Source organism: Amphibalanus amphitrite, unplaced genomic scaffold, assembly GCF_019059575.1.
Source record: "Amphibalanus amphitrite isolate SeventyFive unplaced genomic scaffold, NRLGWU_Aamphi_draft 000738F_arrow, whole genome shotgun sequence".
Taxonomy (NCBI): Eukaryota; Metazoa; Arthropoda; class Thecostraca; order Balanomorpha; family Balanidae; genus Amphibalanus; species Amphibalanus amphitrite.
In genome coordinates, this window is record NW_024882232.1 from 276,085 (window position 1) to 347,450 (window position 71,366).

The 71,366-nt window shown below is 47.3% G+C and overlaps 4 protein-coding genes across 10 annotated transcripts in view; 3 read left to right on the forward strand and 1 right to left on the reverse strand.

The window, feature by feature from the left end:
* Positions 1-8,850: 8,850 nt before the first annotated feature.
* Positions 8,851-48,648, reverse strand: LOC122365415. Of its 2 annotated transcripts, none has more exons than XM_043336627.1 (2): positions 48,411-48,648; positions 8,851-9,569 (listed from the first exon to the last, which is right to left on the reverse strand). In XM_043336627.1, the coding sequence occupies exon 2, from the start codon at positions 9,532-9,534 to the stop codon at positions 9,205-9,207; it is 330 nt and encodes a 109-aa protein (XP_043192562.1). In that variant the 5' UTR covers positions 9,535-9,569; positions 48,411-48,648; the 3' UTR covers positions 8,851-9,204. The 2 variants fall into 2 exon arrangements, with proteins under 2 accessions (XP_043192562.1, XP_043192561.1); XM_043336626.1 differs by lacking the exon at positions 48,411-48,648 and adding an exon at positions 9,909-10,363.
* On the forward strand, positions 38,500-45,021 carry LOC122365414. The gene is made up of 4 exons (XM_043336625.1): positions 38,500-38,968; positions 39,939-40,062; positions 40,542-40,778; positions 44,640-45,021. Exons 1-4 carry the CDS (start codon positions 38,675-38,677, stop codon positions 44,867-44,869), a joined length of 885 nt encoding a protein of 294 aa, XP_043192560.1. The 5' UTR covers positions 38,500-38,674; the 3' UTR covers positions 44,870-45,021.
* A 119-nt stretch (positions 48,649-48,767) lies between the features above and the next one.
* LOC122365411 (ADP-ribosylation factor 2) lies at positions 48,768-56,699 on the forward strand. Of its 5 annotated transcripts, none has more exons than XM_043336620.1 (6): positions 48,768-48,844; positions 49,876-49,977; positions 50,373-50,453; positions 51,574-51,755; positions 54,576-54,701; positions 55,935-56,699. In XM_043336620.1, the coding sequence occupies exons 2-6, from the start codon at positions 49,911-49,913 to the stop codon at positions 56,016-56,018; spliced, it is 540 nt and encodes a 179-aa protein (XP_043192555.1). In that variant the 5' UTR covers positions 48,768-48,844; positions 49,876-49,910; the 3' UTR covers positions 56,019-56,699. The 5 variants fall into 5 exon arrangements, with proteins under 5 accessions (XP_043192555.1, XP_043192557.1, XP_043192554.1 ...); XM_043336622.1 differs by having other exon boundaries at positions 48,807-48,840; XM_043336619.1 differs by having other exon boundaries at positions 48,842-48,874.
* Positions 56,700-66,601: 9,902 nt separating this feature from the next.
* LOC122365412 (caM kinase-like vesicle-associated protein) overlaps positions 66,602-71,366 on the forward strand; it is a 22,672-nt gene continuing 17,907 nt past the window's right edge. The window contains exon 1 of one of the 2 annotated variants that reach the window (XM_043336624.1): positions 66,602-66,937. The gene's annotated coding sequence lies outside the window, so the exon portion shown is untranslated. The remainder of the gene's footprint in view (positions 66,938-71,366) is intronic. The other variant, XM_043336623.1, reaches the window with a different exon arrangement.

A 71,366-nucleotide genomic window follows, 5' to 3' on the forward strand; every position in this document is an offset into this window, starting at 1 on the left:
CCAACAGCAAAACAGACCTCAAGGTAGTGAAGGTTGATCGTATATGAAGTCATGTATGGTATATGGGGCCATTCCGACCCGTTTTAGTGGTAAAAACAGGGAGTTGATTTTTCCCCCATTGACTTATAATGGGGAGGTCGCGAAATTGACCTGACCTTAGGTCACCGATATCAAAATTCCGAGATATACAAATTGTAGCTACTAATGACCTAATAATATCCTGCGACTTTCAAAGACCTCCGACATCTACTGTAGCTCTGGCACGGTGACAAAGTTGCAAAAAAGTGACTTGAGGTTGGGTCATTCAAAGTGACCTGGTGACCTGACCTTTGAAGGTAGGAGGTTCAAACTTGCCCACCATGTGTAAAATTGATGAGGTTATAGTCATACCAAATTTCGCGGCGCTACGCGCCGCGGTTTTCCCGCTATTCGCGAAAAACCTCAGGGGGGGGGGGCGGATATCCGCCCCCCCGTCGGTGCGAGGGTTAATCTTTTATACCCAGGTCGTTCTAGTTCAAGTCACCAAGTCGTGACAAGTAAGCTAGCCTCAGAAAAGTTATAGGTACGATCTCCATATAGCTACAAATGAACGATCGCTTTGAAAGTTGAAGAGCGTTATCCCTCGCCCTGGCATGGGGGGGTCGATGCGACCTCCCTAAGCTTTTTCGAAGATAGTTTAAAAACGGCGGTGGTGCGCAGCGCCGCCAAATTTGTCACAGCCTATGGGGCAACCTTTTTACATGTGACCTGAAAATATCAGTTCCCGGTGACCTTGGGTCCGGTCACCAGGTCAGAAAAACCGGTACAAGGTCATGGTCAAATTTCAATTTTTTTTTGCACCTGTCCAACTCACAGTTTTGGACTGATTTCCTTCAAACTTTCAGGATGTGCTAAGTTCACCGAGTTGTATAACATATAGTTCGGGTTTTTGATGTCACTGACCTGAGGTCAGTTAGAGGTCATTACGTTGTAATGTTAAGCCTATGGGAAAATACCAAATTCTGAAAATACTGGAGATATCCGCTTCGTTCTATCACTTTTGTGCTTTGAAACCACAGTACTTAACCCTATTAGTGGCAGGCTCCTGGCTACCCCTATTAGTGGCAGGGGGGGGGGCTGTTTACGACCCCCCCTTGATATCTCGAGATCTAACGGGCCGATTTTCAAAATTCAAACGGCATTCGATTTCGCTCAACGAGATCTACATTTCTAAAAAAAAAAATAAAAAATGTCAATAGGGGGGTAGAGGGGGGTAAAAACGGGCAAATTGCAGATACATTTTAGACTGTTTATCACGGCCAGGTTTCTGAACCAATCTTAACGCAACTTTTGCCGATCGATAGAGAATGAACCAGGAATTTACATGGATCCTAAAAATATGCATTTTCAAAAATCATAGGCGGATACAGATCATTGAGCTTGGGGGTACACAAAAAGTATAGTAAATAAGGTTTCTGTTGGTACTGTTTCTAAAAAGGGTGGCAATGGCCTTGTTATGTAACAATTTTCTTATGAGAGAACGACTAAAATTGTATTGGTCATGCATAGGCGGTGTCAGGGCACCTATGTATGTTGGGAGGTAAAAAATAACCCCCTTTTTGGACGCCTGGATCCGCCTATTATAGCAAAAACGTGTCAAAAGAGGATGCACAATAACTTTGTATAACTTTGTATAACTTTGCATAACTTTGTTATGTTATCACATGATATCTTTCATTCACTGTTCGTAAAAATGGTGCAGCATCGTGATCTTCGCCCAAATGACTCGCTTCACGAATAGGACTCCCCAATTCCCAGTGCTCTGGAGCCGCCCCTGGTAAAGTTATGAACTTGAAATTTTCAGGGAATGTGCCCAATTTAGTTTTAGGAAAAGTCAGAAAATTTCAGCATCGTAGCTTCAGCGGTTTCGGAGATATTCCCAAAAAACCTGAGGGGTGGATAAAAACAACCCCCCCTGCCACTAATAGGGTTAACAAAAATGGTGTCATTGTGTTAATGGTGATTAGCCGAATCGAATGATATGCGATATGATGCAATTTGGTTAACTTGAACTTAATAAATTTACTAAAAAATTAAGAAAAACTTTAATTACACTTAAGCAAGCAAAAAAGTATAACATTCGACGCGCCTTGACGTGCTGAGTTTAGTGGTGCTTTTTTTCTCTATCTAAGGATAAAAAATATAAGTGAAAAACGTTTTACCTGTTTTTAGCGAAATTTTTACATTTATACCCCAAAAAAAAGCCTAAATATTGACCTAGAGCAACGAAATTTGCAAAGGGGCGAGAACTCTAGAGGGCCCACCTACCTACCAAATTTGGTGTTTTAAGGTGCCATAGGAGCCAATCGCGAGGGGGGGGGGGGTGGTCGCATCGACAGGCCCTGCCAGGCCGTGTCATGAAAAAAGCCCTGCCAGGGCGAGGGGTGTATGAGCAACAGTGTGTAGGTATAAAGTATGAGCCGTATACCTAAGTAGTTAAAGGTATGTTGCCATCGCTGATCTGAGGCCAGGCAAATTTTGCGAACTCGTACGCACTCTCCGTCATAAGATGAAGTCAATGGGTTGGGAGATTGAACTGCTAGGCATTCTTTTGGACGAAAACAGTCAAATATCGGGACACAGGTGAATATGAAACAGTGAATCGGAAAATTGCATCCGTGACCCCTCCTTATGCCCTGAACTCACGTCAGGTCATGAAACGTCTCCAGACAATTATTTGACAATAATTTTAGATAGAAACATGCTAGCGATGAAACCACCTTAGATGCGCTCCGCTCAACAATATGAATCGATTGCTATGTAGCATGACCTGTTCTGTGACCTTGACTTGAGGTCAAATTTCTAAGTTGACCTTCTAAGTTCAAGTTATAGTTCATTCTATGCGTCTCGACAAGAGGAACACAATGCCGGTAAAACTAAGCTCGTGGAATTTTGAATTAAAAGTTATTGCAGAAAAACATGTTCCGTAAAATGTCAAATTTTGAGTTTTTGCCCTCTGGAGGCTTAACCCTCGCCGGACCTATTGGTTTTCTACATACGCGCCGGCCGAGGGGGGAGGACGGGTACAACCCCCCTCGCCGTTTCGCCCCTGGTGGAGCTAGAGCGCCGCGGAAAAAACGAGCGTGTGCGCCGTTACGAGACGCAGAGATTGATTCCCGATTTTAAGGTCCTAGGTCATCCGATGACCTCTTAGGTCAGGTCAAGTGCTCCAAGGTACGGTTCAGTATTTGGCGAATAACTTCGCAAAAAACGGCCGCAGGGCCGCGATTTTGTCAGCATCGTGTTTGCCTCGCTCAGGCGCGTCGAATGATATACTTTTTGTTTGGGTCAGGTCAACTTTGGGTGTTGACCTCAGGTCACGGTCAGGTCAGCACCCCCAGGTCACTAAGTTGGTCGAAAGAGGTCATGTTACATATCATTCGATTCAGCAGGTCTTCCTGAGACCATCGGTGGCTTTCTCGACTCGCTAGCTCAATTTGATCGGGAGTTATTAACGAAAAACTAATATGGCCTTGATGACGTCATAAATGACGTTACGCAAGGTCAACATCGCAAAAGTAACGCATCTCACCTTGCAAGGAGTGCATGAAATCACGATTCTGTGTGCTTGAGATAGTTGGAGATCGTTCCCGGCTTCAGAATAGCACTTTTCATTTTTCCCCATTGACTTACTTATAGTTAGGTACCTAATGGTGAGGTCACGAAAATGATCTGACCTCATATGACCTTTAACCCTCGCCCGCACATGCCATTTTCCCATCCTAGAACGCACATGGGGGGGGGGGGGTTGCCACCCCCCCCCCCGCGCCATTTCGTTCCTGTTGGAGATAGAGCTTAGCGGTAAAGACCAAAAAGATTCTTTGGGAAGAGACGAATCCAATGATACCCAGTTTTACCTTCTCAGGTCAGTCATTGACCTTCCAGGTCAGGTCAAACTAAAAAAAATGTTGCTATTTTGGGGTCAACTTTGGATATCAAGTGCGCTGCTTACCATATACCGATGACGATGCTGTTTTCTGGTGCCAAGCCAGCTAAAACCTCTTTGTCACACTACCCGACCAGATTTTTGCTGCTGAGGTCATGTCAGGTCAAGTTAGGTCAAGGTCAATAATATGTGTTTGTATTTTTGTGTGTGTCTGTGTGTATACTTATGTGTGCACCGATTGTTTTTGTGTCCATATTACATGAAATCATGATCTGAGAAGCTTTTACCAAAAATGTAGTCAAAAAACTTGACAAAAAGTAATTTCCGCTTACCTAAAACGCAATTATCTTAGATGACCTAGGTTGACCTTGACCTTGACCTTGACATCTGTACATCGTCGAACAACATGTTCCATGATAGTTGGGAGGTAAGACTGGCAAAAAAGGCCGAAATCAAGGTGTCAAAAGCTCACAAGGCCCATAGCCAGCGCAAGATGTTCAGAATTGGCCATTTTGGGTCATGACATGACCTGAAAAACAAGGTCATATCTCTGAAACCAAAAAACACAGAAACTTGAAATTTTCAGTGGACATCAAGAAAGGATAGAGGAGCAGCTATACAAAAAATCAGCCTTCTAGCTCTAAAAATGTTGAGTGCAGAGCAGAAAGACTACCTGGGGGGTGGCAACCACCCCCCCCCCCCATGTGCGGGCGAGGGTTAAAAAAATCCGAGATAAACAAGTTGTGAGACTCGTAATGGATACTAGAACCTGCAAGTTTCATTTCCCTGTGAAAGCTCCTCTGGCAGTGAGGGCGTTGCGAAGTTGCGACATCTGAAGACCGTACAGAGGTTGTCTTATGACGTCATAGGTCAGTGACCTGACCTGATTTGAAAATGCGGTTGGTGTAATAGGATTTGGCTTGAATCAAAGGTCAGGTATGCCAAGTTTCAGCTTTGTATCGCCAGCGTGTTCGGAGCTATCGCGAAAAAAAACAACCCTAGCATCCCCTTGGCCGGCGAGGGTTAACTGTTGACCTAACGACAAATCTGAGAACATACTCAGAAAAGAGATTTGAAAGAGCTACTGATTAAGCTTTTCGGCTCCGCTGTAGCTCTTTGTTCACGAATTGTGCGTCAATTTGTGAAAATTTGTCAAAATAAGGAAACGTATTTCGTGATAATTTTACAATTGGTGGACTCGAGTGACCTCAGCGATGACCTGGTCGAAAAATGATGTGAATGATTCGGAAGAATCTTATATCGAGCTATCTGTTGCTTTTTTCCGCACCTTTCTAGCTTGCTTAACCCTCGCCCTGGCAGGGCATTTTTCATAACACGGCCTGGCAGGGGGGGGGGGGGGTCGATGCGACCCCCCTCGCGATTGGCTCCTATGGCACCTAGAAACACCAAATTTGATAGGTAGGTGGGCCCCCTGGAGTTCTCGCCCCTGTGCAAATTTGGTTGCTCTAGGTCAATATTTAGGGGGGTTTTGGGGGGTATAAATGTAAAAATTTCGCTAAAAACAGGTCAAAAGTTTTTCGCTTATAACTTTTGATCTAATTAAGATAGAGCAAAAAGAAAAGCACCAGTGAACTCAGCACGTCAAGGCGCGTCGAATGATATACTTTTTAGCTTGTTTAAGTGTACTTAAAGTTTTTCTTAAATTTTAAGTAAACTTAAATTTATAAATTAAGTTCAAGTTAACCAAATTGCGTGATATCGTATATCATTCGATTCGGCTGATCACCAGGAACACAATGATACCATTTTTTAAGCTCTAGCGTCATTATGTGCCAAGTTATTGACAAAAACGTCATTTGACCTCAGTTGACCTCATTTGACCTGACCCATGGATAAGTACACCAAACAAAGAAGCACCAAGTGACCTGCTGTTAAGTACTGTGATTTCAAAGCACAAAAATGATAGAACGAAGCGGATAACTCCAGTATTTTCCGAATTTAGTATTTTCCCATAGGCTTAACATTACGACGTAATGACCTCTAACTGACCTCAGGTCAGTGACCTCAAACAACCCGAACTATATGTTATACAACTCGGTGAACTTAGCACATCCTGAAAGTTTGAAGGAAATCAGTCCAAAACTGTGAGTTGGACAGGTGCAAAAAGAAAATTGAAATTTGACCATGACCTTGTACCGGTTTTTCTGACCTGGTGACCTGACCCAAGGTCACCCGGACCTGAAATTTTCAGGTCATATGTAAAAAGGTTGCCCCATAGGCTGTGCCAAACTTGGCGGCGCTGCGCGCCGCCGTTTTTACGCTATCTTCGAAAAACCTTAGGGGGGGTCGCATCGACCCCCCTGCCAGGGCGAGGGTTAATTTCCGAGATAACCCACGCCCTGATGGGGGGCATGTTGGCCCCCCCCCTGTGGTCTTTCTTAAATAGCGAGAAAACGGCGGCGCGCAGCGCCGCCAAATTTTTGGGTACCTTACCGGGCATCAATTTGACACCTTCACACAAAATTTCAAGTCACAGGTCACCTCAGGTCAGGAGTTATTGAGGTCAAACTGAGGTCATGTTCGAGTAAAAAATGAGCAAAAAACATGAGATCTTGAAACGCTCACCAATTCTACAGTTAACAAGCAAATTTAAAGTTCTTTATGTGGTTGTGTAGAGAAAAGACGGCGCTACAAAACTGCCATCTCGGATTTTCGAAATTTTGGGATTTTGACCCTAAAAAATAAAAAAATGATTTTTTTTTTAGAAAAACTCAAAACATTTCCAAAAAAAATTCCAATTTTGAAAAAAACGGGATATATGTGATAGTCCCTGCGCTCTTCGATATACATACCAAATTTTAGATCGATACCTCTTTTTTTGGCCAAGTTATAGCGAAAAAACTGTTAAAAATTGATGACGTCAAATTTTTGAACTCAATTTTAAGCAATCCTAGACCTCGTAGCGCAAAACGGAGGCCACCATTGATATCCCTGTGACGAGCTGCATCGAATCGATACCCATTTTATGCAAAAATATCAACTTTGAAATTTGACCTAATTTGACCTAACCTTGACCTGACCTTGACCTGACCTTGACCTGACCTTGACCTGACCTTGACCTGACCTTGACCAAAACGTGACCTAAGCTGGCCCAAAAGTCTGCCTGACCCACATAATCGCATTTGTCATGTAAAATGGACCATAAAACATGTATCACACGACACCTTCATATTGTGACCCCCCCCCCCCAGTGACCTGACCTCTGTGACCTGACCTGGTATCAGTGACCTCAAATAGCAAAATATGTGCTTGAAGAACATTTCCCCATCGATGATTTTCAATGAAATGCATTTTACTCGATTTTACAACGCATTTCTTGAAATGGCTGTAAGCGGTGAAAATTCGACCTTTGACCTGACCTGTGACGTCATCGGTTTGACCGAGGTCAATGAAATTGGGTCACAAGGTAGTTCTCCGTTGGGGCTATCCAACACCGTTTACCGCTTGTCGCTATGTTGCGTGGTTCTCGAGATCTTAGGGGGGGGGGCAAAATGCCCCCCCCCCCATCAGACCGCGTTGCTCGGCAGACCCCATCAGGGCGCGGGATAACCTGGTGTGACAAAAATACGTCCCCCTCCCCTCCCCCCATGGGAAAGTTGGCTGAGAGGCCCATCCGGGGGCGGGTTAAGCGACAAAAACAAGACATTTCGTGACAGCCAAGTCGCTCGTTCGCTGTTTCCATCGATGTGTTGGAATTTCCAAAGGACTAAAACCGGTATCATCTGCTCCAGCTCACCGGCCCCGAGGCACATGAAGTGTAACTCTGCAAACGAACATCTACCACAACCCAGTTGCAGCAAAGCTCTATATCCCCGAGCGTGACTGACTGCTTCCCGTATCCTTGAACATTGTGAATGGGAAAAAGTTTCGATTATCATTAATATGTTTGGTAATTGGTACCTACCGATAAATGTGATCGCAACTTAACACGCTCAGTGGAAGGGGGGGGGGGATTTCGCCCACCCCTCCTGTTTTTCGCCAATTACTTGCGCCGCAGACACAATATTGATGTGAATTTTCGGCTACCTGTCCATAATTGAATTGCGGATCTTCTCGTGTAACAAATAAAATCGGATCGCAACTTTTCATAAAGTAATAGCGGTGTAAAGTCAAACATCGCGGCGGCGCGGTGGCCGGCGTCGGCCGTTACGCGCCGCCTGAATTGTACATAGACTGTGCCGGGGCGGGACGGTTCTGTCTTTACATCGCGCTCCTTACCGCCGCGCTGATTACATTTGATTCGCGTCAAATTTTGTGAGAAGACTTAGAAATGTACAGGCAATCTTATGGTCTAAGAATTTTGATCCGCCCCTCCCCCTTCCACTGGGCGTAGTTAGTACTCGCAACCCTTCCACTGCGCGTGTTAATCGCGGCTTTCTCGACTTATCGCAACAGAAACGCCTACTTCTTTCCCTCCCTCCCATAAACTCTTTTTTATGAGTTTTGCCTATGTGTACCACATCATGCGAATTTTAGTGACAATGATACGTTTTTTGTCCTTCCTTCTGCCATGTAAACAGATTGCATTTGCCAGAGTTTAAAATAGATAATACCAAAAAATAGCGGACCTGATGGGTCGGGCTGGGTTGGGCAGAGGCTGGCAGCCCGAGGATGGTCCCAAGGGCATGTTGTTCGCCGGAATCAGAAATGATGCTGTCCACGATGGATTGTTTTTGCAATATTTGTCCCATTGCTGATATACGCTATGTACTAACATGTTTTGGTATCGATACGCAAGGCTCGAAGCAAAGGACGCTTAAAAACTGCACTTTAGTCGTCCTCGGTCCTTTGTCACTGCTGACTTGTTCATTGTGCAATGTAGCTAATCGAACGTCTAATGATTGTTATCCTATGGTTACACTTTAAATTTTGCAGTTACGACACATAACTCAAAGACAATGCACCATAGCTGTGACATCACTGTTTATTACACACCAACATGTCATTTTCATTTAAAGTCAATCACATGTTTCTATACAAAGTGACATAGACCGGCTGCACGTGCCAGAGACCAGATGATACCAGTATTGCAGCAGCCCGTGAGCCATCGCCGCCTCGCCAACTCGGCAGTTCTGCCAGCGCCGCCAGCGACTATCGTGTCTCCAGCGCAGCTCACAGTGCCCGCACGCTACGCGCCCTGAGCCGGGCCACCCTCCTGATGACCTCCCGTCCCGTCCCTTCCCGTCCCGTCCCGTCCCGTCCCGTCCGTCCCTTCCCGTCCCGTGCCGTCCCGGTCGCCGGGCTCGGCGGCGGGCCGCTCAGCCCTGCAGGCTGCTCTGGGCGCCGGCCAGCTGACCGGCCACCCTGTTCAGCTCGGCCTGCACGTCCCCGAGGCCGGGAGCCGCCGGCCGGCCGAAGGCGCCGCGGGTGCCCAAAGGACTGAAGGCGGCCGCCGCCGGCTGCCGGCGCGCGCCGAAGCTGCCGAACGAGCCGCGGGTGCCGAGCGTGAAGGTGGGCCCGCCGTTGATGCGGTGCGAGCTGAAGGTGGACTCGCGGCCGTCGCTGGACGAGGAGGCCGACACGCTGCTGGAGATGGACGCGCCGTGGGCGGCCACCGCCAGCATCGCCAGAACGAGAACGCAGCGCATTGTGAGAGTGGGTGATCCGATCAAACGAAAAGTACCTGCGAAGGGGAGAACAGTGTGAGTAAACAGAAGGGACACGTCCCACGCTGTCAGACCGAAGACTGGCCGACATAACTGGGCCTGATTCAACCTAAAGAAAATATTTCCGCTTTATCTTTCCTAGAAATCACTAGCGTGGATGAAATCAAGGTAGGTATCTCAGAGCAAAATCAGAAGTTGCAAACCACGATGCAATTTACTGAAGAAGACACAAGAACACAAACAGCTAGGCTTGAAGAGACTTGAATCCAACTGAGCTGGGCCAATCACTATGTTCCGTGCACTGTTCACTGTCCGGTGTCCACTGCCGGTTCACACCCCCCTGTCGCTCGGCTCACCTGTGTCTCAGACAGTTGCAGGTCGACTGAGACCGGTCGGCACCGGTCGGCCTTTAATACGGGGCCGGTCCACTGCACGCCACTGCACGCTCGCCGAGCCCCGTCAGAACCGGCTGCCGGGGTTTTCAGACCCGCCCCGCGCTGACGCGCACCTTTGTTGTTGGTCCACGCCAGGCCCGCCTGGCCGAGCCGCGACGTGTCCGTTTCCGCGAATTCGCTCCACTTCCGATTGTGAGCTTTTTCTTGATCAGTGTTGTGGTTCAAATGTGGGTGGTGACAGGCAGCAGATTTTCCCATTGGTCCGGGTGTCCCCTAAAAATACGCTCCGGACGTTTCAAAGTCGCAGAAGTCCAAAACAGAATCAGATAAATGTTGTTGATTGCTGTTGAGTGACCACAACAACGTCACAAAAGAGACATCACAAAGCGAGGTAAAGGCTGGACTCTGCCGTGTCACTGCGTTTCGTAAAATTTACGTCAGCATTCAACTGTATCATTCAACTAACTATAGCATAAAGGTCAATCAAACAACGTGGCAATGAGTTATTAAGTTGTACAAGGGACAATTTTTCCTGGAACCTACAAAATAACAGGCCAGGATTCATGTTTGGAGGCTCCAAAGGGCGATTGTAGTGACTCCAAAGAGGGAGAAACGCCAAGCTAGAGCTTTTCGTGCTTCAAAATAATAAATGTAATAAAATGCGGAAATGCAACTTTCACTCTAAGCACCTAGACTAAATACAAACCAAAAGTTTGCAAAATGAAATTAACCCGCGCCTTGATGGGGGGCATTTTGGCCCCCCCTGTGTTTTTCTTAAATAGCGAAAAAACGGCGGCGCGCAGCGGCGCCAAATTTTCGGTACCTTACCGGGCATCAATTTGACACCGTCACACAAAATTTCAAGTCACAGGTCACCTCTGGTTAGGAGTTATTGAGGTCAAACTGAGGTCATGTTCGAGTAAAAATGAGCAAAAAAACATGACATCTTGAAACGCTCACCAATTCTACGGTTAACCCGCGAGTTGCTGGGGGGGGGGGGCGTTAAACGCCCCCACTTTTTTCGCCGGGTATAAAAACGGCGCGCCGCAGGCGCGCCAAATTTTGGGTATCTGTAGGGAATTGATGGAAGTTTATTGTGACAAAGTTTCAAAAAAATCAGTCGGAAATTTTTTTGAAATATCGAGGTTTTAGTGACTTCATGATTTCTGAGTTTTCGACCAAAAACGGCATATGTTCAAAAAATCATATAAAATCACAGAATAGATATACAGACATGCCGTAAACGCCATTAGACTGCCAATACCATGAGCAATCAAATGGCTATCTTCGATTATTGATTATTGTTCCGCATTTTCCAAAATCTTGAACTGAATCTTGGCAATTTCTCGTGACTACTTCACGACCATGATACATACATTTCTTAAATTGAACTTTTTTAGCCAAACTCGTACACATATGAGAAAAGGAATGTCACCATCGTGTTCTACGCTCCAAATTACCCATAAAACATGTGTCACAGGCAGCGAATATCAGTTTTGATTTTCGGGGATATGTGGCTACTCGGTTGACCTGACCTTGACCCTGACCTATGCTTGACTGACCCCTACATGGAGCTGACACTCTTGTAGGCCTTATATGATGGATTGTGCACCGTTTTGACAGAGTTTATGACGAGAGGCGCCCATTGCGAAGTCATGAAGTCCATGCTACTGAAAGCCCGATTTCCGGTGTTTGACCTGACCTTGACCTGACCTGTGACCTCAAAATTCAACTTTAAAGTACTCATCTGAAGCGTCTCGTCGCGTTCTTTCGTTTGCCGCCTCGTGCGTTTCGCTGCGCCTATTGGTTCTCGAGTTATCGGCTGGGGGCGTTTAACGCCCCCCCCAGCAAACGGTGGGTGGCGAAATACCCCAGCAACTGCCGGGTTAACAAGCAATTTTAAAGTTCTTTATGTGGTTGTGTAGAAAAAACACGGCGCTACAAAACTGCTATCTCGGATTTTCGAAATTTTGGGATTTTGACCCCCAAAAATAAAAAAAATGATTTTTTTAGAAAAATAAAAAAATCCAATTTTTTTCGAATTTCGAAAAACGGAATATATGTGATAGTCCCTGCGCTTTGCGATATTTATATCAAATTTTAGGTCGATATCTCTTTTTTTGGCCAAGTTATAGCGAAAAAACTGTTTAAAATTGATGACGTTAAATTTTTGAACTCAATTTTTAGCAATTTTAGGCCTCGTAGCGCAGAACAGAGACCACCATTGAACTCCCCGTGACGAGCTGCATCGAATTGATACCCATTTGATGCGAAATATCAACTTTGAAATTTGAACTCATTTGACCTGACCTTGACCTGACCTTGACCTGACCTTGACCTGACCTTGACCTGACCTTGACCTGACCTTGACCTGACCTTGACCAAAACGTGACCTAAGCTGGCCCAAAAGTCTGCCTGACCCACATCATCGCATTTGTCATGTAAAATGGACCATAAAACATGGATCACACGACACTTTCATATTGTGACCCCCCAGTGACCTGACCTCTGTGACCTGACCTGGCGTCAGTGACCTCAAATAGCAAAATATGTGTTTGAAGAACATTTCCCCATCGATGATTTTCAATGAAATGCATTTTACTCGATTTTACAACGCATTTCTTGAAATGCCTGTAAACGGTGAAAATTCGACCTTTGACCTGACCTGTGACGTCATCGGTTTGACCGAGGTCAATGAAATTGGGTCACAAGGTAGTTCCCCGTTGGGGCTATCCAACGCCGTTTACCGCTTGTCGCTATGTTGCGTGGTTCTCGAGATCTTAGGGGGGGGGCAAAATGGCCCCCCCCATCAGACCGCGTTGCTCGGCAGACCCCATCAGGGCGCGGGTTAACCCTCGCCCGCACATGGGGGGGGGGGTGGTTGGCACCCCCCCAGGTAGGTAGTCTTTCTGCTCTGCACTCAACATTGTTAGAGCTAGACGCCTGATTTTTCGTATAGCTACTCCTCTATCCTTTCTTGATGTCCACTGAAAATTTCAAGTTACTGCGGTTTTTGTTTTCGGAGATATGACCTTGTTTTTCAGGTCATGTCATGACCCATATGACCAATTCTCAACATCTTGCGTTGGCTATGGGCCTTGTGAGCTTTTGACACCTTGATTTCGGCCTTTTTTGCCAATCTTACCTCCAACCAACCTATCATGGAACATGTTGTTCGACGATGTACAGATGTCAAGGTCAGGGTCAAGGTCAACCTAGGTCATCTACAATAATTGCGTTTTGCCAAATTTACTTTTCGTAAATTTTTTTGGCCGAATTTTTTGTAAGAGCTTCTCAGATCATGATTTCATGTAATATGGACACATAAACAATCGGTGCACACATCAGTATACACACAGACACACACAGACATACAAACACATATCATTGACCTTGACCTAACTTGACCTGAAATAACCTCAGCAGCAAAAACCTAGTGTGACAAAGAGGTTCTAGCTGGCTTGGCACCAGAAAACGGCATCGTCATCGGTATACGAGTATGATAAGCAGCGCACTTGATATCCAACGGTGACCCAAAACAGCAACATTTTTTAGTTTGACCTGACCTGGAAGGTCAATGACTGATCTGAGAAGGTAAAAATGGGTATCATTGGATTTGTCACTTCCCAAAGAATCTTTTTGGCTTTTACCGCGAAGCTCTATCTCCAACAGGAACGAAATGGCGCGCGGGGTGGCACCCCCCCCCCCCCCACGTGCGTTTTAGGATGGGAAAATGGCATGTGCGGGCGAGGGTTAAATAAACTAAGAATAGGTGTTGTTATCCCGTACGATAAAGCTTGCGTGGTCAGCGGCTTCGGATGGCTATGAGGATGTGCCTCATAGCTATCCTCGTCGCATGTTGCAACCTAGGAGTCTGTGGCTGCTTTCAGAAGGAGTCCCCCCCCCCGCATCCGGGAGCCGGCGTCCATTTTGTGTTGCGTCGCCATTACTGTGTGTGTCTACTGTCTGCCCAACTGCTCTTTGGCTTGATTGAAGGTGAGGTATCTTGTATCATTTGCTGTGTGCTCAACAAAAAGGTTGTCCATTTGTAAACAAAAGTTATTATGTTGTTGAGCTTCTTAGAAGATGTATAGTATCGCATACTGTTGCCCGTCGTTGGCAGAAGTGCGCCGTTATCGTCTATCCAAGTCAGAATAGCTATATGTTTGGGACTTAAGCTAGCTTGTGGCAGGAATATATCACTTTCTTCAACTTTAATTTAATCATTTTCCAGATTGGTATGCCTTATGATAATAATAATGTTGATATTCGTTTTTTTCACCCATTACAGACTTCTCTGGTAAAGAATGGGGCCATGTACATATGTCCTGGCCTACCTTCACCCCGCGACTGCCGCCGGTGCAAAGCTAATGAAAAATCACAAATGTTTGATGGCTATTTAAGAAACCTGATTGCAAATTATTCAGTTAGTTGTTGTTGTTGTTGTTGTTGTTGTTGTTGTTGTTGTTGTTGTTAAAGTTATAGTTATTGTCCTGGCGTTGTTATTGTTCTCGTTCTCGTTCTCGTGCCCGAATAAATGTGCTGCAGCGCTACTCAGTCTGTTTACTTGCGGGTGGCGGTCGAGAGTCGGGGGCACTGGTTGACGGAATTCCGTCGACGGAATTCCGTCGACCCAGTGCCTCGACCCCGAAGGCCAGTAGTGGTACGTTAACTAGTGCCACTACTGGCCTTGAGCTAGTACCACTACTAGCTTTGGGGGCTAGTACAATTACTGGGTATGGATTAGTAGGCAGTGGCTAGTTACCTTACCAGGCAGGGGCTATTATGACACCTAGTAGACGCACTACCCACGCTATTTACGTGCGTGTTGTTAAACTAGGTGGAGCACGGTGGTCGTATGCATACGAGGCACAGCCTTGTCGAACAAGCTTGTTACTCGGCAACTAGCCTAAAATTAGCCAAATTTACACGCTCCTGCAATGTTATTTTTGCGCTGAGAATTCCTCTACGAGGGGCTTGTAAGTTTTTTTTTTTTACAGTGTAGACTCTTAGACCATGAGAGTTATTCAAATGTTTGTGAAAAACGCTGGGAACTCAGTTAATAGTGGTGTCAATTTCTAAAAACGGATGTCCAATGTCCGTCCAATGTCCAATACTTACGTCGACTGTCCGTCCAAAAATGTCCAAGCCAGCCATTTGTCCAAAGATGTCCGACATCTACGCAATAGTTTACACTCAACACTGTTACAAAATTTGCTTTTAAAGTATCGTTACCAGCTCAAAAGTGTTAATCATATCGAAAGCTGAGCTTTCTAATAGCCAATCAATGTTAAACACAATTACTTTACAAAAATGTTGAGGTGTAGCAAGCGATTGTCCAAAGTTGTCCAAAGCCTGTTGTCATTGTCCAACCGAATTCCGAATTGGACATTGGGGCCGTTCAAAGAGTCAAAAAGTCAAAAGTTGACCTTAAGTCACGTGACCTAAGGTCAACTTTTGACTTTTCGACCTTTAGAGGTCAACATACATATGTTTCGATGCGGATCGACGAGAGAATAACGATGGTGCTATTAGTTTGTTCCTAGCTGGGATACCTTGAAAGCTATTCGAGAAAAACTTCATATATTTGTATAGTGCCGCTATATTGACTTCCTTTTTGCTCCTGTGACGTCATCTTTGACCTGACCTGAAAATGACCTCGGTAAAAATCATAGACCTTATCCGTGTGTACCCTGTACCGCTTACCGCTTGTCGCTATCTTGCTTTATTCTCGAGATCTCGCTGTCGCTCCCGCTCGTAATAATGGACAGGTCATAAAAATGACCTGACCTGAGGTCAACGCAGGGCGATAACCACTTTTTTATTATCGCATATGAATGACAATTGATAAAGCTTTAATCATCGTCAGACAAAATTGCAACTTTCAGTGGGGAAACCATCAAGGTCACTTTTCGAAAAATAGGACAAAAGGTCACGTGATCAAAATTTTCAAAAATTGAAAATCCGAGATAGCCAAAATGTTTGTTGGTTGATTGTGAGTTGAACAATATAAAGTTTTATCGTAGAAAACCAATAGTTTCTGAGTTATAGGCCGCCAAACATAGGGCTGCAGCGCGACCTCCAGGAATTGCCCGAGGCTATATCTCGGAAACCGTTGTTCGAAGAAAAAAATCCTTGCCACAGCTGGCTTCTCCGCCCATCACAACCTCTTACACCAGTTCTCAACGAAGAATAAAATATGAGGGTGCAAATTTAATTACGGAGCGAGCGAAGCGAGCGTAGTCTTTCCTTAGATTAACGGAAATTTCTGAGTATGAGCGGCCGGCCGGCCGGCCGGCCGACCGTGCGGACGCTTTTGCGAGGCTTATATCTCAGCAACCACTTGACCGATTTACACGCGGTAATTTTTGTAGGGTAGCTTCATTCCTTCTACCAAGTATTGGACTATTCCCGATGCATGTGGGTGACGCCTTATGCACGTGCCACGCGCAAAACGAAGAGGTGTCAGTTTTGTAATTGTTGCAATATCTCGGTAACTACTTAACCGATTGCGCTGAAAGTTGGCATGTAGGTAGGCACCCACTAGGCATTGCATATCAATGTGCCAGAGTTGGGGTGCTGCTGCACGTGCGCACGTGCAGGGGTCGTTTCCAGATCTCGAGAACGGCTCGACCGATTGCGCTCAAATTTGGTACACAGTTAGGGACCGGTTAGTAGGGTGCCGTGCACAAGTCAGTTGGGACCCATTTTGCACGTGCGCACGTGCAGGGTGCCGCTTCCAGATCTCGAGAACGGCTGGGCCGATTGTGCTCAAATTTGGCACATCGCTAGAGACCGGTTAGTAGGTTGCCGTGCACAAGTCAGTTGGAGGTACCCCCTCGAAATTTCGCACGTGCAAGGCTCTTCCTCTTGCTCGCTCCGTTAGTCGCCCCAAAAGGCGCTATACTGGTTTTTACGGAGCGAGCGAAGCGAGCGAAGTCTTTCCTTAGATTAACGGAAATTTCTGAGTATGAGCGGCCGGCCGGCCGGCCGGCCGTGCGGACGCTTTTGCGAGGCTTATATCTCAGCAACCACTTGACCGATTTACACGCGGTAATTTTTGTAGGGTACCTTCATTCCTTCTACCAAGTATTGGACTATTCCCGATGCATGTGGGTGACCCCTTATGCACGTGCCACGTGCAAAACGAAGAGGTGTCAGTTTTGTAATTGTTGCAATATCTCGGTAACTACTTGGCCGATTGCGCTGAAAGTTGGCATGTAGGTAGGCACCCACTAGGCACTGCATATCCATGTGCCAGAGTTGGGGTGCTGCTGCACGTGCGCACGTGCAGGAGTCGTTTCCAGATCTCGAGAACGGCTGGACCGATGGCGCTCAAATTTGGTACACGGTTAGGGACCAGTTAGTAGGGTGCCATGCACAAGTCAGTTGGGACCCATTTTGCACGTGCGCACGTGCAGGGTGCCGCTTCCAGATCTCGAGAACGGCTGGGCCGATTGTGCTCAAATTTGGCACATCGCTAGAAACCGGTCAGTAGGGTGCCGTGCACAAGTCAGTTGGAGGTACCCCCTCGAAATTTCGCACGTGCAAGACTTACCCCCTCGCTCGCTCCGTTAGTCGCCCCAATTAAGGCACTATACTGGTTTATTTGTCGATTTGTCGTGGAACAAAACAAATTTGTCGTGGACAAAATCGGAATTCCGAAGATTCAAGTTCCGATTGACACCACTATCAATAAAGTAGCCCACGCATGACTGGAGGACTCTACAGAAACCCCTGCCGTTTTCATGCCGTCAGAGTGACGTCATGTCGGCCGATTTTGATGCAAAACATCTATCTACGGTAGGGATCGCTCTCAAAAGCTCAGTTTTAAGCTAGATCAGATTTCTTTCCATGAGTGGACTGAAAATACACGTTTCTATCAAGTTGCTACCTCGGATTTTCAAAATTTGGAAATTGTCGTAAAATATAGGTAGGTAGTAGGTACATATGCACTTACAAAATATATTTTTTGATTATCTAAATAAACTTTTTATTTTTCGATAAAAGCGGAACATAAGTTACCTATAGCACACACACCGATAATCTATTCTGAAAAATTTGAGCCCAAATTCTTTAAAAATGGCTGAGTTATACGCACCAGTATAACGCCTTTTTGGGCGAGTAACGGAGCGAGCGAGAGGGTGAGCCTTGCACGTGCGAAATTTCGAGGGGGTACCTCCAACTGACTTGTGCACGGCACCCTACTAACCGGTCTCTAGCGATGTGCCAAATTTGAGCACAATTGGCCTAGCCGTTCTCGAGATCTGGAAGCGGCACCCTGCACGTGCGCACGTGCAAAATGGGTCCCAACTGACTTGTGCACGGCACCCTACTAACTGTTCCCTAACCGTGTACCAAATTGGAGCGCAATCGGTCAAGCCGTTCTCGAGATCTGAAATCGACCCCTGCACGTGCGCACGTGCAGCAGCGCCATTTCGGCACAGGGATATGCATTGCCTAGTGTGTGCCTACCTACATGCCAACTTTCAACGCAATCGGCCAAGTAGTTACCGAGATATTGCAACTATTACAAAACTGACACTTCTTAGTTTTGCACGTGGCACGTGCATAAGGGGTCACCCAAATGCATCGGGAATAGTCCAATACTTGGTAGAAGGAATGAAGCTACCCTACAAAAATTACAGCGTGTAAATCGGTCAAGTAGTTGCTGAGATATAAGCCTCGCAAAAGCGTCCACACGGCCGGCCGGCCGGCCGGCCGCTCATACTCAGAAATTTCCGTTAATCTAAGGAAAGACTACGCTCACTTCGCTTGCTCCGTAACCAGTATAGCGCCTTTTGGGGCGACTAACGGAGCGAGCGAGGGGGTGAGTCTTGCACGTGCGAAATTTCGAGGGGGTACCTCTAACTGACTTGTGCACGGCACCCTACTGACCGGTTTCTAGCGAGGTGCCAAATTTGAGCACAATCGGCCCAGCCGTTCTCGAGATCTGGGAGCGGCACCCTGCAAGTGCGCACGTGCAAAATGGGTCCCAACTGACTTGCGCACGGCACCCTACTCACTGGTCCCTAACCGTGTACCAAATTTGAGCGCCATCGGTCCAGCCGTTCTCGAGATCTGGAAACGACCCCTGCACGTGCGCACGTGCAGCAGCACCCTAACTCTGGCACATGGATATGCAGTGCCTAGTGGGTGCCTACCTACATGCCAACTTTCAGCGCAATCGGCCAAGTAGTTACTGAGATATTGCAACAATTACAAAACTGACACCTCTTCCGTTTGCACGTGGCACGTGCATTAGATAGATATGCTACATGTGCCCAGAATCAAATCGGAGTCCGGGAGGAGACGATTCCTCTTTACCGCCGTGACAGCTTTTAATAGCCTACCACCGGCGATGTGTGACCTGAACCTGCGCGCGTTCAAGGCAGAGTTGCGCCGGCACTTGTTGCGACAACAGGCGGCCGACCGTTAGCAATACTTCATGACGACACGTTTGTGAGAGAGTGACTGCGAACGAATGTCTGTCTGTGTGCGTGCGTGCGTATGTTTTTCCCACGACACCCATCATTACGGAGCGAGCGAAGCGAGCGGAGTCTTTCCTTAGATTAACGGAAATTTCTGAGTATGAGCGGCCGGCCGTGCGGACGCTTTTGCGAGGCTTATATCTCAGCAACCACTTGACCGATTTACACGCGGTAATTTTTGTAGGGTAGCTTCTAGAGATGCCACAAATTTGCAATTTCATTACCCGCCCCGCCCCGCAGCTACCCCTTGCCCAACCACAACTACCCGCAAGCTGATTTTGGCTGAGCCGAACCCGCAAAAAACCCGCAATTTTAAAAACCTGCTTTTGCAAGAAAAAATACAGCTGGGTCAATGCTAGAGCTATATAAACCTTACTTGCTTCATTGCTGTGCAGAAAAAGACAGCCAAACAAATAGTAAGGACTTGAAATTGCTATGCCATGTCCTCAGGAAGTGCACACTGGATAGTGGAAATGCATCAATACATTTGAAATTCCTTACTGAAAAGAGTTCAGTAAAATCTTTCTCTCACCTTACCCTTCAGCATTGGCTGAGGATCAAAATTTCACTCTAGCTCCCTCTCAATATTAGGCTTCTAGAATGATATTGTTATCAAAACGAATGTTGATATAAAAAGATATGCGATTTCCAGTTAAAAATAAATAGTGACACGTTGAATAATGAGTATCCAGTCGATCTACACATAAAACAAATCATGCAAAATCCCAGCAAAAACCAACTAATCACCAATCGGCCTGTTCCAGCGCCTCCAGAAACCTCCAGAAAGCTCCAGAAAGCTCTAGAATCCTCCAGAGAGCGTTCCAGCGCCTCCAGAAAGCTCCAGAAAGCTCTCGCCAAAGCTCCAGAAACCTCCAGTAGCCTCCAGAGAGTTGGGAGGTCCAAATTTCTCTGGAGGCTCTGGTCTACAATTATGGCGCACGCCGCACATGTGACAATCACGAATGTAAACAAAGGACTTTTGACTGATTATTTTACAACTTGAATGTAAAGAAAATTACATTGCTATGATTTTGTTAATCTTTCTTATTAAAATTGAAAACAAATTTTGCGTTGCAAGAGAGAACAATCGTCATTCTTTTGGTATCTGTGATGCCAATCTCCAGAAATCTCCAGATTGCGTTCCAGCGCCTCCAGTGAAACCTCTGGTAGAGCCTCCAGTCAAGAATTTCTACTGGAGGCGCTGGAACAGGCCCAATGAACCACGCGTTTCTGGAAACATGCGTCAGAAGCGTCACCAACAGCTGATTGCAAGAAATGTTACAGCGACTAAATTATTGCAGCCGTAGTTAGTGCGAACTTGTTGCGAAAACACCGTTGTATATCATGTGCCATTCTGATAAAGTTATTTTACACAACAGCTAAAGTTTTACAATTCAGAGTTAATCACCTGTTAAAAAATAAAGAGACATAAATACTAAATTAAATGTAATCATTTTAAAGATGGTCTTGGTAATGCTCTCCGGCTGGTCATCTCTCGGCATACAAATGACAAGTAAAAAGACAAAAGAAATAAATGCGACCAGCTGCGTGGTTTTGTAACATGTATAATTGCTATTTTGAGGTATTCAAAAACCAAAACAGAAAAATTGATTGTAAGATTATTATTTATTATTGCGTCATCAATGTCAGCTTTCCTTCGCCTCAGAGACCAAAATTGACGCAGTCAAATGCCAATCCTTGTCAGAATGTCGGAAGTGCGCCAGTTTTGTATTGCGTTATGTTTGGGCCGCATATCAGTCAATATCAATATTTTGATTTTTTGTAAGGGTAATTGGTGTTATTTTCGTAATATAGGGTGGGACAGAACATAGAGTAGGATAGGTAATTAATGAATTTGGATTGCATCAAATTTTGTTTAGCTGATAGCTCTTTTTTATGCCGACCAGACGCAAATAAAGTAACATGTGACATTTGCTCTGATTTTCAACATCTCATTTAAGTCTGGGTTCTTCCATAATATATATCTAGTGCACACTGCACATAGACTTCAGTTCAGCTTCCTATAAGTTTGCTTTCAGGTTCTTTTATGTTTTATGGAATGCTTTCATCAGCATTTACTTATGCTTTGTAGTTTGTTGCTTGTACCCTGGTTTGGTCATTGCTAGACTGTGGATGCTATTGCTGGTTGTTTTCAGTTTTGCATTTGAAATGTGCTACCTTGATATATTTTTATATTTGGTTCTGTTTCAAAAGTTGTTTTGATGAATATTGTATTGTTAACCTGAGCAAATGCACTTGACATAGTGTTTTGCATCTAAAAAAATAAATTTATAGGTTCTTAAGTCTGACCGCCAAATACCCGCCACACGACAAGTTTTGCTTCTCGAACCCGCCAAAAACCCTGCGGGTTTTCAAAACCCGCAGAAAGCGGGTTCGCGGGTTCAAAAGTGGCATCTCTAGTAGCTTCATTCCTTCTACCAAGTATTGGACTATTCCCGATGCATGTGGGCGACCCCTTATGCACGTGCCACGTGCTAAACGAAGAGGTGTCAGTTTTGTAATTGTTGCAATATCTCGGTAACTACGGTAACTACTGTACTTGGCCGATTGCGCTGAAAGTTGGCATGTAGGTAGGCACCCACTAGGCACTGCATATCCATGTGCCAGAGTTGGGGTGCTGCTGCACGTGCGCACGTGCAGGGGGCGTTTCCAGATCTCGAGAACGGCTGGACCGATGGCGCTCAAATTTGGTACACGGTTAGGGACCAGTTAGTAGGGTGCCGTGCACAAGTCAGTTGGGACCCATTTTGCACGTGCGCACGTGCAGGGTGCCGCTTCCAGATCTCGAGAACGGCTGGGCCGATTGTGCTCAAATTTGGCACATCGCTAGAGATCGGTTAGTAAGGTGCCGTGCACAAGTCAGTTGGAGGTACCCCCTCGAACTTTCGCACGTGCAAGGCCCACCCTCTCGCTCGCTCCGTTAGTCGCCCCAAAAGGCGTTATACTGGTTTTATATTGCGACCCTGGTTCAGGAATAGCCATTTTTGTGGAATGAGCCTACGATGTCAAATAAATAAATAAATAAATAGGGGTCCCCACATGCATCGGGAATAGTCCAATACTTGGTAGAAGGAATGAAGCTTCCCTACAAAAATTACCACGTGTAAATCGGTCAAGTGGTTGCTGAGATATAAGCCTCGCAAAAGCGTCCGCACGGCCGGCCGGCCGGCCGGCCGCTCATACTCAGAAATTTCCGTTAAACCTCGCCCTGGCAGGGGGGCGGGGGGTGGGTCGATGCGACCCCCCCTAAAGTTTTTCGGAGATAGCGTAAAAACGGCGGCGCGCAGCGCCGCCAAATCTGACACAGCCTATGGGGCAACCTTTTTACATATGACCTGAAAATTTCAGGTCCGGGTGACCTTGGGTCAGGTCACCAGGACAGAAAAACCGGTACAAGGTCATGGTCAAATTTCAATTTTATTTTTGCACCTGTCCAGCTCACAGTTTTGGACTGATTTCCTTCAAACTTTCAGGGTAAGCTAAGTTCACCGAGTTGTATAACATATAGTTCGTTTTTTTTTTTAGGTCACTGACCTGAGGTCAGTTAGAGGTCATTACGTCGTAATGTTAAGCCTATGGGAAAATACTAAATTCGGAAAATACTGGAGATATCCGCTTCGTTCTATCACTTTTGTGCTTTGAAACCACAGTACTTAACAGCAGGTCACTTGGTGCTTCTTTGTTTGGTGTACTTATCCATGGGTCAGGTCAAACGAGGTCAACTGAGGTCAAATGACGTTTTTGCCAATGACTTGGCACATAATGACGCTAGAGCTTAAAAAATGGTGTCATTGTGTTCCTGGTGATCAGCCGAATCGGATGATATGCGATATGATGCAATTTGGTTAACTTGAACTTAATTGCTTAATTAACCCTCGCCCGTATAGGGGGGGGGGGTCGAACGGACCCCCCCCCATGGTTTTTCGCAAATAACTCGCGTAAAAAGCGGCCGATCGCGACGAAACTTTCAGTACCCTCGCGTTCATCAATTTTACACCCACCCTGAAAATTTCATGACCCTGACCCAAATGACCTTTGACCTGTGACCTACTTTTCGAGACCATGTTTGGCCGGAATCGCGATTCGGCGTATGTCGGCTCGCATTAGCCGCGCGTTTGCAGTCTTTTCGTGGTTTCAAGCGTTCAAACATGTGATATGATGTTGCCCCCATGCATTAGGGTGGGTGTCAAGGTCACCTGAAGGTCAGGTCAGGTCATTGACCTTTGATGACCTCGGTTCACTTTTTCGAGTTTTACATGTTTCTAGGCCAGTTTTTGGAGCTGAATTCGAATTTAGCAACCATATGAACATTTACGAAGTAGTTTTGGTGCCTTCGTAACATGTTACGAAGCTGTCAGAGGCGGTTGCCACCTACTACGAATACCCTTACTGGTTGACCTGACCTGACCTGACCCGACCCGGCCTAAATGCATGAAGACATCATCTGTGATCAAAACTAACATGATATTCGTGATCAGCACCCCGAAAAACCCCATATCAGCCACACTTTACGACGTTCTAACAGGTCCCGATTTTCCCGACTTTTGGGTCATTGACCTGACCTGCAAGGTCAACCAATGACCTAGGACCTTAAAATTAGGTATCATCGGCTTCCTCTCGTCACGAGCAACACGCTCGTTTTTTCCTCGAAGCTCTAGCTCGATCAGGGGCGAAACGGCAAGGGGGGGGGGGGGGTCCAACGGACCCCCCTTATACGTTCGCGGCTGGAAAAACACCAATACGGGCGAGGGTTAAAGTTTACTTAAAAATTAAGAAAAACTTAAAGTACACTTAAGCAAGCTAAAAAGTATATCATTCGACGCGTCTTGACGTGCTGAGTTCACTGGTGCTTTTCTTTTTGCTCTATCTTAATTAGATCAAAAGTTTTAACCCGCGCCCCAGTGGCGGTCTCAGCCAACTTCGCCCTAGTGGGGGGAGGGGGGCATATGTTACCACCCACCTCTAACTCAAAAACTAAGAGGGCTAGAAAGACGCGGTAAAAAGCAGTCGATAGCTCTCAATGCGTAGGTTTGAAAGAATTTCAGTCATTTTTCATCTTAGAGCAATATTGGGGTCACAAGAGGTCATCAAAGGTCAAAATTTGCCAATTGTCATTATATTTTTCAGAAAACATGCCGTTATCTCAGGAACTATGGTAGCTAGAAAAACGCATGGAACAGCAATCAATAGCTTTCGAACTCTTTTTTTGATAAGGTCATTATCAAAATTGACCTCAGGTCAACGGTTTAGCCTCCAGAGGGCAAAAACTCCAAAGTTAGCTGTTTTTACGAAAAGTGTTTTTCGACAATAACTTTCGACTACAAAAAGCCACGACATTTCTATTGCCAGAATCGTGTTCCTCTCGCCGAGACGCGTCGAATGAACTATAATTTGACCTTGAAAGGTCAACTTGAAAATTTGACCTCAGGTCAAGGTCATGACCTGACCGGAAAAGGTCATGTTGCATATCAGTCGATGCGTCTTAACAAGACAAACACAATGAGACCATCCCCAGCGTTCTATCTCTTTCCAATCACGAGTTATTGGCAAAAATCTGTTTGTAGCCTCAAATGACCTCGGATGACCTTTCTAGAGGCTATCAGCAAAAATGACACCTAGGTCATCACGGGTTGTCCAAATCATTGTGATTCTGAAATATTTGGACTGTTCCTATGCGTACACACGGATCTAGAGGCATTTTCATTTTTCTCATTTGACTTGTAATGGAAAGGTCACGCCACTGACCTGACCTTAGGTCACGGATATAAAAAATCCGAGATATACAAATTGTAGGCGCCCATAACAGCATGCAATCCACCAAGTTTAAAACCTTTCTGACAAACACTGCAGGCTGGACATGATTGCAAACTTTTTTCGGCTTGGTCAGTTAATTTGACCTGGTGACCTGACCTGACATGACCTGGAGTCAAAAATTTCACACATTGTCCAAAATTGATGTATTAAAAGCTACCCCAAGAGACGCGGCGCTACGCGCCGCGGTTTTTTATTTACACGCAAAAAACGCGACAGGGTGGTAACATATGTATGCCCCCCCCCCCCACTGGGGCGAAGGTTAAGCGAAAAACTTTTGACCTGTTTTTAGCGAAATTTTTACACTTATACCCCCCAAAACCCCCCTAAATATTGACCTAGAGGAACCAAATTTGCACAGGGGCGAGAACTCCGGGGGGCCCACCTACCTACCAAATTTGGTGTTTCTAGGTGCCATAGGAGCCAATCGCGAGGGGGGGTCGCATCGACCCCCCCCCCCCTGCCAGGCCGTGCTATGAAAAATGCCCTGCCAGGGCGAGGGTTAATCTAAGGAAAGACTACGCTCGCTTCGCTCGCTCCGTAATCATAGTCAGGCTTCACAATTTTATATTTTTCAAATCCATTTTCAGTACGTTTTTGACACCGTACAGTAATATAAATTGCATCATATTCTTCCTGAGCTCAAACTGCATCTGATACACTTTTTCTTGAAAAATTTCATTTTTAAAAGTTGATCTTTTTTACCTAAAAATGACCTACCTCTGCTAAATGTAGCTGAAAAAGACTTCAAATATCTCAGACTATACTGTTTACTGAAATCTATGAGTGAAATGGACTATAAAACATGCGTCACGTTACCGATACATGATATGAAATTTTCGTGACCCAGGATGACCTGGCCTTGACCTGAAAAATTCGAAGTACAAGTTCAGTACCCTCAGGGTATCTAAGGCATATATCAAGGAGTGCGTAAACCAAAAGTGAACCTGATCGGACTTGTTAGTCGGCCTAAATTGTGAACATGTCAAAATGCTGATAATTTTTAATTTGACCTGACCTGTGACGTCATCGGTGACCTCGAGGTCAATGAAATGAAGTTTCGTTGGACAGTTTTTCCAGGGCTATCAGACGCAGTTTGCATTTTGACGATCAGTCCCGTAGTTTCGGAGATAGGGGGGGGTGTAGAGCCCCCTCAGTCACTCGCGTTAGGGAAAATACCCCAATCATGCGCGGGTTAACCGAATTTGTGCACCCATCCAGAAATTTAGAACTTTTAAATGCCTCTTTCTCTTTCTCTATATGTGTGTAGTTAAGTGTTTTAAAACTGAACCTTTTAAAATTGTTTCATTGGCTCGAACGAAGGCTAGGGTACCTAAGTAAAGATGCGTTGGAAAATGCTGCGTTGGGTTGTGATTAATGTTTAGCCTCTCTGGTCCCCGATCAGCGCTACAGATCGCCTCTCTGGTCCCTGATCAGGGCGCGAAACCGCCTCTATGGTCCCCTACAGCGCGTCAGACAGCCTCTCTGGTCCCCGGTCAGCGCGTCAGACTGAGCCTCTCTGGTCCCCGACAGCGCGTCAGACAGCCTCTCTGGTCCCCGACAGCGCGTCAGACTGAGCCTCTCTGGTCCCCGGTCAGCGCGTCAGACAGCCTCTCTGGTCCCCGACAGCGCGTCAGACAGCCTCTCTGGTCCCCGACAGCGCGTCAGACTGAGCCTCTCTGGTCCCCGACAGCGCGTCAGACAGCCTCTCTGGTCCCAGACAGCGCGTCAGACAGCCTCTCTGGTCCCCGATCAGCGCGTCAGACAGCCTCTCTGGTCCCAGACAGCGCGTCAGACAGCCTCTCTGGTCCCCGACAGCGCGTCAGACTGAGCCTCTCTGGTCCCCGACAGCGCGTCAGACTGAGCCTCTCTGGTCCCCGGTCAGCGCGTCAGACTGAGCCTCTCTGGTCCCCGACAGCGCGTCAGACTGAGCCTCTCTGGTCCCCGACAGCGCGTCAGACTGAGCCTCTCTGGTCCCCGGTCAGCGCGTCAGACAGCCTCTCTGGTCCCCGACAGCGCGTCAGACAGCCTCTCTGGTCCCAGACAGCGCGTCAGACAGCCTCTCTGGTCCCCGACAGCGCGTCTCGCCAGCTGCGGAAGCCGCTGAGCGTGCCGGGCCGCCGCGCACCTATCTGCGCCAGCATCGGTTGCCTGTCGGTATGTGCAGGCGGCAGAGGATCAGCGCTCAGCGCTCAGCGCTGGCCTTGCAGCTGGCTCAGACGGAAGCCGGCTTCTCGGGACTAGAGCACGAGGAAAACACAGCGGGCGGCGGGTGGCAGATCACCTCCGATCGGAGAGACGATACGGCTGGCACCAAACAACACAGCGACAAAACGTGACGGTGAGACCAACCGAGACGGCAGCAAAACGACTGCGACTGGCACGACGTGCAGAACCATTCAAAATGGTCACAGAGGAGGTGAAAGGATTGGTGAGCTTGTGAAATGTAAAGAGGCGGCACAAGAATGTGCTGCACCTTCTAATATTCAGCTGTCCTAGTTGATATAATCGGCCTACCTGTCATCGGCAAAAGCAACTCATTAACGCTAAACTTCATCCTAACTACTTGTTTTGTATATGTATATTGTGTACAGCTTGTTTTTTTTATACATTTTAATGTCAAAACATCCACTTCAAACAATAACAAATAAACGAGTGAAGTATAAACAAACAATACCTATGTACCACACTTGATAACATTCACCGTAACATGTGTGCGCACTGAACACCTGTACCTACAGCCCATTCATCGTAACACGGTTGTTTATCATACATGATGATCATTTACAATTGTAATCGTAATCGCAATTACGTAACTTCTCAGCATGTTCCACCGCTGTCTTTTTAATGAAGCCTACGTCTATATTGCGCCGTTTAGTAAGCATGCATGAAACATTTCACAGTATTAACCCGCGCCGTGCTGGTGGCCTGAACTTTCCGCCGAGTGCTGGGGGGGGGCGTTTTCACGCCCCCCCGTCTAACTCGGCTCCTGGGCCACGTAGCGACACGCGGTAAGCGGCAATCGAAAGAGCGTCAAAAATAAAGACGAAAACACTTCGGTCATTTTTTGGGTCAGGTCAAAGGTCAGGTCACCAGAGGTCACCAAAGGTAAAATGTTGACTATTTCAACATTTTGGAAACTGCCAACGGCTATCTCGGGAACCGATAGAGCTACAGCGCCGCGGAAAAGCGCATTCGATAGCCCTTTTACAGACCTTTCTGAGTAATGTTCTCAGATTTGACCTCAGGTCAACGGTTTAGCCTCCAGAGGGCAAAAACTCCAAAAATAGCCGTTTTTACGAAAAACGTTTTTTCGTCAATAACTTTTGACTCATAAGCGCCATGACATTACTTTTGCCAGCATCGTGTTCCTCTCGTCGAGACGCGTCGAATGAACTATTCGTTGACCTTGAAAGGTCATTTTGAAAATTTGACCTCAGGTCAAGGTCATGACCTGACCGAAAAGGGTCATGTTGCATATCAGTCGATCCGTATCGTCGAGCTGAACACATCTGACGTGTTTTCACCGCTCTAGCACGTCTCTATCAAAAGTTATAGCCAAAAAACTGCTGGCGACCGTTCATGACCTGAGATGACCTCAGGGGCACACAGAGGGGTCACAGGTGCATTTTTCCTATTCAGTGTGTCATGTTTACCTATGAACCGATGTTTGAGAGCGTTTTGAACGATATTCGTCCAAAAGAGGCGCATTTCAATTTTCTCCCATTGACTTATAATGGAGAGGTCGCAAAATTGACCTGACCTTAGGTCACAGATATCAAAAATCCGAGATATACATTTTATACATACTGTTACTCATATCAATCGCTGAAAGTTTCAAAGTGATCGTTCAGTCGGTGTAGCTATAGCGAGCCTTTGAACTTTTTCTGAGGTAAGGTCACTTGACGTGACCTGGTGACCTGACCTTGAACGGCCTAGGTCTGAAATTTTCACAACATGTGCGGAAATGATGTAGGAACACGTGTACCAAAAACGGCGGCGCTGCGCGCCGCCGTTTTTGAGATATTCGCAAAAAACCTGAGGGGGGGGCGTAAAAACGCCCCCCCCCCAGCACGGCGCGGGTTAACAGTGTATATCGTGTCACTCATTGCTTCATTTGCCGTGCTGCATTGTCATAGCGTGTAAGCACAGCCATTTTCCATGTGTAACCGACTCACTCTTAACGTGAACTTACTTTCCGGGAATGGCGTGCACACCATGTGGAAAATTCCCGGCGGATTATTCGTCAATGTCTGGTGCAGAGATACGGAGCCAATAACCGGTGTGATGACGCATCAATTACCCCGTATCGAGACATCCCAGCAAGTCTCTCTTCTCACAACAGTACCGCTGTAACAGTAAGTCCCCACTGGCCACTCCCTATTTGGTCAGTTTTTGACGTATTGAGTAATGACGTATGAGTAACTGCTACGTCAATGTGGCAATTTATTTACGCAGTAAATTGAGTTGCTAGGCATTTATCTCTGGAAAAGGAGCCTAGGTCAGATAACTGATAAGCCCCAACTTGAACTCTGCATTCCCGCCTGAGTGGGACGTGCTGGATGTCGGACTGGCCCGATGCTATACGGCCAGACAGGTTTCCTGATGTCTTCAGAAGAGCTAGGATACAGTAGCGGCGGAACACCTTCAATTAAGGGGGGGGGGGGGTGCACTGCCGACTTTTGGTACCATTCTTTCCATGCAACGCCCATAGGGCTAATGTTAAAATGCTAAAATCAAAGGAGGGCACGGTGCCCCTGTGCTCTCCCCGTTCCGCCGCCTATGCTAGGATAGAAAGCTGCCACTCCTGTCTACAAATATTTCGTGATCTACTGAGCATTGGTACCATACGATACTGGCCTTCTACTTGTTGAGCATGTCTCGGGGTCTTTTTCACATCGGTCACGTGATAGCAAGTGAGTCGCGTGTCCCCGAGATAAAAATTCACAGATCGATTGGGGTCTTTGGCCGACTCCGGCCTGCCCCAGCTTCAAACCTAACTCGGGGGCGAAAACCTGGTTCGTGTCGTTTCAGCGCTGGTTATTTGCTTCTGACGGGAATAGCCTGCGGTCGGCGGTGCTGGTCGATTACACATCAGATAAAGTCGGCGAGCCGGGCGGGACGGGCAGCGCTTACCGTTCACGCTAATCGTTCGACTGCATTGTCTGCTGGGGTTTTCCGATCGCTATGGTGAAGGAGCCTGGTTGTGCGCAGAACACTCAGAGTCAGGGTTCTGACCTCAGAAACACAGCTGTGTTGACATCTGAACTAAGACAAAAATATATTCCCGATTCATGCATTATTATATTCCCGCATTGTTGCTAGCCGAGGCGATTCGACATTCGACCGTGAACGTTTGACCTATAGTCATGCCTCTGCTTCAGACTAAGCTCTCATATACGTATTTTCAACATCGACTTTAAAGTATCCACTTTTTATGCTTATCGCCATAGGTATGTGAGCCATGCATAATCATATTCGCTTATGAAAAACGCAATGTGTCGACTGTCGCCCCATGTGCTTTTCTAGAGCATTGTTTGAGACGCTGGACCGGTGGAGTATATACAACAGTTACCCGGATTTAAGCAGGTCGGGAGTAAAAATGAGACACTTGTTACCGGTCAGGCTCTTTGAGGTGCGTGGTAATCGTATGGCGGCCAGCGGACAATGAACTATCGAGCCTCCAAGGTGTAAGAATGGCCTCAACAAATGGCGCACTTTCCGGAGGGTTGACATCAGCGCCCATGTCTGCAACTCAAAATGAATAAGCTCTTTCTTGTATTGTTCCTTAATCCAGGAACAATTTCATGCGTGGTGTCAAGCTGTCTCTGACTTGCAGCAAAACAAGCACTCAGCCTGTTGGAGCGAAAGGAGAAGGTTTTTTTTTAATGAAATGTTGTCATATGTTTCATGTAGTTACAGCTGAACTGAAAATTTGAACACCGGCAAGAGACTGAGTCAGCCTAACTGGAATCATTGGAAGAATGCTATCGGTTGTAAAATTTACAGTTCAAATAGAACATTACACTACAATTCCAAACTTATCATTCCATGATAACTACATCAAAGTTATAATTCAAAGAAGTAAGGCTAAGGTAATTGACATACTTTTACCTTACAGAACAGGTTTAGCGATTTCAACATCTTCGACATTTAACCCTCGCACGACCAGGCCATTTCTCATAACACGAACGACCAGGGGGGGGGGGGTTGTTACGACCCCCCCCTGGCGTTTCGAAACGGAAGGTCGTAGAGCTTAGCGGAAAAAACCAACGGATTGCTCTTAACGAGATCTCGCGAGTGGTGGTATATTTTTTGGTCCTAGGTCAACATTTGACCTACTTTTGACCGGTCAAAGGTCAAATTTTCGGAAAAATAGACTTTTTTCAACTTTCGGCGGCGATTGCGGCAAAACGGTGGGAGATATCGACTTGAAACCTTCACTATCGTGTTCCTTGATCAATTCTCTATCGTTTGGTATGTATTTCGTTTCCCTAGCTCTAAAAATGGCGCGTTGGGAGCGCCGGAAGTCGGCAAGGTCACAGTCGGCGGCAGAAATTCGAAAAATCAAAATTTAAATTTTTGAAATCTGATTGTATTTTTGGATTTGGGAGGTCCATTTGCTCCCTATAGAAGCTAATATTGCTGCATATTCCCATTGAGGTGACAAGAATTAGCAAAATAGTGGTTCGGGCGCTTTTCAAAAATAGTACCGGACGCTGTTCCTCTTGTGACGTCATAGCTCCGTGACCTGACCTGACCCGGTCAAATTTCTTATACCATATGATAGCCAATACTTGCCCCAACATGCATGGGAAGTTTCATCACGATCCATCAACCGATGTCCGTACCACCGGCAGGAAACCTCGGGCGTTGGCACTCAGTTTGTGAAAATCCGGCCGGAGGCTGTACCTCTTATGACGTCATAACTCCGTGACCTGACATGACCCGATCAATTTTTTTCGGCAAAAGATGCGCAAAGGTTGCCCCAGAGGGTATTGAAAATTTCAGCCCGCTACGACAAGCCGTTTAGCGTGCACTTCGAAAAAACCTCAGGGGGGGGGGTTGATACAACCCCCCCCCCCTAGGCGTTCTAGGGTTAAATCACTTTTGACATGGTAGTTTTGTTCATCTTTTTCCTAACAGAAATCTGAAGTAGCGCGTCTTTAACCTTGCAGGCGGTGGGGGGGGGGGGCATTTTTTGCCCCCCCTTAGTTTTTTCGATATATCTCGAGAACCGCCGCGCCGATCGTCACCAAACTTTCAGTACCCTCCCGGGAGTAGCTAGCGCACATGGTGACCAATTTTTTTCCAAAGGCTATTATAGGTTGGCCGCTAATGACGTCAGAGTGACGTCATTTCTGCCATTTTCGACCAAAAAAAAAAGGTTTCGCGGGAAGAGCTGTCAGGCCTACAGCTTTAGAGATACAGAAAAATGTTTCCAACATAAAAGATGTGGAATTAAGAGGGCTACAAAACTGCTATTTCGGTTTTTCGTTTTTTTATTTTGCTCCCCAAAAATCAAAAAAATAGATTTTTTGAATATGATAGCCGAAAAATCCAAATTTTTTTTGAATTTCGAAAAAAACGGAATACATATGATAGTCCCTAGCGCCTTCTATCTACATACCAAATTTGAGATCAATATCTCTTTTTTTAGCCAAGTTATAGCGAAAAAACTGTTCAAAATTAATGACGTCAAATTTTCAAACTCACTTTTTTAGCAATTCTTGACATCGTAGCGCAAAACAAAGACCACCATTAGACTCCCCGTGACGAGCTGCATCGAATCAATACCCATTTTATGCAAAAATATCAACTTTGAAATTTGACCTTTTTTGACCTGACCTTGACCTGACCTCCACCAGAAAGTGACCTAAACCGTACCTGATGGTCTTATAACCAACACCATTGAGTTGGGAATGAAAAACTGGCCATAAAACATGCATCGCACAACCTTAGTAAAGTTGGGTTCATGTGGTGACCCTTGGTGACCTTTGTTGACCTGACCTGTGACCTGATCTGGTATGACCAGTGACCTCTAATAGCAACATATGTACTAGACAACTGACGCCTTATCGCTGATTTTCGACAAAATGCGTTTTACTCGGTGTTATAGCGCTTTCCCTAGAAGCCCCGTGAACGGTGAAACATTTTATCTTTTACCTGACCTGTGACGTCATTGGTGATCCCGAGGTCAATGAAATGTGGTTTCCATCAACAAATTTGACAGGGCTATCGAACGCCGTTTGAATTTTCCGGATCCGTCCAGTAGTTTCGGAGATACGGGGGGGGGGGGGAATGTCCCCCCACCGCGCGGAAGGTGGCCGGGAGGCCCACCGCCTGCCGGGTTAATTGCGCGCAAACAGTTCCAGGACGAGCCAGGGAAACAGGAAAGAGACAAAGGTTACGCAATCAGGGATTCAGAACAACAAAATATCTATCAATGATCGTGGACTTCATTATAAAAAACATTTCTCTGAATGTACACAATGAATGTCGGTAAAAGTAAAAATCATCGTTCCAGTGAAGCGAAAATTTCGCTAGGTACGACGAAGCACTGCGACCGTGCGAGGCTGGTACGTTTTACCGTGCCCTAGGCGCCTTCTTTCACGGAGGTTGGTTCGCTTTGCCATGCACCCGACTGGCCCAGTGCCCACCGACTGTCGCCCGATGGGGTTCCGGGACGCACCGGCACTGAGCGCTGAGGGGGGCGGACGAGGTCGGTGTGTAGGACAGTCGGTAGCGCGCGGCCGGCTGAAGGGACAGACCGACAGCACGCTGCACCGCCGCGCCGGCCGGCAACGGTGAGTGCAGCATCAGGAGCCGAGCTAAGCGGTCCGACTCGCAGGGCAAGACTGCTATCCACCAGCGTAGCACGTACCGATTAACACTAATCTGAGGCACTGGACACGATATTGACGTCAGGCCTCCTGTACCGGTTTAAGGGTCTTGAGAAGACAGCGCCTATGCATTTAACCGTAATGAGCTTAACTTGCTAATATCAGTACAACAAAGGCAATATATAGTTTGCTAGAACAAAGGGAAGCCATTTTAACTTAGGTAGGATATCAATGATATTTTGTTTAGTAAATGATGCAAAAGCAATTGCCCTCATTATTCAGCTAATGGCGGCTTTGATCGACCAAATGGTAAAAGGTAAGCCCATATAAACTATACGCTAAAATCTGAAGCCACCATCTGTAAGTCGGAGCAGATCCTCTGGATTTCTGCATGGCTTGCATGCATTAAAGGAAGGACTTCGGCACGCGAGCTGCGGAAGCCACAATATGCCGGTGCTAAATGCCGAGATCCACCTCGAAAGCAGCGGCAGAGCATAGCATCGACCCGACGTGACGCTGATCGAATGGAGCGTACGGAGTGCGGTGCGCCACTAACTGCACCCTGCAGAAGGGAGCCCGGGCTGCACACTGGGCCATATGTTTAGGACGAATATTCGAAACACCAGGTACTTTTTATTTATGATAGCTTTCGAAAGCACTGCGACTTTCTTCCTCAGCCTAGACAGTTAGACACACATAGAATCAAATCAAAATTGACAATTCATCCTAGTCGTTCGTTTCGTGATATTAAACATCGTTTGGATACGCGAAAAAATTGACTCCATATGGGTCAAAACTCTTGAAAATGCTCCCCTGATAACTCCTGAAAACCATCGATAACACCCTTTACAGCAGAGTTATTGAGTGTGTTCTAGGGTAACTTTGAGCCTTCCTCATTTTGCGAAAGAGTTTTCAAGAGTTCTTAATGGATGGCGAAATGACTCCATGTGTGACACCCCATAACTCTGTGACGCAACTCTCCATTACTCCCGAAAAACCTTTCCCGAACGTTCCGACAGGAGTAAAAGGGGAGTTACGAAGCGGTTTTAGCATACGTCGCGAGGCTGCCGGTGGCCGCCATCTTTTGCGCGTAGTATACAGCACGTTGTGCGGGGCGGCGGGCGAGGTGTTAGTGAAGAGCGTGTTGACTTAGACGGACCTGACCTCTACAGTGACGGATAATTGGACCTTACTTTGGATTTAAAGGTAAGCTTAGCTATATTTCTCATCATGCTTTTATAGTGCAAAGTGTTATAATGCTGTGATGAGAACATATGGTAACCCCATGTTCTTGATTGGCTGGAATGGTCTTTGTAAGGGTAATCGATTTGTTTCGTTCCTGAGTGAGATAAAGATCGGAAAAAGCATGCTCTGAGTTTCTAGGAATTGGCAAATATCATACATAATTTCCCTCGACATGTCAGGTCGCGTGTGTCTCGTCTCGTTCGCCTACCTCTCAGTCTCCTCCCTCATTTTTCCTTCCATCTTTCCTCGCTTCCTTCCTCACTCCCTCCTTCCCCTCCCCTCTCTCTCCCTTTCTTTCTCCCTCTCTCCCTCCCTCCCTCCCTTCCTTCCTTCCTTCCTTCCTTCCTTCCTTCCTTCCTTCCTTCCTTCCTTCCTTCCTTCCTTCCTTCCTTCCTTCCTTCCTTCCTTCCTTCCTTCCTTCCCTCCTTCCTTCCTTCCTTCCTTCATCCCTCCCCTCCTTCCCTCCCTCCCTCCTTCATTATTTCCCTCCTTCTCTTTTTTCTTTCTCCTCTATTTCCTCCCACGCAATGTTAAGTGTACCTATAATTTCATGGTTATTAACATTTTGCAGGGGATGAGCTGGAGAGCCTGCATCGCATCCCGCAAGACACGTCGGAAGCCAACGGAGGCCCGCAAAATATCCATCCCACCATCGTGAAAGGAGAGCCGGACGAAGAAGACGCAGTATTCGTCGAGGCCCAGGAGGTGGTAGCGGCACCACCAGACCAAGCATTCCTGCTGTGGTAGGCCGCCTTTTGGATCTTTAACGTCAGAACTCGCGACCGTGTATAGCATATGGAGTGAGATCCCCGGAGAGCGTGCCGCGGCGGAATGTCGAAAGCGTTTGTCAATTTTTTTAGCCTCCCACCGCCCCGCACTATGAATACACATTTCTTGAAATATATTTTTTAATCTGTGCTTCGGTACACGAGCTTTGGGTGGTTACGCTATTCGTCCAATATTTATTTTCGAGGGGGAAGGGCTGGAGTGGAGTGATGGGAAGTTTGGGTGAGTTTGATTGGGAGTAACTAGAGGTATACCATGAAGCTGTAAACGGAGTTTTGGGGAATAATGGAATGGAGTAATTGGGAGTAATTATGAGGCAGTAAGAGAGTCATTGAGAGTAATGGAAGGGAGTTTCAGGGAGTATGTTGTTTGTTTTGATAGGGTAAAGGAGAGAAATGAAGAGTTTTCTTAAACGGTAGGGAGAGTTGCAGAGAGTTTCTCGAGGGAAGTTTTGGGGTGTAATGGAGAGTTTTGGAGGCGGTGTAATGAGGAGTACCACCTGGGAGTTTTTGGGTGTCGTTTTGGTGAACTCCCCCTGGGGGTGTCATGCGGAGTCAGGATTTTTCTCAGTGATATAAATGGCGCACATTCAAATTTCCAAAATTATGTGGTCACATGCTTAAATTAAGTCTTCGCTTCTTGGATGAAGAGTAAAAATATCAGGTATTATCACAGACGTCAGCAACGATAAAAAAGTTTCTAAGCACGTCATTGAAACCGGTCACTCCATCCTATGGGAAAATGTCAAAATTCTGGCGTATGAAACAGACTGGAGGAAACGTAAGATTAAAGAAGGGATATTCATAGAAAGAGCGAAGGGTAGAGTTTTAAATACAAAACCCGCTGTACCGCTGGCAAATGTGTACCGTGTGCTGAGGTAGTGAAAAAGTGCAGGGTGTCTCTATGCTGGGACCTGCGGAATTGTAATATGTATACTTGTATGCATGTTGTTTCGCCGTTTTGACGATTTGCTTATGATGTTGAAGCGCATGTGATAGGCATGTGTCTTTTTTATCGTTGCTGACGTCTGTGATATTACCTGATATTTTTACTCTTCATCCAAGAAGCGAAGACTTAATCTAAGCATGTGACCACATAATTTTGGAAATTTGAATGTGCGCCATTTATACGTATCCAAACGATGTTTAACCCGCGCACCGACGGGGGGGGGGCGGATATCCGCCCCCCCTGAGGTTTTTCGCGAATAGCGGGAAAACCGCGGCGCGTAGCGCCGCGAAATTTGGTATGACTATTCCCTTATCAATTTTACACATGGTGTGCAAGTTTGAACCTCCTACCTTTCAAGGTCAGGTCACCAGGTCACTTTGAATGACCCAACCTCAAGTCACTTTTTTGCAACTTTGTCACCGTGCCAGAGCTACAGTAGATGTCGGAGGCCTTTGAAAGTCGCAGGATGTTATTAGGTCATTAGTAGCTACAATTTGTATATCACGGAATTTTGATATCGGTGACCTAAGGTCAGGTCAATTTCGCGACCTCCCCATTATAAGTCAATGGGGGAAAAATCAACTCCCTGTTTTTACCACTAAAACGGGTCGGAATGGCCCCATATACCATACATGACTTCATATACGATCAACCTTCACTACCTTGAGGTCTGTTTTGCTGTTGGGCAGCTGTGAGGTCATGTGACGTCATCAAAGGTCACCAAAGGTTTTTGGCCAATAACTCCGTACAGGAACAAGATACAGACGCGTGGATGGTCTCATTGTGTTCAGCTCGTCAAGACGCATCGAATGATATACATGATGACCTCGAGGTCACGTGACCTGAGGTCAACCTTTGACCTTGACCTTTCGAGGTCAACATATATATCATTCGATGCGGATTGACGAGAGGATTACGATGATGCCCTTAGTTTGTTCCTATCTTGACTAATTCGAAAGTTATTCGAGAAAAACTCTCTCCATATTTAGCGCCGCCATTTTGACTTTTTCGACCCCTGTGACGTCATCTTTGACCTGACCTGAAAATGACCTTAGTAAAAATTGTAGATCTTGACCGTGCGTATCCGATGCCGTTTACCGCTTGTCGCTATCTTGCTTCGTTCTCGAGATCTCAGGGGGGGGCGGTCATCCGCCCCCCCCCCCCCCCCCGTCGGTACTAAGTTGGCGCAGACCCCCGTCGGTGCGCGGGTTAATATCACGAAACGAACGACTAGGATGAATTGTCAATTTTGATTTGATTCTATGTGTGTCGAACTGTCTAGGCTGAGGAAGAAAGCCGCAGTGCTTTCGAAAGCTACCATAAATAAAAAGTACCTGGTGTTTCGAATATTCGTCCTAAACATGATTCCTTCCCAGGTGAATAACAATATTTATCATTACACTGGGCCATACCCCTTCAGATGAGAGCAGAGGATGACTCCGCCAAATCCGAAGGCGCTAACCCTGTCGCGTCACGATGAGTGGTTTATACCAGCGAAAGGTGCGGCGGTGGGACCAGGTGCGGCAGCGCAGTGGAGGCGGCAGGGTTGCGCCGGCCGCTGGACCCTGGAAGATGTAGTGTTATGGCCGTGGTGCAGGGTCACCGTATCCACTGGGGTGCGAGTTTAGAGAGCGGTTTTGGTGTGGAGGTCTCGTCTGTGTCTGGTCAACGACCGTACAGACTACAGATGGGCTGGCCAAAGTGCATGTGTCCGGGCTGCTGCCGCATCTACCACGTCACAGAACCCAGCGAGGGTGAGCGGGAGGCTTACACAGTGGGGCCCAGCGGCCAGCGTGAGGCTTACACAACAGAAGCCAGCGGCCAGCAGGTGGTGTACACAACGGATCACAACGACCAGCGAGAAGTTCCAAAGGAGGTCAGTGCTCAGTTGAAAAAGGTGGCAACATGAAAAATAGCTTTGTTTTGGTGGAACAATTGTTTTCGGAGGCGGAAGCCATGAGCAACAGATGAAATTGATTTATGCTCAGAATGGAGCACATGACTAGCCGATTGGTCAAACATTTGTAGGTAAAAATAAAAGCGGAGAACTAGACTGAAATGCTTGAACGCGTAAATTGTGTCAGTTGAAACGGGATTTTTTTTTTGCCCAAAATAGGCATACAATAAACCAAAATTTAAGAAATCCCATGCCTTATTGGCGTGAGGTCCAGCTATTCACCCAAACATTCGAGATAAATTGATATAGGGGAAGACGGGGGAACAGAGCAACAGGACACCGCGATTGTTTGGCCATCACCCACGGCGGTAACTATACAGAGTGCAGGAGCGGGTCCTGGTCCTGGGTGACTCGAGTCGAGCCGGGGAGTCAGTTGGCGGCGGCTCATCCGGGCAGTCACGCTGACTCGCCTCCGGCTATAATACGCATTCCGGCAGCCGCGGCCACCTCCCAGTCGGTGACAGACGATATAAACCGCGGTGATGGCGGCCGAACGCGTCTTTTCTGGGCCGCCAGGTGATTATTACGCAGCAGTCCGGTAGGCTGACAGTCCGGGTCGTCCTCCGCCAGGTGATTATTACGCAGCAGTCCGGTAGGCTGACAGTCCGGGTCGTCCTCCGTCCAACAAACTGCCCAGAGGCTATCAGTCAGACTCAAAAGGCCGGCATTCATAAATCAAAGTACCGATCGACAAGTGACGGACTGTTCATCGTGTACCTGTATTATCTATCGACGACCGACAATCACCAGTCATCACGAAACTCAGCCATCTCTTTCCCAAGGTTTCCAGGGTTCTACCTATGGTTCTCCCGAGGCTTCCTTATCACTTCTGGCAGACCGCTTACTGCCTTATATCCCAGTTGATCATCAGTGATCAATGTGTTTTCAGGAGAAGCCGATGTCTCGGCTGATTGTGTTCCTGGGCTCCACACGCGATGGCAGGAACGGCACCCGCGTCGCCACACATCTGGTCAATCTGCTCAAGGAGAGGAAACACGCGGTCACCGTGTTTGGTGAGCCTCACGCCAGACCTTGAGAGCTGACGGCAGCACTCGGACTGGAGATCTGGCCTGACCACATGCTGCGCCGTTTGGTGGCGTGAACTGCACGGGGATTAGGTGCGACCGCGGAGATTGTCAGCTCAGGAGGTGCAGAAACATCGAGATTACAAACATTATCAAGTGTCGAGCTGTTATTCTATTGAAAACAACCAGAAATGTCACGACTGTTCCTGTTTCGTTCAATTACAGACAACAAAGAAACATTGAATGTTACCTAAGGGTTAAGCTTTTTCCAAGAAACTATGCCATGTTCAGTTAATTAGGTAGACGTGCTCAATGGTCGACATGCATTTCATATCAAATCTGAGAGCAGTGTTCCTGTCGTTTTTCGCATTCTTCGCCGTACCTGGTTGACCAGAGGTTGACCCTGATGTCCACCGCTGAAGGTAATGTCAGACCCGCAGACCGTCCCGTCCGGCGCTGTGCCTCAGACCCGCTGAAGATGCCGTTCGAGCTGCTGCGGCAGCCGCTGCACTTTATGCCGGACCAGTCGGCCGCCCCCCAGTGGCTGCGAGACGCCAACGCGGAGATCGCGGCCGCCGACGGGTTCGTGGTGGTGACGCCCGAGTACAACTGCTCGCTGCCGCCGGCGCTGGTCAACATGCTCGACCACTTCCCGCCGGCCTCCTTCCAACACCGGCCCGTCGGCATCGCCTGCTACTCGCTCGGTGAGCTGACTGCTACTCGCTCGGTAAGCTACGTCCGGCACTGTGCCGATTGCCGAGAGCCGAGTTCGGGTCTCATGCTCGCTGCTTCCCATTCTTCTGATGTATCCTCACGATGCAAAGTCCTTCTCAAATCCTCAAACTCATGTTCCGGACTGGACGGAACATGAGAGTAACAGGTTCCGGACTGTAGTAGCATCATCCGAGACGTGAGAAACTCCCACTCCCGTGCGGTGGAGTAACCGTTTGCGAGGCTGTGTGGCCCATGCATCGAGACGGGCTCAGTCCCGGCGGCGACTGCAGGGTGGCCGACCAGACCAACGCCCCCCAAACCTCTGCCATCCTTCCTGCCTTTAAATGGTCTCATTAGATCGAAGGGGCCTCACACAACAAAACAATATACACGGAAAAAATATTTACTCCGCTAGGTGGGGTTCTGACGTCCCAAATACAGTACCTATATTGGAGTAGATTTTCGCCTTATTTTGGAGTTTTATCCATAGAGCTCCATCTTACTGGGTTTGGATACTCCAAACAGCTTGCATGAGGAGTAGGAGAACTCCCAGGCTCCTTCCTTTACTCTAGTACATCAAGTGCGAAGCAGAGTAACTTGACCCGGCAGGCGGTGGGCCTCTCGGCCACCAATTCCGCGCTGTGGGGGGATTTTTTTGCCCCCCCCCCGTATCTCCGAAACTACTGGGCGGATCCGGAAAATTCGAACGGCGTTCGATAGCCCTGTCAAATTTGTTGAAGGGAACCAAATTTCATTGACCTCGGGGTCACTGATGACGTCACAGGTCAGGTCAAAGATAAAATGTTTCACCGTTCACGGGGCTTCTAGGGAAAGTGCTATAACACCGAGTTAAACGCATTTTGTCGAAAATCAGCGATAAGGCGTCAGTTGTCTAGTACATATGTTGCTATTAGAGGTCACTGGTCATACCAGGCCAGGTCACAGGTCAGGTCACCAAAGGTCACCAAGGGTGTGCGATGCATGTTTTATGGCCAGTTTTTCATTTCCAACTCAATGGTGTTGGTTATAAGACCATCAGGTACGGTTTAGGTCACTTTCTGGTGGAGGTCAGGTCAAGGTCAGGTCAAAAAAGTTCAAATTTAAAAGTTGACATTTTTGCATAAAATGGGTATTGATTCGATGCAACTCGTCACGGGGAGTCTAATGGTGGTCTTTGTTTTGCGCTACAAGGTCTAGAATTGCTAAAAATTGAGTTTGAAAATTTGACTTCATCAATTTTGAAGTTTTTTCGCTATAACTTGGCCAAAGAAAGAGGTTTCGATCTCAAATTTGGTATGGAGATAGAAAGCGGTAGGGACTACCACATATATTCCGTTTTTTCGAAATTCAAAAAACTTTTTGGATTTTTTGGCTACTATATTCTAAAAATCTATTTTTTGATTTTTGGTGGTCAAAATCCAAAACAAATCGAAAAACCGAAATAGCAGTTTGTAGCCCTTTTGATTCCAAACCTTTTATGTCTGAAATATTTTTCTGTATCTCTAAAGCTGTAGGCCTGACAGCTCTTCCCGCAAAACTTTTGTTTGGGTCGAAAATGGCAGAAATGACGTCACTCTGACGTCATTAGCGGCCAACCTATCATAGCCTTTGGGAAAAAATTTGGTCACCATGTGCGCTAGCTACTCCCAGGAGGGTACTGAAAGTTTGGTGACGATCGGCGCAGCGGTTCTCGAGATATATCGAAAAAACTAAGGGGGGGGGGGCAAAAAAATGCCCCCCACCGCCTGGAAGGTTAACCCGCGCCCCACTGGGGGGGGCTATTTATAGCCCCCCCTCCCGTTTTTCTGCAATAACTTCCAAACCGCTTGACGTATCGACGCCAAACTTTCAGCACCTTCGGCTGCATCGATTTGACACCTTGTGTCAAAATTTGAACTTCGTACCTACCATAGGTCGGCCGGAAATGACGTCAGAGTGACGTCATGTTCGGCCGATTTCGACGCAAAACATTGAACCACGGCAATCGCTCCCAAGAGCTCAGTTTTTAAGCTAGATCCAATTTCTTTGCATGAGCTGACTCAGAATAGACTGCGCTATCAAACTGCTATCTCGAATTTTCGAAATTTCGAAAATTTCGAAAATTTTATATAATAAAATTCAAAATTTATATTTATACATTTTTTTCAAAAACTTTTTGACTTTTCGAAAAAACCGGAATATATGTGATAGAACACATTATTATGACTAAGCCTAGCAAGTTTTAGCTAAATATCTTCAAAAATGGCCAAGTTATACGCATTATTGCAAAAAATTAACAATTATTAATTTTTCAAATCAATTTTTCAGCACGAATTTGACATCGTACGCCAATATAAATAGCACCATCGTGTTCCTGAGCTCAAACTGCATCCAATAGACACATTTTTTGTTGAAAAATTATAACTTCAAAATTTGACCTTTTTTGACCTGAAAGTGACCTGACCTAAGCTAAATTTGACTCAAAATGACCTGGAATGACACAGACGACATCAAATTCGAAATCTTTGGCCTAAATGGACCATAAAACATGTGTCACGTGACCAACGGATGATATAATATTTTCGTGACCTGTGATGACCTGACCTTGACCTGAAAATCAAAGTACAAGTTTGGTACCCTCAGAGTATCTAGAGCATCTGTTCACGAGTGTGTGAACCAAAAATGAGCCTGATCTGACTTGTAAGACGGCGGCCAGAGCCCAAAAAGTGAAGAAGCCAAAATGCTAATAATTTTTACTTTGACCTGACCTGTGACGTCATCGGTGACCTCGAGGTCAATGAAATTAGGTTTCGCTCGACAGTTTTTCCGGGGCTATCAGACGCCGTTTGAATTTTGACGATCGGCCCGGTAGTTTCGGAGTTAGGAGGGGGGGCTATGAATAGCCCCCCCCAGTAGGGCGTGTTATACGCAGACCCCAGTGGGGCGCGGGTTAAGTATCCCACTTGATGAGCCAGAGTAAATGAAGGAGCCTGGGAGTTCTCCTACTCCTCATGCATAACTGCTTGGAGTATCCAAACCCGGTAAAATGGAGTTTTATAAGTAAAACTCCAAAACAAGGCGAATATCTACTCCAATATAGGTAGGTACTGTATTTGGGACGTCAGAAGAAAAGCCCCACCTAGCGGAGTCAATATTTTTTCCGTGTAGTTGGCTCGGCGATCAGCTCTGCGGCCGCCAGGTGTCGCTGTGGCCCAGGAGGGGTCGGCCGGTCGGGCCGACGGGCCACCGTGGCGCCACCCGGCACAACGTGCATGGAAAGGAGATAGATGAGCCCCAAGCGCTGCTTTAGGGGCTTTCGGCTGCAAGACAGACGTAAAATTAGGTGACGTGGTGTGGTTTTAGTCAACCCGATGGTAGAAGCGAAGTGCTGCGAAGAGGCACAGCCGGTTAACCGATCTGAGAGCAGTGCTCCTGTCGCTTTTCGGTGATGGTGATCGAACTAATCTACATACCTATGTACAGTCGTCCTCGATAGGCATTTTATCTATACTTAGCAATAGTTGTCGAATGTTCAAAGATTTTCTGCTTTTGTATAATAAGTCCGCCGATGCTTATTATACCTTATTATACGTTCTCATTCGAACTTAAAATTCCCTCCGCTCCGGCCAGGAGGCCCATTTGGCGGTAAGTGTGGCCATCCCCACACCAGGTCCTGACCCTCTCCCCTCTGGTCAGTCAGCTCCGTTCGGCGGTATGATTTAGCTATCCCCTGACTTACCCCTCTCGTCTGTCCAGATACTCGGCGGTTTGTTCTGGCCTGTTTACAGCCCTGTTTACACCCTCGCCTCTATCCAGGTCCGTTCGGCGGTATGGTCTGGCTGTCCCCTGACTCTCCCTCCCCGCCTGTCCAGGTCCGTTCGGCGGTATGCGTGCGGCGGCGTTCGCGCGCCCCCACCTGAGCGAGCTGGGCCTGGTGAGCATCCCGGCCCAGTTCACCGTGCCCACCGTCACCCAGAGCTACTCGGCCGACGGACAGCCGCAGAACGAGCGCATCGAGAACAACGCCGCCCGGCTGGTCACCGAGCTCTCCTGGTACGTGGACGCCCTGAAGGCGGCCAGGGCCGCCGGCGTGCCCAACTGAGGGCGTCAAGAGCCGTCCAGCGATGATGACCTCACGGACGAACACAGTGACACGATATTGAGCTGTCCTGGTGTCAAGTTAAGCCCTGACTTGTGCTGCTTTGAGCTAATCTGACGAGAATATGTCGGATTCATCGTGACAGGGTTTTTATCCTTATCGCCAGGGCTGCGGAGTCGATGGATTTTCGGCGACTCCGACTCCGACTCCGACTCCGGCTTTCAAAAACCAGCTCCGACTCCGACTCCGACTCCGGGCAGAATTGTCGACTCCGACCGACTCCAACTCCCGACTCCGACTCCGCAGACCTAGCAGGGCTGCGGAGTCGACATATTTTCGGTGACTCCGACTCCGACTCCGGCTCGGGTTTCTAAAATCGACTCCGACTCCGACTCCGACTCCGGTCACAACTGTCGACTCCGACCGACTCCGACTCCGACTCCGACTCCGACTCCGCAGCCCTGCTTATCGCACTCTATTGATGCTCAGAATGGAAGCGAATGTGTTTGATCTTCTACATGTGTTCTACCTATTTTCCTGTTTGTTTACGTTTGTAACATTCAGCGCTTGCATTTCCGAGAACTCTTTACCACATAAATCATTATTTTGAAAGTAATTTTTCTTTATCTCTTATGCAATGCTCAATGCTCATTGCTCAACATTTATTGTCCAATGCTCTTACCTATTCCTTGTTTGGGTCTGGCTCGGTCGGTGGGGCTGTCCTATACATTTATGTAGGGGCAGTGGGGCTGGCAGGTCGGATTTGAGTGCTGATGCTCGCAGCCACACAATCACAATGGTTATTTTTCACCGATTATCTGCACCTTAGCTCTGAAATACTCAGAAGATGCAGGGTATTAGGTACATCCAATGTGAGCCTCAGGCTGAGACACTGTAGTCTTTTATTAACCCGCGCACCGACGAGGGTCTGCGCCAACTTCGAACCGACGGGGGGGATGACCGCCCCCCACCCTGAGATCGCAAGAACGAAGCTAGATAGCGACAAGCGGTAAACGGCATGGGATGCGCACGGACAAGGTCTACAATTTTTACCAAGGTCATTTTCAGGTCAGGTCAAAGATGACGTCACAGGGGTAAAAAAAGTCAAAATGGCGGCGCTAGATATGGAGAGAGTTTTCTAGAATAACCCGCGCACCGACGGGGGTCTGCGCCAACTTCGCACCGACGGGGGGGGGGGCGGATGACCGCCCCCCCCCTGAGATCTCGAGAACGAAGCAAGATAGCGACAAGCGGTAAACGGCATCGGATACGCACGGCCAGGATCTACAATTTTTACTAAGGTCATTTTCAGGTCAGGTCAAAGATGACGTCACAGGGGTCGAAAAAGTCAAAATGGCGGCGCTAGATATGGAGAGAGTTTTTCTCGAATAACTTTCGAATTAGTCAAGATAGGAACAAACTAAGGGCATCATCGTGATCCTCTCGTCAATCCGCATCGAATGATATATATGTTGACCTCGAAAGGTCAAGGTCAAAGGTTGACCTCAGGTCACGTGACCTCGAGGTCATCATGTATATCATTCGATGCGTCTTGACGAGCTGAACACAATGAGACCATCCACGCGTCTGTATCTTGTTCCTGTACGGAGTTATTGGCCAAAAACCTTTGGTGACCTTTGATGACGTCACATGACCTCACAGCTGCCCAACAGCAAAACAGACCTCAAGGTAGTGAAGGTTGATCGTATATGAAGTCATGTATGGTATATGGGGACATTCCGACCCGTTTTAGTGGTAAAAACAGGGAGTTGATTTTTCCCCCATTGACTTATAATGGGGAGGTCGCGAAATTGACCTGACCTTAGGTCACCGATATCAAAATTCTGAGATATACAAATTGTAGCTACTAATGACCTAATAATATCCTGCGACTTTCAAAGGCCTCCGACATCTACTGTAGCTCTGGCACGGTGACAAAGTTGCAAAAAAGTGACTTGAGGTTGGGTCATTCAAAGTGACCTGGTGACCTGACCTTAAAAGGTAGGAGGTTCAAACTTGCACACCATGTGTAAAATTGATGAGGTTATAGTCATACCAAATTTCGCGGCGCTACGCGCCGCGGTTTTCCCGCTATTCGCGAAAAACCTCAGGGGGGGGCGGATATCCGCCCCCCCGTCGGTGCGCGGGATAACTTGCGAAATAGTCAAGATAGGAACAAACTAAGAGCATCATCGTGATCTTCTCGTCAATCCGCATCGAATGATATATATATAGGTATGTTGACCTCGAAAGGTCAAGGTCAAAGGTTGACCTCAGGTCACGTGACCTCGAGGTCATCATACATACATATCATTCGATGCGCCTTGACGAGCTGAACACAATAAGACCATCTGCGCGGCTGTATCTTGTTCCTGTATGGAGTTATTGGCAAAAAACCGCTGGCGACCTTTGATGACGTCACATGACCTTACAGCTGCCGAACAGCAAACAGACCTCAAGGTATGTAGTGAAGATTGATCGTATATGAAGTCATGTATGGTTTATGAGGCCATTCCGACCCGTTTTAGTGGTAAAAACAGGGAGTTGATTTTTCCCCCATTGACTTATACCTAATGGGGAGGTCGAGAAATTGACTTGGCCTTAGGTCATCGATATTAAAATTCCGAGAGGAAAAAATTGTAGCTAGTAATGACCTTATAACATCCTGCGATTTTCAAAGGCCTCCGACATCTACTGTAGCTCTGGCACGGTGACAAATTTGCAAAAAAGCGACTTGAAGTTGGGCCATTCAAAGTGACCTGGTGACCTGACCTTAGAAGTTAGGAGGTTCAAAGCTGCACACCATGTGTAAAATTCATGAGAAGATAGTCATACCAAATTTCGCGGCGCTACGCGCCGCGGTTCTCCCGCTATCTACGAAAAACCTCCTCAGGGGGGGGGGGGCGGGCGGATATCCGCCCCCCCGTCGGTGCACAGGTTAACAACCACCAAGGGAAAAGGTAGAGTTAGGAGTTAATTTTTTTTTGCCTTATCTGGCTATTTCCCGTCGTTTATGCAGGTGCAACATTATTGACTGCATAGTGCGTAATTTACATACTAGATATTGTACCTATCACATTATTTTCCTCTTCCAGACCTACCTCTACATCATAAAAGTCGTACCCACATAAAGGGTGCAGTGTGCACGCGCAGGGGAGTGGGGCTAAGAAAAGATCGGAGCTGTTTGGAGAGGAGTGGATTTTAGCGAAAAGATGAACCTGCAGGAGCACGTCAAAACGGCCCTCGAACCAGTAAAGGCAAGGCACTGCACTCTGCAGTAATAGGAAAAGGAGCATCACATAAATAGTGCCCCTTTGGATTCGAATGGCTGAGGCCGGATCAGGATCGAGGACCGCCAGTCCCCCCCCCCCCACATCCCCGCATGAACACTGCACCACCGTGGTCCTGACAACAAAAAACTGACCAGTGACCTTAGACCGACTTATTGCACCCAATCAAGCCAAATCATCACAAATGAACAGCTCGAAGTGGCGAAGCATGCGAGTTATTGGCGAAGGGTATAAAAGCATTTGCTTTCACTTACCTTGGCGGATGGACAGCCCGACCTGTTCATCTTCACAGGGAGGCGGTTGTCAGATTTCCTTTGACGGCGGAGGCGAGTCGGATTTAACCCATGGTTTGTCTGCCGTAGTCACCTTTGGGCGGTCTAAAGAGAAGAGCGTTCACGAGTTTCCAGGTCGTCTGGCACTGGTTTAGGCATAAACCTACATTTCACACGATCATAAGACCATCTTGGTATCGGTTCACCGCCACCAGCGATCAAGGCATACTTTTGCTCTCTACAGCAACAGCGTTAAGATTGGCAAGCTTTAATTTGCTAGTCGCGACTGCTTATTATAAACGCAACAGTCGCGCAGGAAATGTCTTAAAGCTACGAAATATTTTCGTCAGTGTTTCGTCCTCACGCCTGCACCGGTCCACACCTGTGTGTTGATTACGGGATTTCCGCGGGAGTGGGTAAGGCTCTTACATTTTTCAGCATTCTATGTATGTATATTCTATTTTGAACTCTTTTTTCTTCTCGATAACCAAACCGATTGCAATATTTTCTGTCATATAACTGCATGAGCTCACGCAACATCAATATTACAGTCACAGTTGACATTGGAAATTCGAGCATCTCCGGTCTTCTTTGGTTTCGTGTGTTGACGTGGCATTTGTTCGCCGGTTCTGTGCTGGAAATTATGTTTCTGTTTTTATTTAGTATTTTGCTGTGATCATGTTTCAGCATTTATTCTCGAATAAGAATGTGCTAGGCCCGCCATGACACCCAAAAATGTTATGAAGATGAAGCATCCAAGTTAATTATGAAATTGGATGCCTACCTATAATGCTGATCTTACTTTGATAGTGTGCTGAAAGTGCTGGTATTTTTAATATTTTGAGTTCATCTGATCACATTCATGCAACAAATCTGGATATTGAGATAGGGATAGACGTACTGAAGGACGAAGGTGTTGCTGTGAACTGTGAAGAAACATGGATAAAATTTAAAAAAAAATGTAGCCAATGATATAATGCTGCTATAGTGGAACAGTGATTTTTTAAAAGTATTTAGATGATATTGACTGAGTTATTAAGTTGCTTATTACCTAGATTTGGGCCTATAAAACCCCCTTCCAACAAATTGTTAACTGCATAAGCACCTACTATGCAGTGCCAAACGTTTCTAGATAGGCTTATTTTTCATGAGTTAAAATATGTTTAAGGCATAGCATACTTTTGTTTCTTGCTCACACTTGCTGTGCACTTGCAGGTACCCATATAAATATATTCTGGGTTTAAGGCATTATGTGCGGAGTTTGCATCATTTACCTCTCTTTCAACTAGCATGCTTATAAAAAGTAAAGATGTTGCTAACTGTATGCTCAGAAAATATTTTTGATTTCTCTGGTCCTTAATACGTCCGTACATCCCATCCCAAAGCAAATTACGTATTTTAGCATGTTAAAGCTACCTACTGCTTGACGACAATTCTTTTTCCACAGGTTTTATATAGTAGCCAGGAAAATTGTGATAAGAGATGGGCCTTACAATCTCAAACCTCTTCCAGCGAATGCTGGGTAAAAAACAGATGCGGATTCTAATGGGTAAGTAGGAATAATTTTTTTCAAGTTCTGAATCAGTAAGCAACTAGATGCATTAGTGCCAGAAGAGCATTCAATAGCTCTGCTCTGACCTATTCTGACTTTTGTGACCTAGGGTTTTGTTGATTCCTACCATTTAAAAACATCCAAGGTTGATTATCCTGCAGGCATATTTTAACTACCTACCTCTCCATTTGTCACAAGGTGCTGAATTTTTATGAAGAATGTCCAGTATTCTTTTAAAATATTATAGTATAGTTGTTCAGGTAAACTTGATAGAATAGACAAGTATACTTCAGAGTTCAGTTGGTCTGTAACTTGTTTGAAGTGTGGTGTGTGATATCCTTGGTCATTCTTCTGTTTTTGATAATCATGATGTGACTGTGTTTCTTTTTCAGTTGGATTGGATGCTGCAGGAAAGACAACCATCCTCTACAAGCTAAAGCTGGGAGAAATTGTAACTACGATTCCCACCATTGGTATGCTCTCTTGTTTGGCTTCTTATTATAGTTTCATAGATCAACTTGTGAATAAAGTCAGTAATTTATACATGGTGCTAAAGAATGTGTAAAATTTGAAACATTTCAGTAAAATAGTTCTCTAATCTCTACCTAAAAGCTGACAGTTCTTGTGTATTTCTTTCTTGGTGTTCATTTTAAATTCTGATTCTAGGAACTTCAAAAATTGTTGAGCATAAGGTTTTCTTAGGGTATCATTCGCATAATGCTGTTCATGTCATTTTTCATATATGGCAGTCAAGTGCTTTTAACCAGCAATATTTCATTTATATTTCATTGAAGTTATATTTGGTGTTTGTCTTACTTCCAACACAATTGGTTTTATATTAATTTAAAAGGAACTTTTTTTTGCTATTTTTAGACTTTTTAAACGTTGCATTGATTAATTGCGCTAGTTCGTTTCACTGTTATTAACCCGGTTTACATAGCATATTTGACGAGGCTCTAGCTCGTTAATTTGACGATAATTTCGATGTAGTGGTCTTCAAATATTTAGAGGGGATCATTTTGTAAATTGTTAAGCACCATTGGCATCTTTTGCAACATCATGGACGGAGATATAAGCTTGCAACAAACCCTATGTAAACGCGTCTATTGTTTTATTTCACGACCGTCGCGCCACCCAGTGTCGGTATTGTGAACTACTCTGACGGGCTGCCGCGGTCGCCGCCCGTCTGCTCCGCCAGCGAGTTTTCTTTCCTTGAATATCTCCAGGATCTGTGCGTATAAAGGCCTGGCTACACTATGCGTTTTCTGCGTGCGTTTTTTGCGAGTTTGCGTGATTTGCGGAATATCGTTCTAGAAAGAAACGACATTACGTTTTTGTTATATGTTTTTCATATCAACTTTTAATTAACATAAACGTTTTATTAACTTTTATACAAATACCTATTAAAGAAGTTTAATTAATGGTAACCTTTTTTTCTAGAACGATATTACGCAAAACCCGCAAACACGCAAAAAACGCACGCAGAAAACGCATAGTGTAGCCAGGCCTTTATGCTATTGTCTTATGCTGTTGTTCCCGGTGATAGTACCGGTCTTCGCGCCGATTTATTGAGACTTACCGTGCGCTTGCCAGGTTTCAACGTTGAGACGGTCGAGTACAAGAACATTTCGTTCACGGTGTGGGACGTGGGTGGCCAGGACAAGATCCGGCCGCTCTGGAAACACTACTTCCAGAACACGCAGGGACTCATCTTTGTGGTCGACAGCAACGACAGGGAACGCGTGGCAGAGGCGCAGGACGAGCTCCAGAAAATGGTGAGCTTCGACTAGTCTCTGATGTGTTTACTTTGAGATTGTTTCATTCGCTTATATTATTTGATGCAGCCTTGAATCCTGATATAAGTACGGACAGTCTCACTTGGCTCTTATTGAACTTTTGCTGATAAAGTAGCCTGGCATTTTTGATAGAACAAAGTCAACAAGATTTAATTTGAACGGTTTAACTCAAGGGAATATATAAGCTCAAGTTAAGGTCGTGAAAGCGTTTTCGAACGGCCTTGCGTCTGAAAGGCAGACCCTGTTGTTGCCATATATAATTTACTTTTCTGTATAGTAAGTACTTGCGACGTCTGCTCACTTCAACAAGCAAAAGGTCGCGTTAACTTATATTAAAGTAGCCAAGCGAATTCCTCTTCGTTGCCCAAGTGGTCTGTCCTCACAAAACTTATCTAGCGGAATCAAGCCACTTTCATGAGGCACTCATTATCCAGAATCCTTAGTGACCTTGATCACAATCATAATTTTATCCTGACACCCATGCTACATCACTCAAGGCTTTTTTTATGGCAAAAAATATCAAATCAATCATACATATTCTCAAAGTATCCTCAAGTGGCAAGTACCGTTTACGGCCAATGTAAGCATTTCGTGCGGGATTGCGGTTGGCCACAGCGCGCATCGCTATTCAGGCAGTTGCCTTTGCCACCGATCATTTTTTTCAACCCTCGATCATACTGACTCGACTGATATCATGGCTGCGATAAGCATGCATATCGATGCAATGTACATAATTTTTGTTTCTTTCAGTGATTTAAATTATGCACACTTTATCTTCTGTATTTAGATATATGAGATATTTAATGTATTTCATTGCTTTTAAAATTATTGAAAGTCGGCCAAAAGCTCGCCCGAATTAGTGTTTTGCTAACTTCTAACGTCAGGGCGGAGGGGGGGGGGGGTCCGTTGGACCCCCTTGCCGTTCGGGCTCTGATCGAGCTAGGGCTTGCGGAAAGGCGAGCGTGTTGCCCGTGACGAGAGGAAGCTGATGCTACCCATTTTTAAGGTCCTAGGTCATTGGTTGACCTACCAGGTCAGTGACCCAAAAGTTTGGAGAATCGGGACCTGCTAGAACTTCGTAAAGTGAAGCTGCTATACACACGATTTTTCGGGGTACCGATCACGAATTTTATGCTAGTTTTGATCACAGAGGATGTATTCATGCAATTGGGCTAGAGGTCCAGGTCAACCAGTAGGCGTCCTGTCGGCTATCCATAGTAGGTGACAGTCACCACTGACGGCTTCGTAACATGTTACGAAGGCATCAAAACTAATTCATAAATGTTCAAATGGTTGCAAAATTCGAAATCAGCTCCAAAATCTACCCCAGAAACATGTAAAACTCGAAAAAGTGAACGAAGATCATCAAAGGTCAGTGACCTGACCTGACTGGACCTTCACGTGACCTTGATACCCAACATAATGCATGGGATCAAATCAACATCATTTCACATGTTTGGACGTTTAAGACCACAAAAAGACTAGAAACTCACGCATAATGTGAGCCGACATACGCCGAATCGCGATACCGGTCAAACATGGTATCGAGAAACAGGTCACAGGTCAAACGCCATTTGGCTCAGGGTCATGAAATTTTTCAGGGTAGGTGTAAAATTGATCAGCTCGAGGGTGCTAAAAGTTTCGTCGCGATCGGCCGCTTTTTGCGCGAGTTGTTTGCGAAAAAACGAGGGGTTCCGTTCAACCCCCTTTAAGTGCGAGGGTTAAGTCACATTTGTTCTTCAATTGTGCGACTTTGACGTACTTTATTCGTTTTACCACGATTCACCATTCGGTGAGTCCATTGTCGTTTACCATTGCTATTTTCCTTATAAGGCCAGCCCGTATTTGACGGTGCACCTGGCTCTGGAAGAAGGTAAAACCGGTTCTGCCACTGACCTAACGAAACGGACGACTCGGCGGCGGGGGAAATATCGGGAGGGCTGTACTTCGTAGATATGGAGACGAGTGCGGGATGTTGCTGTCAAAGGTTTTCGTTGAAGTTAATTTTGTTATGACGGTCTGGTTCTGGAGTAGGTGCGTGTCCGTAAGTGACCAGTGCGGTCGGGTGGCGGTTGTAGGGCACCATGAACCGACTGCTGTCAGTCTGGTGGTGCCCCCTGTCTGACAGCGATGGTACTGCGGTGTGAAGTACCGGGGGCGGTCTGCCGGGGACGGGGACGGGGTGCGGCAGGGGACGGGACGGACCGATGTGTGCGCGCGTGGGAGCTGTGCCACCTGCCGAGGGACCGCCCTGCAGACCCGGTGTCACGGCTGCAGGGCGCTCCGATAAACTGATATCGACACCGGCCAGCGCTGAGGAGCGCCCCGAGACGCGACGCTGCCACAGTGTACACGCTTCGAACTCAATGCTGAAACTGATTTTGACCACCGTGCCCGTAGAATTACGAATGCGTAACAATAGAAGAAAGTGGTTATAAACGTTGGCACGGGTGACCCCCATGTGACATGTCATGCCATAGATAACATGAATCATGTTATCTATGCTCATTCCTATTTTCATTGGAAAGGAAAGTTTTGCGTGGTTTATCTGGGTGCACAACACAACACGACACACGGCGCCCAACTAATGTAATTGTGCGTCTATTACGCTCGCATAGTCCACTGGTTCTGAGCTTGTTGACTGTGTTGGACCGCCACATTCAGCACGTCCCTACTGGCGACGCAGGTATATTTGTTATGCATGATCATATCGAGTGGCCTCGCGTCCCCAGTTTCACCACTGTTTTACCGTTGGCCGGTGACCTGTGAGCTGACTGGTGCGCCGTCTGCCCTCTCCAGCTGCAGGAGGACGAGCTGCGGGACGCCGTGCTACTCGTGCTCGCCAACAAACAGGACCTGCCCAACGCCATGACGGCTGCCGAGCTCACCGACAAACTCAAACTCAACGAGCTCCGGGGACGCAAGGTCAGCACACTCACCGTCTGTCGTGATAGTGGGTAAATAGCAAACTGTGATATAGGCCGCTATTAGGGTTACGCCTTGTGAGTCGTAATTGATGAACGACTTGACAGGGAACCGAGCACCAGCGACTTAACTCTGTTCTGTTTCTATTACATCAACATTTGTACTCGTACAGTTCATACAGCTGATAATTTACCATTCGATAAGTCTTCTCTGTTCTCTCAAGTCTCAGGTACAGCCCTCAGCAGACTGCGTAGTAGGTATTCTTTTTCCGACAAAACTGATAATAATTCAAAAGTCATGTTATCAGTCGGTCGAAACTCACTGCAAATAGATGCGCCATGCTCCACTCCTTCGATAGGGCCTATCAATAAACAAAGCATACACCTTGTGTGGCAACAAAATGTAAAAGTTCGTTTTGGGGGCAAATATAAACTTTTGTTGTTGTTTTTTTTTTTTTTTGCCAAACCTGAGGCCTCTTGCACCAAAATCCTCTTGCACCAATGCTTGGATTATTTTGCATCGTATACCCAGTCCAAGTCTCAAATGTAACAATTTGCGTGCAAAATTTAGCAAGCACAAATAGGATTATGTATTGGGCTATTGCAAACAAATTTACCACCGTTAGATTAGCTTATTCTGAAACCAGTTTTTCGATTTTACCTAGCAAGGTAGTTTGGTGCAAGAGGCCAGGATGGGAAATGCATACGGTGATAATGCCAATCTAAGCTGCGGAGTCTCGCGCATCTTGCTGTTACGATTTCCGAGTGCCCGATAGCATAGTATTCGCGTTATTCTCGGTTTTGTCGAAAAAAGAATACCTACCACGCAGTCTGCAGAGGGCTGTACCTTCCTCGTATGCCCCTTGCCTATTCAATCGGACTTTTTCATTATTCACATTCGGATTTGTTTGCACATTTTGTGGCATCTAGCTGCGCTTGTCCAAACGCCCATCGCTAGCCCTAATTCCGAGCCGTACTCACCTGAGTCGCGGTCAGTGGCTGACGCTCCTGAGGTGTCTGGTGACATTGTCTCTTCGTCTCCAGGGACGCTCTCGTCCGTACCATATATCAGGCTGACGTACGGTGGTGTTTATCTTCTGTGCGTCCCGGGGTGACGCTGATCCACCTGTCCATCTCTCCCACTCCTCTTTAAGTATCTTACCCGTTAGTACACCTCCCGCGCACCTGTCTTCCTGCCGCCCCTGACTCGGTGTTTTCTCTGCGTGCTCCACAGTGGTACATCCAGGCGGCGTGTGCCGCCCAGGGTCAGGGCCTGTACGAGGGTCTGGACTGGCTGTCGGCTGAGCTCTCCAAGTAACACCCGAGTGACGACGGCGCCTCAGCGGCGCCAGGGTTGTGGGACAGCAGGGACAGACCTCCGTGCCTGCGGGCCGCCGACGAACCGTGGCTGGTACACACGGGCGGCCGCGCGGTCACAGGACATCGGACCGAGTGTGGGCGGCCGGCCGGCTGTGTGGGCTCTCTCACTGAGGGGAGTGTGGTCACAGGCTGCTGGTCCGAGCGTGCAGTGTCCCGGTCCGGACGGAAGGGAGTGCCACGTGTGACGGTCCGGGCGGGGCGTGAGTGCCGCGGTCCGGGCGGGGCGTGAGTGCCACGGCCTGGGCGGTGCGTGAGTGCCACGGCCCGGGCGGGGCGTGAGTGCCGCGGTCCGGGCGGGGCGTGAGTGCCACGGCCCGGGCGGGGCGTGAGTGCCACGGCCCGGGCGGGGCGTGAGTGCCGCGTCCCGGGCGGGGCGTGAGTGCCACGGTCCGAGTGGAGGGGAGGGAGCGCTGCACTCGGCTCGGCGGCTGCTCCAGTGAGCGGCCGCCAAAACTGCATCTATAGACGTTGTTTGAGACGGGGCATCGAAGCCGTGCTACATTCCTCTCGATGCAATCACAGTCACCGGTGCGGCTTCGCGATTGTGTTCTCCGATCTGTTTGTTGGGTGGGCACTGTCATCGGATTATTCAAATATACATATATTCTTTGATGTGAAATGACGCAGTCTCTCTTGAACGTGGCATTATGCTTGTTGGTTGTGCTAACATGCGCAATGTAAGCACGAATCAACCAAATCAAAGCTCGAAACAGCTTTGTTTTTGTAAAAGGTAGTCTTTGCCAAATTGCTTTGTATTTCTCGCTCACCCTCACACACCACCGTGCGGTCCCATGGCTCGGACACGACTCCCCCTCTTCCCTATCCGGCGCGCCGGCATGGCCCCGAAACTGGGACGAACGGCCGCCGGGACCGCTCCGACACCAGATGTGCCCTCCGTCCACACCGGAGGGGACGGGGCAGACGGCGGCCGGCCGACGCTCCCCGCAGCGCCGAGGCGACAGCCTCCAAAACCCAACTCTCACACTACACCTTCCCCTGATTCTCAAGAATCAACCACTGAAATTTTAACACAAACACGCACACAACCAGCCAAGCAATCCTAAGAGCCATTCTCTTAAACGCTCCTAACCAGCACGCATAATGTCCACGTGCCTTCCCCAATCATTTAAGAATCTTTTTTACGTGCAGCGCCCGGCATGAATAAATGCGCTTGGCCAAGTTCACCAATTTTGTCACGGACCACAGATGCCACGAAACTACCAGCTCTCTCATTCAACCACTTGCCCTCTCCTGTCCATCAAAGGCGCACACAAAATCAATTGGTCACCTTAAATCAAATGCACACAAAAAACCACGAGCTCACAAACAATCAGACACTTATTCTAAAAAGTCCCGGTCACTGCCACCACACGACCCTCCTGTGGAATTTCTAGTGCAGTGCCGGCGACTGCCACCACACGGCTCCTGTGGAATTTCCAGTGCAGTGCCGGCGACTGCCACCGCACGGCCCTCCTGTGGAATTTCCATTGCAGTGCTGGCGACTGCCACCACACGGCTCCTGTGGAATTTCCAGTGCAGTGCCGGCGACTGCCACCACACGGCCCTCCTGTGGAATTTTCAGTGCAGTACCGGCAACTACCACCACACGGCCCTCCTGTGGAATTTTCAGTGCAGTCCCGGCAGCTGCCACCACCTCCACAGCCCCACCGGCTGTCACTCCCACAGCCCCACCGGCTGTCACTTCCACAGCCACACCGGCTGTCACTTCCACAGCTCCACCGGCTGCCAATCCCATGCAGCCCCACCGGCTGTTACTCCCACAGCCCCACCGGCTGCCGCTCCTCCACAGCCCCACCAGTTGTCACCTTTACCGCTGCGAGCATCACTCGCCAGCGCACTAACTGCGAGCATCACTCGCCAACACGTTCACTGCGAGCACCACTCGCCATCACCCTCACTGCGAGCATCACTCGCCAGCACCCTCACTGCGAGCATCACTCGCCAGAGCATTGCACAGAGCGGCCCAGCCGCTCAGTGTCCAGTTAGTCCAGCGGCACTAGGTTCTTCTGCCGGTCGCAGTCCACCTCGCCGTATCTGCCAATCCTCCCGGCCGGCTGTATATGGGCCAGTCCAGCAGCAGCCACCGGGACAGACGAGGTTACGGGCGGGGTCCACGGCAGACGCCACGGCTTCTGGGCGACCCCTGCTTCTCACTGCCTCGACAGCTCCGTTGCAAGTCGTAGCAAGCGGTGCCGATCACTGCCGCGTCACTGCACCATCGCTCTCTTCAGGCATGTTGCCGAAATAGCTTGTAAAAGGTAGTCTTTGCCAAATTGCTTTGTATTTCTCGCTCACCCTCACATACCACCGTGCGGTCCCATGGCTCGGACACGACTCCCCCTCTTCCCTATCCGGCGCGCCGGCATGGCCCCGAAACTGGGACGAACGGCCGCCGGGACCGCTCCGACACCAGATGTGCCCTCCGTCCACACCGGAGGGGACGGGGCAGACGGCGGCCGGCCGACGCTCCCCGCGGCGCCGAGGCGACAGCCTCCAAAACCCAACTCTCACACTACAGTTTTTCATGTTTGTGACATGACAAATCCCCAGGAGCGATGTTTAACCCTCGCCGGCCGAGGGGGGGGGCGGGTGCCGCCCCCCCCATAGGGTTTTTTTCGCGATAGCTCCGAACACGCTGGCGATAGAGAGCTGAAACTTGGCATACCTGACCTTTGATCCAAGCCGAATCTTTTGACACCAACCGCATTTTTGGGTCAGGTCAGGTCACTGACCTATGACGTCATAAGTGAACCTCTGCACGGTCTTCAGATGTCGCAACTTCGCAACGCCCTCACTGCCAGAGGAGATGTCACAGGGAAATGAAACTTGCAGGATCTAGTATCCATTATGAGTCCCACAACTTGTATATCTCGGATTTTTCCTAAAGGTCATGTGAGGTCAGGTCATTTTCGTGACCTCACCATTATAAGTCAATGGGGAAAAATTCAAACTGCTATTCTGGCGCCGGGAACGATCTCCAACTATCTCAAGCACACAGAATCGTGATTTGATGCACTCCTTGCAAGGTTAGATGCGTCACTTTTGCAATGTTGACCTTGCGTGACGTCATTTATGACGTCATCAATGTCAAATTAGTTTTTCGTCAATAACTCTTGATCAAATTGAGCTAGCGAGTCCGGAAAGGCACCAATGGACTCAGGAAGGCCTGCCGAATCGAATGATATGCGACATGACCTCTTTCGACCAACTTCGTGACCTGGGGGTGCTGACCTGACCTTGACCTGAGGTCAACACCCCAAGTTGACCTGACCCGGACAAAAAGTATATCATTCGACGCGCCTGAGCGAGGCGAACACGATGCTGCCAAAATCGGCGCTCTGCGGCCGTTTTTTGCGAAGTTATTCACCAAAAACTGAACCGTACCCTGAGGCACTTGACCTGACCTCAGAGGTCACCGGATGACCTAGGACCTTAAAATCGGGTACCAATCTCTGCGTCTCGTAACGGCGCACACGCTCGTTTTTTCCGCGAGGCGCTAGCTCCACCAGGGGCGAAACGGCGAGGGGGGGTCGTACCCGCCCCCCCCCCCTCGGCCGCCGCGTATGTAGAAAACCAATAGGTCCGGCGAGGGTTAACCCTCGCCCCGTTGGGGGGGGGGCATTTTGGCCCCCCCCCTGTGGTTTTTCCTGAATAGCAAGAAAACGGCGGCGCGCAGCGCCGCCAAATTTTCAGTACCTTCCCGGGCATCAATTTGACACCTTCACACCAAATTTCAAGTCTTAGGTCACCTTAGGTCAGGAGTTATTGAGGTCAAACTGAGGTCATGTTCGAGCAAAAATGAGCAAAAAACATGCAATCTTGAAACGCTCACCAAATCTACAGTTATCAAGCAATTTCAAAGTTCTTTATATGGTCTAGTAGACAAAAAGCGGCACTACAAAACTGCTATCTCGGATTTTCAAAATTTTGGGTTTTTGACCCAAAAAAATTTCAAAAAACTGATTTTTTTTAGAAAAACTAAAATAAAATCCAAAATTTTTCCGAATTTCGAAAAAAACCGGAATATATGTGATAGTCCCTGCGCTCTTCTATATACATACCAAATTTCAGATCGATATCTCGTTTTTTGGCCAAGTTATAGCGAAAAAACTGTTCAAAAATGATGACGTCAAATTTTTGAACTCAATTTTTAGCGATTCTAGACCTCGTACGGCAAAACAAAGACCACCATTGAACTGCCCGTGACGAGCTGCATCGATTCGATACCCATTTTATGCAAAAATATCAACTTTGAAATTTGACCTAATTTGACCTGACCTTGACCTGACCTTGACCTGACCTTGACCAAAACGTGACCTAAGCTGGCCCCAAAGGCTGCCTGACCCACATAATAGCATTTGTCATGTAAAATGGACCATAAAACATGTATCACATGACACTTTCATATTGTGACCCCCCAGTGACCTGACCTCTGTGACCTGAGCTGGTATCAGTGACCTCAACTAGCAAAATATGTGTTTGAAGAACATTTCCCCATCGATGATTTTCAATGAAATGCATTTTACTCGATTTTACAGCGCATTTCTTGAAATGCCTGTAAACGGTGAAAATTGGACCTTTGACCTGACCTGTGACGTCATCGGTTTGACCTAGGTCAATAAAATTGGGTCACAAGGTAGTTCCCTGATAGGGCTATCCAACACCGTTTGCCGCTTGTCGCTACGTTGCGTGGTTCTCGAGATCTTAGGGGGGGGGGCCAAAATGGCCCCCCCCCCCAACGGGGTGCGTTGCTCGGCAGAGCCCAACGGGGCGCGGGTTAACCCGCGCCCCACTGGGGGGCTATTTATAGCCCCCCCTCCCGTTTTTCTGCAATAACTTCCAAACCGCTTGACGGATCGACGCCAAACTTTCAGTACCTTCGGCTGCATCAATTTGACACCTTGTGTCAAAATTTAAACTTCGTAGCTACCATACGTTGGCCGGAAATGACGTCAGAGTGACGTCATGTTCGTCCGATTTCGACGCAAAACATTGAACCACGGCAATCGCTCCCAAGAGCTCAGTTTTTACGCTAGATCCAATTTCTTTGCATGAAAGGACTCAGAATTGACCGCGCTATCAAACTGCTATCTCGGATTTTCAAAATTCTGAAAATTTCGAAAATTGTATATAATAATATTCAAAATTTATATTTTTACCTATATTTTTTTTCAAAAAGTTTTTGACTTTTCGAAAAAACCGGAATATATGTGACAGAATGCATGATTATGACTAACTCTAGTAAGTTTCAGCTAAATATCTTCAAAAATGGCCAAGTTATACGCATTATTGCAAAAAATTCACAATTATTAATTTTTAAAATCAATTTTTTAGTACGTATTTGACATCGTACACCAATATAAATGGCACCATCGTGTTCCTGAGCTCAAACTGCATCCAATAGACACCTTTTTTGTTGAAAAATTTTAACTTCAAAATTTGACCTTTTTTGACCTGAAAGTGACCTGACCTAAGCTAAATTCGACTCAAAATGACCTCGAATGACACAGACGACATCAAATTCGAAATCTATGGCCTAAATGGACCATAAAACATGTGTCACGTGACCGACGCATGATATAATATTTTCGTGACCTGTGATGACCTGACCCTGACCTGAAAATCAAAGTAAAGTTTGGTACCCTCAAGGTATCTAGAGCATCTGTTCACGAGTGTGGAAACCAAAAATGAGCCTGATCTGACTTGTAAGACGGCGGCCAGAGCCCAAAATGTGAACAAGCAAAAATGCTAATAATTTTTACTTTGACCTGACCTGTGACGTCATCGGTGACCAGCATCTGTTCACGAGTGTGGAAACCAAAAATGAGCCTGATCTGACTTGTAAGACGGCGGCCAGAGCCCAAAATGTGAACAAGCAAAAATGCTAATAATTTTTACTTTGACCTGACCTGTGACGTCATCGGTGACCTTGAGGTCAATGAAATTAGGTTTCGCTCGACAGTTTTTCCGGGGCTATCAGACGCCGTTTGAATTTTGACGATCGGCCCAGTAGTTTCGGAGTTAGGAGGGGGGGGCTATGAATAGCCCCCCCCCCCCAGTAGGGCGTGTTATACACAGACCCCAGTGGGGCGCGGGTTAATGTTTGGTGAATTTCATTCACAGTATTGTGTGCCTTACACAACTCACAATATCGACCGCGACACAAATTACCAAGGGTGCTACATTTGGGCCGTTTTGTTAGCTCTGCGTAGCTGCGGTCATCTGACTCATTTTGTGTTTATTTTCCTCTCAGCAGTTACACCGTCAAAAAAGTGTCAAGGATGTGCTGGGCGATGCAACTGATGACTGATTCAACAGGCATGATTGTTGGTACCTGTTCGGCAGCGCAACTAACCAAGAGTTCTAAAAGAAAGAAAGAAAATGAAACAGTCCCCACGTAAACGCACCCTCGTCGGCGGCCTGCCCGCCTGTCGGTGTACCGGTGGCTCTGAGGTTTCCCGTCCCGCACTGTGTACGGCCGCTCCGTGCCCGGCGGGCCGTACCGGGGCCGTGCACTGTTCGCAGCACGGCCGGTGACGCCACGGCCCTCTCTGGTTGCCCGTCCAACGCTGTGAGACAATAGGCACTGCGCCGTTCACTGCTTGGGATACGTGACGCTACTGCCAACTCCGAAACCATTCGGTGAATTGCTCACTGTAAATGGGCTGTGAGAATACCATAACCCGTTCAATGGCGTTATGCCGAGCGTGGAGCGTACGCCAGCCCTCATAGGTCGCGCATTGAACTTGCCAATCATGTATTGAACGGATAACACAAGTGAGCTATGCACTTACAAGGATTAAACGAGCACGGAACGTAAAACACCAGGTGCTCTACAACATGAAGACGTAATACGTGCCAAGGCACTAACTTATGTCTATTTTCTTTTATTTTGTAACGCGAAACTGTCATCGCTAGTTCTCTTGCATTTTCTTCATTAACTTTATGTGGGCTAACTTCAGGGCTAGTCTTCAACTTCCACTTTGATGTGCACGAAGAAACTTTTGGCCTACGGACCAAGATGTCATGGAATCACTACTATAAACAAAATTCCATCTTTCCCATCCTCATAAGCATAAGACAGGGCTTGGAACTATAAATTATATGGACTCATTTCCAACCGTCATTTATCAGCAGCCATGCTAACGTGCTACAGAGGACGCTGAGAAATGTCAACAGTAAGGTAATGGAGCGATGAATGCTGCAGCCAGCGTTGCACTGGCGCGGCAGTGTCCGCCTCCCCTCTATCTGAGACTGAGTCAGCGGGCCATGCGCGCTCTCCCACGAGTCCCGACCGACTACACCGTCCATTGTTCCCACAAATCCACAGAGCGGCTGCTCAGTCTTACCAGGGCTGTGCCAACTAAGGTTCAATTGTTACCTGTAACGGGCGCCGTTATAGGTGCACATATGTATGTGTTTGTCGGTTGAGCCGAAAATATGTTTGCTTTCAGTCGGTGACGTGGCTGCATAGTGCATAGTGTATAAATTATTGGTTAGCCCACATCTCAATATGGGCTAGTAGGGCAGCTGAAGCAGCAGCACCGTTTCACACCTGTCCCTCGGCCCTCCATAGGCCGCCAGAGAGGGGAAGCGCGCGCCGGGCCGGTCGGCCGCGCGGTGGACTGCTCGCCGCCGTCCCCTCCCGTCGCTGTACACGCCGCCAGAGGCACGTACCCGCAGTCTCCCTGCACGCCTTCGTCCCCTCTGGTCGTTCTACATGCGCCGCCGCCGGCACGAACCGGCAGTTTCCCACGGGCACTGACGGTGTCCGGTGTCACTTCCACCTCGGCGCTGACGGCTCTGGCCGGCTACCAGTTACCGACTGACTTCAGACTTCCTGCTACCGACTCAAAGTCTGCTACTGAGACTGACTCTTCTTGTTTCAGACTGAGAAGCCGAATACTTTCAGTTCGAATTTCTGCGCGCTGCTGACTGAACGCATCCAATTTCTTCATGCTTCACCTGCTGATGGCTTTATCGCGCTATTTGCGTACCGGAGACATTAGGGAAACCATATACATATAAAAGAGTTTACGACAGATCATCAATGACTCAAAGTGCACTGAACACATTCTAGGCAACACATGGCACTTGCAACCAGGGCTGCGGAGTCGGATTTGGAGTCGGAGTCGGTCGGAGTCGACAGTGCTGACCAGAGTCAGAGTCTGAGTCGAAGTTGGTAGGAGTCGACAGTACTGACCGGAGTTGGAGTCGGAGTCGATTTTGGAAACCAGAGTCGGGGTCGGAGTCACTGAAAATCCGTCCACTCCGCAGACCTGGCATGGGGCTGCGGAGTCGGGGTCGGAGTCGGAGTTGGAGTCATCGAAAATCCATAGACTCCGCAGCCCTGCTTACAACTACCCCAGTCCCCACATATTCATAAAGTGCAGTTCATTACCGATTGGGCCTCATGGATCGATTGAAATTAACTATTAAGTGTAATTTGGTCTTGCATAATACGATGTCACATAGTAACAATACCGTCTCGCAACTCTCGGAAATGCGATGAAGTTGAAACAGAAGAAGGTGACAAAAAGGACGCCGCTTTACCTCACCGCTTAGGTATTGATTGTCGCTTTGACCGTCTCCTCGCTCGAACGTTACAATCATCATTATATAGCTATCGCTTCCACAAATACATTTTTGCTTTCGTTGATGACGTTGTATTTCTCCATATATTGTAATGGGCTGAATCAGCTTTGTAAGCTAATCACTGCGTGAGTAAGACGGTTGTCAGGTTTTGCTCAGGCTGCGGTGACCGCGGGCGCCAGTATGACGGGCGTCCCGTACCGGATTAATCGCCAGCCCTAGTTCACCGGTAACTCAGCTTTCCCAGCCTGCCTCTGACTGACGTATACGTAAACTAAAACCACGGCACCGTATAGAGTTCGCTGTGGGTGACCTGTTCCACCAGACGACTCCGGTTCAACAGGACGGGATGGGTCACACAAACTGCAGGGTCAAATCGAATTAGTCGCCCTAATGTCTCTTCCATGTCCTCTTCCTACTGTTCTGAAACCGTCTCAAAAGACGACCTAACACAGCAGTAATGAATCGTCAACCTGCGCTTTACTCAAACATTTATGCTTTAGAGATTTTTATGTAAGGCAGAGGGGCATGTAACTTAACCCGCGCACCGACGGGGGTCTGCGCCAACTTCGCACCGACGGGGGGGGGGGGCGGATGACCGCCCCCCCCCCTGAGATCTCGAGAACGAAGCAAGATAGCGACAAGCGGTAAACGGCATCGGATACGCACGGCCAAGATCTACAATTTTTACTAAGGTCATTTTCAGGTCAGGTCAAAGATGACGTCACAGGGGTCGAAAAAGTCAAAATGGCGGCGCTAGATATGGAGAGAGTTTTTCTCGAATAACTTTCGAATTAGTCAAGATAGGAACAAAATAAGGGCATCATCGTGATCCTCTCGTCAATCCGCATCGAATGATATATATGTTGACCTCGAAAGGTCAAGGTCAAAGGTTGACCTCAGGTCACGTGACCTCGAGGTCATCATGTATATCATTCGATGCGTCTTGAAGAGCTGAACACAATGAGACCATCCACGCGTCTGTATCTTGTTCCTGTACGGAGTTATTGGCCAAAAACCTTTGGTGACCTTTGATGACGTCACATGACCTCACAGCTGCCCAACAGCAAAACAGACCTCAAGGTAGTGAAGGTTGATCGTATATGAAGTCATGTATGGTATATGGTGCCATTCCGACCCGTTTTAGTGGTAAAAACAGGGAGTTTATTTTTCTCACATTGACTTATAATGGGGAGGTCGCGAAATTGACCTGACCTTAGGTCACCGATATCAAAATTCCGAGATATACAAATTGTAGCCACTAATGACCTAATAATATCCTGCGACTTTCAAAGGCCTCCGACATCTACTGTAGCTCTGGCACGGTGACAAAGTTGCAAAAAAGTGACTTGAGGTTGGGTCATTCAAAGTGGCCTGGTGACCTGACCTTAAAAGGTAGGAGGTTCAAACTTGCACACCATGTGTAAAATTGATGAGGTTATAGTCATACCGAATTTCGCGGCGCATATCCGCCCCCCCCCCCCCCCGTCGGTGCGCGGGTTAATTGTATGAATTTTGAAAATTCCTTTTATATGTAAATGGGGATTGCGAGGCCTTGTTCCGGCCGAAAAAAGTCCCTTTAGGAAGAAATCGAACTACGGTAAGTTAACATCAAGTTAACTTCGCTTTTTGATATTTGTTTTAAAATGCATTTAGGCAATATAATTTCAACTTCAGTCTAGTTTGTCGACACTGGCAGCGACATGTCGACCTGTCGGCAGTGCAAGGTCGACCTGTCGACTGCCACAGTCGATCTGTGGAGAGGAAGCCTGTGGATTGTGACAGGTCGTCCTTTCCACTGCAGCCTGTCGGCCGCTGTGAGAGCTCGGTAACCGGAGCGGCGCGGGGCCCGGGCCGATAGCGTAGGTATCGCTGCAGGGAGGCGTACCCCGGCACACCTGATCCCCGGCGGGCGGCCAGTCGAGCGAGAGAGGTGCTGCCGGAGACCGCCGGCCGGTACACCGCCACCGCCCGCAGCGACACCCAGGGGCAGCGGCCGTCGGCGCCGAGAGGAACCGAACGGGAGGTCAAGAGAGGGGACAGCCAACGAGCAAGGAGCCTGACAGCTCGGAAACCAGCAACAGCAATCAGAAACAGACCGCCAGAGAACGTGCAGACGGTCACCCTGGGGACGGATAACTAGACGTCCAGGACCCAAACATTCAACCGCGAAACAGCAAACCAGATAACTTACAGCCGTGCAAGTCCGCTGCATCGATATACATCTCATCAGTGGGGAAATCGGTGAGTTAGCCCGCGCACCGACGGGGGTCTGCGCCAACTTCGTACCGACGGGGGGGGGGGGCGGATGACCGCCCCCTGAGATCTCGAGAACGAAGCAAGATAGCGACAAGCGGTAAACGGCATGGGATATGCACAGACAAGGTCTACAATTTTTACTAAGGTCATTTTCAGGTCCGGTCAAAGATGACGTCACAGGGGTCAAAAAAGTCAAAATGGCGGCGCTAGATATGGATAGAGTTTTTCTCGAATAACTTTCGAACTAGTCAAGTTAGGAACAATCTAAGGGCATCATCGTGATCCTCTCGTCAATCCGCATCGAATGCTATATATATATATATATATAGGTATGTTGACCTCGAAAGGTCAAGTTCAAAGGTTGACCTCAGGTCACGTGACCTCGAGGTCATCATATATATTATTCGATGCGCCTTGACGAGCTGAACACAATAAGACCATCTGCGCGGCTGTAGCTTGTTCCTGTACGGAGTTATTGGCAAAAAACCTTTGGTGACCTTTGATGACGTCACATGACCTTACAGCTGCCCAACAGCAAAACAGACCTCAAGGTAGTGAAGGTTTATCGTGTATGAAGTCATGTATGGTATATGGGGCCATTCCGACCCGTTTTAGTGGTAAAAACAGGGAGTTTATTTTTCCCCTATTGACTTAGGTACCTATAATAGGTATGGGGAGGTCGAGAAATTGACCTGACCTTAGGTCACCGATATCAAAATTCCGAGATATAGAAATCGTAGCTTCTAATGACGTTATAACATCCTGCGACTTTCATAGGCCTCCGACATCTACTGTAGCTCTGGCACGGTGACAAAGTTGCAAAAAAGTGACTTGAGGTTGGGTCATTCAATGTGACCAGGTGACCTGACCTTAGAACTATTTGCTGGAGATGCTGCAGTTATCCAATATGCGGACGACACCCAAATTCTTGTCAGCGGCAAAAAATCCGAACTTAATCAAGTCGTTCTCCGCATGGAAAATGCTCTTTTATCCCTTGACTCTTGGTTTAGAGCAAATGGACTCAAAGTGAATGCCGCCAAAACTCAACTGATGCTGTTAGGTAGCCCCCAAAATCTGCGCACTTTAAACAACGTCACAGTTACCTATCGCGAACACGTTCTGAGACCCCAACCCGAGGCAAAAAAATTAGGCCTTTTCTTCGATCCCTCGTTGAGCTGGGACCGTCATGTCTCTGTTGTTACTAGCCGCTGCTTTGGAGTTTTGACTGGTCTGTCGCATCTGCGGGGACACCTACCCATGTCTGTGCTCTCAGCGCTGATCCATGCCCTGGTCTTCTCACAGCTACGGTACTGCATCTCGGTTTATGGAATCTGAAAAAAGAGTAACCTTTCTCGCATTCAAAAAGTTATTAACTATGGCGCTAAAATGCTTTTTGGCCGCAGAAAATACGACCACGCTTCAGATTTACTCAAGAGACTGGGCTGGCTCGGCGCTGAGAGCATGGCCTCTTACCACACCTTATGCTCACTGCACAAAGTGTGGCGCTCGGGCGAGCCCGAGCAGCTGGCAGCTGAACTCACCACTGTAGCCGCGGCGCGTGTGGGCACTGAGCGCACCACGCGGCAGGACGATCTACTGTCAGTGCCCCGGTCCAGGACTGAGATGGGCCGCCGCCGTTTTACCTGCCGAGGGCCAAAGCTTTACAATGATCTGCCGCGCGACCTAGTCCGGCTGCCCGTGCCGCCGTTCGGTCGACACCTGAAACGTCATCTCGTCAGTTTACCTCCACACTGACGTACAGAGTATCCAGGCATGTGTGTGATGTGTGCAGGTGTGTGCGTGCTTGTGTGTGTGCTCACTCTAAGTGTATACGTGTATGTGTGACATTCCTTTTACAAGTTTACAAGATCTGACAAGAGGTTGTAATAGCCATAACTTGCCATGAATGACCTCAATACAAGTATGAATATGAATGAATATGAATAAGAAGTTAGGAGGTTCAAACTTGCACACCATGTGTAAAATTGATGAGAGAAGAGTCGTACCAAATTTCGCGGCGCTACGCGCCGCGGTCTTCCCGCTATTTGCGAAAAAACCTCAGGGGGGCCGAATATCCACCCCCCCCCCCGTCGGTGCGCGTGTTAACCCTCGCACAGTGATGCAAATGGGGTTCACGAGTGGCCATAAATACCGAAAAGGCCCAAATTTCAAGTTCACCTAATCAAATAAATCGTAATATGGCCAGTCAGGCAAATGTTTGGGGTGTGAAAAATATGATTTTCATGTTTTTGTCAAAACCGGCCTCGTGGTAGCCTGGGGCAAGACGCCCCAGATAATTTATTTTGCTGCATAAATTTTGTCCCACATCACCTGGAAGGCCAAATTTGTGCTCAATGCGTTCTTTGGACATTTTACTTTAAATTGCACCCCTCAAATTCATTCACTTATGATCGGACTCCAAGCTAGGAAGTGATTTGTGAAGCAACTGCAAATGGGGCATTTTGCCCCAACCCCAGGGCAAAACGCCCCACGGCCTGGGGCAAGTAGCCCCATACTTTAGATTACAGATTTAACATGGTAGTTGGCTTAACCCGCGCCCAGATGGGGTCTGCCGAGCAACGCGGTCTGATGGGGGGGGGGCATTTTGCCCCCCTCAGATCTCGAGAACCACGCAACATAGCGACAAGCGGTAAACGGTGTTGGATAGCCCCAACAGGGAACTACCTTGTGACCCAATTTCATTGACCTCGGTCAAACCGATGACGTCACAGGTCAGGTCAAAGGTCGAATTTTCACCGTTTACAGGCATTTCAAGAAATGCGTTGTAAAATCGTGTAAAATGCATTTCATTGAAAATCATCGATGGGGAAATGTTCTTCAAACACATATTTTGCTATTTGAGGTCACTGATACCAGGTCAGGTCACAGAGGTCAGGTCACTGGGGGGTCACAATATGAAAGTGTCGTGTGATACATGTTTTATGGTCCATTTTACATGACAAATGCGATTATGTGGGTCAGACAGACTTTAGGGCCAGCTTAGGTCACGTTTTGGTCAAGGTCAGGTCAAGGTCAGGTCAAGGTCAGGTCAAATTAGGTCAAATTTCAAAGTTGATATTTTTGCATAAAATGGGTATCGATTCGATGCAGCTCGTCACGGGGAGTTCAATGGTGGTCTCCGTTTTGCGCTACGAGGTCTAGAATTGCTAAAAATTGAGTTCCAAAATTTGACGTCATCAATTTTTAACAGTTTTTTTCGCTATAACTTGGCCAAAAAAAGAGGTATCGATCTAAAATTTGGTATGTATATCGAAGAGCGCAGGGAATATCACATATATTCCGTTTTTTTCGAAATTCGAAAAAAATTTGGAAATTTTTTGAGTTTTTCTAAAAAATCAATTTTTTAATTTTTGGGGGTCAAAATCCAAAAATTTCAAAAATCCGAGATAGCAGTTTTGTAGCGCCGTTTTTTCTCTACACAACCACATAAAGAACTTTAAAATTGCTTGTGAACTGTACAATTGGTGAGCGTTTCAAGATGTCATGTTTTTTGCTCATTTTTACTCGAACATGACCTCAGTTTGACCTCAATAACTCCTGACCTGAGGTGACCTGTGACTTGAAATTTTGTGTGAGGGTGTCAAATTGATGTCCGGTAAGGTACCCAAAATTTGGCGGCGCTGCGCGCCGCCGTTTTCTCGCTATTTAAGAAAAACCACAGGGGGGGCCAAAATGGCCCCCCCCATCAGGGCGCGGGTTAATCTTATGTGAGAGGTCCGTTAGACCTCTGGAGGCACGGCTCTGAAGTTAGCACATTCCATCCTGTCAGGTGTTCAGCTATGACACTATTGTATGAGCAGGTTTTTCACCTGCCTCATAAGACCAAATAATAAATTATTGCAATGCAAATGTTTACAGAATACTTCCTTTGCCATCCAGTTGCTGAGAAAAATACACATAAAGGCATAGAAACTTACTGTTCGCCAGCTACCGAACATTATGAAAGTGGGTAGCCCGAACAACACATGAGGTAAAACGCCCCATGGGGCTTTTTGCCCCGCGACCTACTGGGGCGTTTTACCCCATCACGTAGTTCGGTCAGAGAACAACGCTTTGCACTCCAGCAAGACATAATTTAACACGAACCAACCCGGCATGATAAGCGTTAGACAATAGTTGTTCAAAATGCATAAAAGTCGTTAACCTGATGTGGACCATAAAAGAACGCCATGATGCATAATCTGACAACAAAACATAAAAATCACTCAAAAAACACATTTTTGGCTATATCTCCCGAAAGAGTCATCACAATTTCTTTCCAGTCTGCTCATATAATGATCATATAGTGCACGTTTTATAGAAGAGAGGATGTTTCCCCAGAACTCTGCCAGTTCCGAGAAACATCGGTGAGGCGTTTTACCTCGGCGGGGCGACTTGCCCCGGTCTACCCTAT

Coding starts and splice junctions, on each gene's coding strand:
- LOC122365415 (XM_043336627.1), bottom strand. CDS start 9,534: ATGCGCTGCGTTCTCGTTCTGGCGATGCTGGCGGTGGCCGCCCACGGC.
- LOC122365414 (XM_043336625.1), top strand. CDS start 38,675: ATGGCCGTGGTGCAGGGTCACCGTATCCACTGGGGTGCGAGTTTAGAG. Junction 38,969..39,938: donor AGCGAGAAGTTCCAAAGGAG/GTCAGTGCTCAG, acceptor ATGTGTTTTCAG/GAGAAGCCGATGTCTCGGCT. Junction 40,779..44,639: donor CATCGCCTGCTACTCGCTCG/GTGAGCTGACTG, acceptor CCGCCTGTCCAG/GTCCGTTCGGCGGTATGCGT.
- LOC122365411 (XM_043336620.1), top strand. CDS start 49,911: ATGGGCCTTACAATCTCAAACCTCTTCCAGCGAATGCTGGGTAAAAAA. Junction 51,756..54,575: donor AGGACGAGCTCCAGAAAATG/GTGAGCTTCGAC, acceptor TGCCCTCTCCAG/CTGCAGGAGGACGAGCTGCG. Junction 54,702..55,934: donor ACGAGCTCCGGGGACGCAAG/GTCAGCACACTC, acceptor CGTGCTCCACAG/TGGTACATCCAGGCGGCGTG.